General features: G+C 38.3%; 2 protein-coding genes and 1 long non-coding RNA gene across 3 annotated transcripts; 2 read left to right on the forward strand and 1 right to left on the reverse strand.

The window, feature by feature from the left end:
• The first annotated feature begins 22964 nt into the window (after positions 1 to 22964).
• Positions 22965 to 24887, forward strand: LOC113292740 (pentatricopeptide repeat-containing protein At4g01400, mitochondrial-like). The gene has a single exon (XM_026541609.1). It carries the CDS (start codon positions 23040 to 23042, stop codon positions 24429 to 24431), a length of 1392 nt encoding a protein of 463 aa, XP_026397394.1. The 5' UTR covers positions 22965 to 23039; the 3' UTR covers positions 24432 to 24887.
• A 1495-nt stretch (positions 24888 to 26382) lies between these two features.
• LOC113297646 lies at positions 26383 to 29892 on the reverse strand. The gene is made up of 3 exons (XR_003333567.1): positions 29299 to 29892; positions 27782 to 27866; positions 26383 to 26766 (listed from the first exon to the last, which is right to left on the reverse strand). It is a non-coding gene; the product is annotated as an uncharacterized LOC113297646 (long non-coding RNA).
• Positions 29893 to 36182: 6290 nt separating this feature from the next.
• Positions 36183 to 39268, forward strand: LOC113297647 (ribosome-binding factor PSRP1, chloroplastic-like). Its single transcript, XM_026546191.1, has 5 exons — positions 36183 to 36693; positions 36791 to 36934; positions 37566 to 37820; positions 38573 to 38681; positions 38781 to 39268. The coding sequence occupies exons 1-5, from the start codon at positions 36427 to 36429 to the stop codon at positions 38906 to 38908; spliced, it is 903 nt and encodes a 300-aa protein (XP_026401976.1). The 5' UTR covers positions 36183 to 36426; the 3' UTR covers positions 38909 to 39268.
• The last annotated feature ends 32821 nt before the right edge of the window (positions 39269 to 72089 follow it).

Consider the following 72089-nt stretch of genomic DNA (forward strand, 5'->3'; position numbering starts at 1 on the left):
AGCTGTAGAAACACGTGAGAAGCTAAAATAGGGAAGAAAATATTCCCAGAATATTTTTCTTCACTGCCGAGTTTAATGAAAATTTGTGAGAGTTATGGCGTGATATTTTGCTGTTGTTGAGTATATATAGGGTGAGGGGATCATAGAGAAGGTGGACGGAGAGATTGGGAGAGAAAAAGAGCACCACAGAGCGAAAAATCAAATTTGCAGAGCTGCCATTTCTGCTGCTGCAAAACTGAAGAACACGAAGAACGGACCTCCACCAGCAGTCGTTTTTGAACAGTGACAGCAACTCATTCTGTGGGTCGCAGTTTACAGGCAGACTTAAAAACACAACATCAACAGTAACGGCTCTTTGTAAAGGTTTTTGCAACAGTTATAAGCGTTGAAAACCCGATTTTTATTATAATTCTCCGTTATTCATCATTTGTAACCCTTTGAGCATAAATGAAATCAACTTTTGAGCGTGTTTCCAACATGATGAGCGGCTAATTCTCTCGTAACCAAGGCAATGGATGAATCTATTCACACATGAACAATGGGTAACTATTTCATTTTCTCTAATATTTAATTATAATTCACTCAATCACTGCTTTTGCAGAGTTCTTAAAAGTTTACATAATTTTCTTCATTAGTTGTGATTCAATTAGATAGGTTATGCTTTGGTTAGATAATTTATGCTTAGGGGATACAATTAATTTTTGAGAATATGTTTGATTATTGGTTGATTAAGAAATAAAGGATTAAAAGGATAATTAGAGTTATGAAATATTTGACATCATTCATGTGTAATAGTGGATTCTAGTGTCTTGGTTATTTTCCAATCACTTGAAATCAATTTTGAGTTAAGTTTTCTATATTTTTAAGTTCTATTAAGTCTAGAATTCATTGACTTCACAAGCCTCAACGAACTCTTTACTACAACATCATTGAAAATACCATCACTAACTCTCAGGCTATTTCCGAGTTGAAAACCCAGGTTAGTCAGATAAATGAGTCTTTAAGAGAAAGAGGTAAGTTTCCTAGTCAGACTCAACCCAACCCTAGAGGAATTAATGAAATAGGTGAAAGACCATCCGATCATGTGAATGCTATTAAAACCCTTAGGAGTGGTAGAGTGATAGACAACAAGGTTGCCATGCCTGATAGTAAACATAATGCAGTTCACCCTTCTGAACCAGAAACTGAGGAGACTGATAGAGCCTCTAAAGAGACCAATGAGGGTCATATTGAGCCCGGCTTTGCTCCTAGAGCCCCATTCCCACAACTACTAGTTCCAACAAAGATGGAGTCCACCTTTAATGATATATTGGAGGTTTTTAAGCAGGTAACCATCAACCTTCCATTGTTGGATGCGATTAAGCAGATTCCCGCTTATGCTAAGTTTCTTAAGGACTTGTGTACACGAAAGCGTAAGCTTAGTGTCCAAAAGAAAGCCTTCCTAGCTAGTCACGTGAGTTCCATTATTCAGAATACCACTACTCCTAAGTATAAAGACCCAGGGTCCCCTACCATTTCTTGCACAATAGGTAAATACCGTGTTGAGAAAGCTTTGCTTGACTTAGGAGCCAGTGTGAATTTACTTCCATACCATGTGTACCTCAAGCTAGGACTTGGTGATATGAAACCTACCCAGATGACACTTCAGTTAGCTGATAGGTCCGTTAAAATTCCTCGTGGTGTGATCGAGGATGTTCTTATTGAGGTCGACAAGTTTATTTATCCAGTGGATTTTGTTATCCTAGATACCCAACCTGTCCCTGACCCAGAGAACCAGATACCAGTGATTTTAGGTCGCCCATTTTTAGCAACATCCAATGCGATCATTAATTGTCGAACTGGTATTATGAACTTGTCTTTTGGTAATATGACTATTGAGCTGAACGTCTTTCATATTAGTAAGCTACCCTCTGAACTAGATGACTCGAGCATAGAAGAGGTAAACATGATAGGAACATTAGTCGAGGAGTCATTACAAACACTTTGTTAGAAGATCCGTTAGAGAAATGCCTAGCTCACTTTGGGATTGATTTCGATGATGATAATGTGATTAATGAGGTGAATGCTTTGTTAGATTCAACCCCTTTGTTAGACACTAGTAACATGGAAACCTAAGTTCGAACCACTACCAGTTTCTAAGTCTACCCTAGTTCCTTCGTTAGAAGAGCCTCTAAGTTGGACCTAAAACCATTGCCAGATACCCTGAAGTATGTGTTTTTAGGCCCGTCTGAAACTTTACCTGTGATTGTTGCTTCCGACTTGGATAGTGATCAGGAAAGTAGGCTAGTGACCGTCCTTCAAAACAACAAGGAAGCTTTAGGGTGGACCATAGCAGACATTAAGGGTATAAGTCCTACTGTTTGTATGCATCAGATCTATTTAGAGGAAGATACCAAACCTTCTAGGGAGATGCAACGAAGACTAAACCCTAATATGAAAGAAGTAGTTCGAACCGAGGTTCTTAAGCTGTTAGATGCAGGCATTATCTACCCCATTTCAGACAGTAAGTGGGTCACCCCGTTCAGGTTGTTCCCAAGAAATCCGGTATTACTGTAGTCCAGAATGATAACAATGAGTTAATCCCGACCCGAGTGACCACGGGTTGGCGTGTTTGTATTGACTATAGGAAATTGAACAAGGTCACTAGGAAGGACCACTTTCCCCTTCCCTTTATCGACCAAATGCTAGAGAGATTAGCTGGACATAGTCATTACTGTTTTCTAGATGGCTACTCAGGCTACAATCAGATCGTTATTGCCCCAGAAGACCAAGAAAAAACTATTTTACTTGTCCCTTTGGTACCTTTGCGTATAGACGCATGCCTTTCGGGCTATGTAACGCCCCTGCGACTTTTCAGCGTTGCATGATGAGCATATTTTCCGATATGGTAGAAAAGTTTTTAGAGGTCTTTATGGATGATTTTTCAGTGTTTGGTTCGTCTTTCGATGAGTGCTTGCATCATTTGTCATTAGTGTTGACTAGGTGTAAGGAAAAGAATCTAGTGCTTAATTGGGAGAAATGTCATTTCATGGTTCGATCAGGAATTGTCTTAGGGCATATCGTATCTTCTAAGGGTATAGAGGTAGATAAAGCCAAAGTTGACCTTATCAAGACTTTACAGGTCCCAAAAACCGTAAGAGATATTAGGTCATTCTTAGGGCATGCAGGTTTTTATCGTCGATTCATTAAGGATTTTAGCTTGATTTCTAGACCTCTTTGCAACTTGCTTGCAAAAGATGTTAAGTTTGTCTTTGATGATGCTTTTTAGAGGCTTTTGAGAAGCTTAAGACTTTACTCACTACCGCCCCATAGTCCAGGCACCCAACTGGAACTTACCCTTTGAGATCATGTGTGATGCTTCAGATTATGCTATTGGTGTTGTGCTAGGTCAGCGAGAAAACAAATTACTTCATGTGATTTACTATGCTAGCAAAACTCTGAATGATGCCCAGTTGAACTATACCACTACCGAGAAGGAACTGTTAGCCATTGTGTTTGCCTTAGACAAGTTTAGACCCTATCTCTTAGGTTCTAAGATCGTCATATATACTGATCATGCTGCTTTGAAATATCTTTTGTCTAAGAAGGATACGAAACCTAGATTGATTAGGTGGATACTTTTTTGCAAGAGTTTTCTCCAGACATTAGAGACAAAAAGGGTGCCGAAAATGTAGTAGCAGACCACTTGTCTAGGCTAGTTGTTGATTCCCCTGATGATTCCCTTCCTATAAGGGATAGTTTTCCTGATGAACAACTTTTCTTTGTTACCCAAGCACCTTGGTATGCGAATATAGTGAATTATCTTGTTACTGGTCGAATGCCCCAACATTGGGGTAAACAAGATCGTTCTAGGTTTTTAGCCGAGGTTAAGCACTTCTTTTGGGATGATCCTTATTTGTTTAAGTATTGTCCAGACCAGATTATTAGGAGATGTATACCTGAGAGTGACCAGTCCAGTATTATTTCCTTTTGTCATGATCATGCTTGTGGAGGTCACTTTAGTGCTAAGAAGACTGCTGCTAAGATATTGCAGTGTGGATTCTATTGGCCTTCGTTGTTTAAAGACTCCCATAGTTACTGTGTTACTTGTGAGCGTTGCCAGAAATTAGGAACCATTTCCCGTAGGAACATGATCCCTTGAACCCTATTTTAGTTGTTGAGGTCTTTGATGTGTGGGGTATTGACTTTATGGGTCCGTTTCCTAATTCTTTTGGTAACCTATACATCCTTGTCCCGTAGACTATGTCTCTAAGTGGATTGAGGCGGTTGCGTGTAAAACCAATGACCATAGGGTTGTGATTGAGTTCTTGAAAAATAATATACTTACACGTTTTGGTACACCGCGAGCTATAGTGATGGAGGGTCGCACTTTTGTAATGGACCTTTTAGGCTTCTGATGAAGAAATATGGTATTACACATAAGGTAGATACCCCGTATCATCCGCAGACTAGTGGTCAGGTAGAGGTTTCCAATAGGGAGATAAAACGTATATTAGAGAAAACAGTTAATCCTAATCGGAAAGACTGGTCGTCTAGGCTTATTGATGCCTTATGGGCTTACCGTACTGCGTTTAAGACCCCCCAATGGAATGTCGCCTTATCGGATTGTATATGGCAAGGCATGCCATTTACCTGTTGAGTTAGAACATAGAGCTTATTGGGCTGTTAAGCAGCTAAATTTTTCACTTGACAAGGCAGGAGCCCATAGGAAACTCCATCTCAATGAGTTGGACGAGATTCGTATAGATGCTTACGATAGTGAGAAGGAGTATAAAAACAAAATGAAACTTGTGCATGATAGAAATATTTTACGGAAGTCATTTTCTCCAGGTCAAAAAGTTCTTCTGTATGATACCCGTTTACATCTTTTCCCTGGGAAGCTACGTTCTCGGTGGACGGGTCCTTTTATTGTTCGCACTGTCTTTCCTCATGGAGCTGTTGAAATTGAGACACCGGATGGTAGTAGTTCTTCGAAGGTTAACGGTCAGAGATTGAAACCCTTTTTAGAGCCCTTTCCTACAGGTGATGTTGAGGAGGTCCCTCTGGAGGACCCTGTTTACCCTTGATTGACCATCGAGGAAGTTGTATGTTGTATATTAGTTTTTGAGTTTCTTCACCCAGGTACTATCTTTCCAACTTCTCCTCGTGTTATTTTACTTTTGGTATTTCTCTTTCATTAGAAACATTGAGGACAATGTTAGATTTAAGTTTGGGGGTGGGGAAGAACTTTTTAGTTGCACTTTTGAAACTTCTAGCGTCACATGGTATTCGGTTAGCTAAGTTTACATACTGTTTCTCACCGAAAAGATAGAAATTGGAATGCTAGGGATAACAACCTTTTGAGACATTACAGAAAAATACATTGAGATCCTTGAAATTCAGGAGAGAACTTGTTCCTTTTAGAGGGTAACCGTGATGGACCTAACCATACATGATGGAAAGGCAAGTAGTTCAGGAAATGCCAGAAAGACAAAGCAACCTCACAATGTAGTCTTAGTTACTGGATTGCGACTCTCTCTCAGTAGAAACTTATCATCAACAAGCGGAGCGACATCAAAATCTATGAAGAAAGTTGAAGACGTTTTAGGTTTAGAAGCAACAATGGAAAAGAATAATTCAAAAATCAAAGTTGAAGTTATAAGAGCAAATGATATAAGTTGTTAGAATTCATGATACCAAGACATCACAAGTTGCGAAGATCCAAGTTTTGAAAGTCCTTCTCTCATGGCCATGTAAATTGTTGTCTTGTAATTTTTTTTTCCAAAAAAATGAAGAATGAAAAAAATCATCGTTACGTTTTGTTCAATAAGGCCAAAGGGAAGTAGAAATTTATAAGTCAAGCAAGAAATCGAAGAGAAGAATTAATTGTCAAGGTTCAATGAGGTTCGATAGTTTATCATCAACAGTTGAAGACTAAAAAAAGTAGAGATATGTTTCAAGTAGGAAATACCTATTAGTCCTAGAAATAATATATTAGGATGAGTCTAGTCCAATTGACTGAGTCAACTGTCTGTTTGGTCCTTTTTGTTAAAATATATTATAGTTTGGCCTTAGTATGGTTTGGTCCTAGGGTGACGTCATGGATGATGTAGTTATCACTAGGTAGTGGCAGAAATATTCTTTTGGGACCATATATATATAGAAAAAGTCAGTAGAACATATCTTATTTAAGATTTACTTTCTCTCTCCTTCTGTTTTCAGATCTAGTTTCTCTCTCCACTTTTTCTTTTCTTTTTTTTGTTGATGCTCATGAAAACGATGAAGAAGGATGATAATTTTTTGGTTTTTTCTTTTATGTAGCTACTGTTGATGTTGAAGATGATGATGAAGATAATGAAGACGACGGAGATTTTTGTGTTTCTTTGTCATTTGTTGTTGTTGCTGCTGCTGTTGAAGAAGATGGAGATGATGAAGACGACGATGATTTTGTGTTTCTTTATTCTCTGCTGCTGCTGCTTTTGTTGAAGATGATGTAGATGATGAATACTATGAAGATTTTTATGTTATTTGGATGTACTTTTTTGATTTTGATGTTGAAGATCTCGATCTTGATTTTGTTGCTCGTGTTAAAGATGAAGTTTACTACAGTTAAAGACGATGATGTTTGTTGCTGCTGTTGAAGATGACTGAGCGCGCGATTGGGTGATAGAGGAAAAGGACAAAAACGGGATCCAAATATCAAATCAGGGTCACCCTTTATCTAAGTATTTTACCTAATACCTAATCTACCCCTCACTAATCAGGTTTAGTGATTAATTATAATTAGGAAAATCTTAAGTATTTGTTAAATGTTTTTTTTTTTTTTTTTTTTTGAAGAAACGAGTAATTTTATTAAAACCAACAGGATTACAGGACTTACAAAGCTCTAGCAGACATATAATACAAGACTCCCAACTCACTGCCAGAGACAAACACCCATTACAACACTCAAACACACCTACGAGATATCAACAACTTATCCTCTTAGCCTCCTTACGAATATAAGGCAAAAGAAAATTCGGAGGCTGGAGAGACCACTGTTGAGTACAATTATTTATACGAGCATGCTTTGTTATAGCATCAACTGCTCTATTATAGGTCCTAAAGAAAAATTGAACAGAAACCTCAAACAAACCTCGGAAAATACATAATCATTCATTGAAAAGATGTTGATCTTCCCACCTAGTGATATCTATCATTTGATATTGCAAAGCTTCCATAATAGTTTTGTTGTCACCTTCCATTATTACTTTACTTAGTTGCTTGTCTTTTATCCACTGAGCAACCTTCTGTATAGCTAACACCTCAGCTTGGTCTACATCCCTTGCTCTTCTAGTCCAGGCCACAACTTCCACGAATTCTCCTAAATGGTTCTGAACCACAAAAGCAAGACCAGAAAAATTAGTACCAGGAATAATGGAGGCATAAAAGTTAATTTTCAACCAATGTAATGGTGGTGGTGACCAACAACAATGATGCTTAGTGCTAGAAAGTGTGCTAGTATGAATAGAGCTACTAGGTGTGATATGAATGCAAATATGATAATTGTGATAGAATTTATAAATTTGTCTAATGATAGACCCACGTGCCTGCATTTTGTCTTCAAAAACTTTCAAGCATCTACTTTTCCAAATATTCCACATTGTGACCACAACCAAGTTCAAAAGCTCCTTTCTTGTGATGGAAACTGGATTATTCCTTTGTATCCAAGATTGTATCCATTTTTGTATATCTCCAAAACTGTTAGCCACTTGAATAATAAATGGAGAAATCCTATTCAATATAGCCTGAGCATATGGGCATTGAAGTAGCAGATGAGAAGAAGTTTCTGAAAAAGCGGGGGTACAACAACCACACCCAATATTTCGATTAGCAATCTGTATGGAATAACTCTAATATACTTTCAAGAGAATCAACTAGACTCAATCTTAATAAAATATATCAAAGAGTTATATCTCTCTTTCTCGATTCAATTCTTACTCAAGTAAAATCTGCGAGTCTAATTGAATACATGAGAAATCACTTGAACGGTACCAAAGACCAATGTTCAAGTATCAATCAATTTCAATCAACAACCAAAGGTCGGCTTCCCAATTGATTGATTCTGATGCACAACCTGTGATATTTCAATTACATAACAAAACATAATGCGGAAAAGAAATAACACAGACACTAGAATTTTGTTAACGAGGAAACCGCAAATGCAGAAAACCCCGGGACCTAGTCCAGATTGAACACACACATTGTATTAATCCGTTACAGACACTAGCCTACTACAAACTAACTTCGGTTTGGACTGTAATTGAACCCCAATCAATCTCACACTGATCCAAGGTACAGTTGCACTCCTTACGTCTCTGATCCCAGTAGGATACTACGCACATGATTCCCTTAGCTGATCTCACCCACAACTAAGAGTTGCTACGACCCAAAGTCGAAGACTTTAATAAACAAATCTATATCACACAGAAACGTCTACATGAATAGATAAATCGGTCTCCCACAGAAATACCTACAAGTTTTTGTTCCGTCTTTTGATAAATGAAGGTGAACATGAACCAATTGATAAACCAGACTTATATTCCCGAAGAACAGCCTAATATTATCAATCACCTCACAATAATCTTAATCGACGCGACGAAAGAAGATATTGTGGAATCACAAACGATGAGACGAAGATGTTTGTGACTACTTTTATATCTTGCCTATCGGAGATATTAATCTCAAGACAATCATTACGATTGTACTCAACACGATAGAATATGCAAGATCAGATCACACACCTACGAGAAAGTAGTATCGGTCTGGCTTCACAATCCCAATGAAGTCTTTAAGTCGTTAACCTGGTTTACAAGAAAAAACCTAAGGTTGAAGGAGAATCGACTCTAGATAATACAACTAGTATCACACAGGAGGTGTGGGGATTAGGTTTCCCAGTTTCTAGAGTTCTCCCTTATATAGTCTTTCAAATCAGGGTTTGCAATCAATGTTAGCTTAGTAACAAAGAATTCAATATTCACCATTAGATGAAAACCTGATTGGATTCAAGCTAATATCTTTCAACCGTTAGATCGAAAACTTAGCTTGTTACACATAAATGAAATGCACGATTTTAGGTTTATGTAACCGTACCCAAACATGTACATTTGTTGGTTCAACAGTAGTTAACCAAATGGTTAGCCATATGAGCACTTTCATATCAACCATATTCTTCTTCACCATAACTAGTTCGAATGACTCAAATGAACTAGTTAGAGATGTGTCCAATTGTATAAATCTCATATAACTACACAAGACACAATTGAAGCAAAAATGATTTGATTCACTCGAATCGATTCATGAACTTTATAGCCACGGTTTGCAATTTGCATTCCTTATTTAATATAAATATACGTTCACAAATAATCGTCTTTAGATATAACCAACTCAAGTTCGCAGACTTAGTTCGCGGACTTAAGTTCCCGGAAGGAGTTCACAAACTCCAGCAAATATTCTCGGGATGAGAACCTCTGCCGGTTTGCGGACTGAGTTCACGGTCTGAGTTCACAACTCTTATTACTTTGGTTCAAGAAATAAAGACTTATACATATATGTGTTGCCACACAATGCTTATATCCAACAATGGTTATATAATCTAAACTCTCATTTCAATCATTGAAACATTCTTAGAGGACGTTATATAGTTGTTATTCACAAACCATTTTTGGTCAAAGCCATTTTCAAAGTGATTGAAACATAACATGACTTTCTTCACTAGGTAAAGATGAACTTGGGCAAAGCGAAAGCTTACCAACACATATTTCGAGATATAGATAGGCGAAATAAATTCGGCTGGAAATAACAAATGTGTATAATCAAAGTCTATATCAAAACGACTTTTGACTCAAGATAGGAGATAGAGTAGATAGACTTTTGAGTGATACATAAGTTCAAGTCTCCACATACCTTTTAGTCAATGAAGTTCCACCAGTTCCTTGAGTAGTTCTTCGTCTTTTATGATGATCGCATGGATTTCTTGAGCTCAACTACACTTTCTATCCTAGTCCGAGACTTAGTTATAGTAGACTAGAAATCAAGACTTATAGTTTTGATAACTAACATTGACAAACATGCTTGAGATAGCAACGCATGCGAGTTCGACCGAGCAGTGCTCTAACAATCTCCCCCTTTGTCAATTTTAGTGACAAAACTATCAATACATATGGAATACAAAAATAAATAAATAAACTTTTGTAGCTCCTATTCCACATGCCTAATCTTCAACATTACTCGAAATCGTCGTCACTTCCAAGCACTCCAATGATCCTAAAGGTTGTAAGTTCAGCATCATCGTTGTTGAAAATCCGTAGCTATAACAATGAGAAAACATAATTCTCAATCTTTGTTATACAGTGTCATAGTATCATTATGCAGCATCAAAGTTCAATTGTATCACAACTTCGACAACAATACTATGGTGATATGTATCACTCCTCCTTAGTCAATACTCCATCTCACATGGAAACCACTCCCCCTTACATAATGATTCGCAAACCATATTTTTTTGTAGTGTGAACTACATATTAATTCTCCCCCTTTTTGTCAATAAAATTGGGAAAGGTACGAAAACGGGATCCTAATGAAATTTCCAAAAGAGATATTTCATGACCAAAAGAAAGCATATATCAACTTGTTTAGATGCAATCATAAAGCCTAAGCTAAATGCATTCATCAAGGAGTTTATAAAGATACAAGATAACCCCTATAATATTCCACAACCGCACTCCCCACAAAGATTTGGCAATTAAGCACAAGTTTAATTAAGAACTCTCCCCCATAAAATGTCATTCCCGAAAGAACAACAAGAGCGACCTTAATTTCAAAAGAAAAGAAGGATTTCTTTGGACATAACAAATCACATACGAATATGATTTGAATCCAAAATACTCAATTAGATTAATCACAAGAGAACCCATAATTAATCTAATCGGAAATGTACAACCAAATTAACCACAAAGAGTGATGAATTTAATTGATCATGCTCGACATAAGAGAACTTGCGGAGCCTCACAGTAATACATAAAAAATATGGATCAGGGAAGATCAATACTGCAGAATACGCAAGGATTCATTCTATTTTCCGTCATTATTCGCACAATGACATACAATAAACATAATCCTTGTCAACAAAGGTTCATCCTATCTTTCATCAATAATGACATAATAGGCTTCAAACTTTTGTATTGTCAAAATTTCATTCATTCTTTTATCAATACATGCATATCGACATACGAAAGACTTAACTTTTGACAAGGTATGGGACAATCATAGTTCACGGAAGCAAACACGCGTATCCATAACAAATTGCAATATAAAATCATAAAGATTAATACTGCAAAAATCATCTTCCAAACAATTTTTTAGAATTTAAACAAATTACACCTAAAAACATGAAGATGAAAACGTTGGACATAGCTATGTGTAATCACAATAATGACTATTCCAAACTCTAGTTATTATTCTAAACAAAATAATAAAATAGAAGATTTACTAGGCATTAAGACCTTTGAAGAATTCTTTATCGTCCCCGAACTCCTTATCATCAACAACCATTGGGACGTAAGGTTCATGAAGATAGGAGTTAATATCAATAAACCTTTTTGACTGATATCGACCATGGCCTTCTGAATCTCATGAGTCTTAAACACAAAAGCCTTTATTTGTTGTATATCCTTTTGCATCTCCTTCAACAGTTCAAGAACATCAGAAAACTTCTGAAAATTTGAAGGAACAACTCTAGGCTTTCTTACATTCCTTCGTTTTCTTTTCAATGTCGGAGCTAACAGAGACTTCTCTTTTTCCTTCATGATTTATGGATTGACAATCATATTAACATCTTTTCCATCAAAAGACATGATGCTTGGAGTATCCATAAGCGTATGGGTTTGTAAGGGGAAATCACAAATTAAACTCAACAAGTAGTCTTGAGATAAAAAGAGATTTCAGAGAAGGAAAAAAGAATGTAGGGTCACACAACCTTTTAACAGGTTCGTGCACGCACAACTATGAACCCTACAGAAAGTAGAATTGTCGAGAATAACCCTCCTTTATTGATAGACACAAAACTAAGAAAAACAAACTTTTCTTAAAGCCTGAGAGGTACACAATCTTGTCTCTTTTGATCAGGCACATGAGACAGGATTTACTAATCAACACAATCAATTTGTGTTGCGGTGAACAAAAATTTGTCCACCATTTTCCTCTTGAGAGGAATCCACAGACCTCTGTCTATCAAAGCGATTTGACCATACTTTCTTCTCTAATGGTCTTGTTTTATCCTTGGAAACTAACTTCTTAGACGAAGATAAAATCCTACATACCTCAGCGGTCTTCTGAGCAAGTTTAATCTTATTTTCTAATCGGTTTTCTCTTCGTTGAAGTTTGTTGACATGCCTCAATTGGTATTTGTACTTGTAACACTTTGATAGTTCATGACCCTTTGCAGAACAATATGATCACGTCAATCTTGGATAAAGATCAGGCATCTGAGATGTGCAAGCAGCTAAACACATAGTGGTACCTGAAACATCACATACAGAGTTTCCGAGGACAGGGTCAATTTTTTCTTCCAGATTGGTTGAGTTTTCTTCTGAAAGAATATCAAGATTGATGTATGTATTGCTACAATTATCAAAATCAATATTTTCACCAAGAATTGCAACACTCGATTTCTCGTCTTCATTAGACTCATAGCTGTCAGACATTTCATCAAGAGTTGCAGCAAGACCTTTGTTCCCAGTGTATTTTCTACGATTTGGTCACTCGTTTGCAAAATGACCAAATCCCTTACACTTAAAGCACTGAGGCATATCCTCGTCATCAGTTTCATCTGTGTCCCTATTTTTAGGAGGAATATGATTATGAGGTTTGACTGATGACTTAGGTTTGTCTCTTGAAAACCGTTTACTTCTCTTCAATAGAAGATCTCTAAACCGTCTTGTGATCATAGAGACTGATTTGTCAAGATCTTCATTTGATGAATCAGTCTCAGAAAATCATCCTCAGAGACAAAAACACTTTTACTTTTGTCAAGTAATTTAGTGTTCTTATGTGCTTTGAAAGCAACATCCTTTCCGACTTTGGATGTGTGCTCATGATCAAAGATCTTTAGCTTTCCAACCAACGCGTTTCTGGAAAGAGCATCAAGGTTATTTCCCTCAACGATGGCATGCTTCTTAGAATCGTATCTAGTTGGCAGCGATCTGAAAATTTTCATCACAATGTCCTTTTCAGGAATAGTCTTACCTAATGCAAAAGATGAATCAACAATTTCAGACACTTTGTGATTAAACTCATCAAATGAATCTTCGTCTGCCATACGAAGTTTTTCCCAATCAGAATTAAGGTTTTGAAGACTGGCTTCCTTTTCACTGGTATTACCTTCAAATACGGTTTCTAAGATATCCCAAGCATCTTTAGACCTAGTGCACGTAGTCACATGGTGTTGAAGATCTTGGTTAATGGCATGTATGATGACATTCAAACCGTCAGAGTTTTGCTTTGCAACAAGTATCTCGGCAGGACTGTATTCACCAATGTCCTTAGGAACGTTTACATTTCCTATTGCCACAACGGGAACATCATAGCCATTAACTACATATAACCATGATTGAAAATCACGTGCTTGAAAAAAAGCTCGCATAGCAATTTCCCACCATAAGTACTTAGATCCATCGAAGACTGGTGGTACGTTAATAGAGATAACACCTCTGTCCATAGAGTCAGATCGCTACAAACACGGACTTGTAAGGTCTTTAACGTGTTTGCCTGCTCTAATACCAATTCAAAAAGCGGGGGTACAATAACCACACCCAATATTTCGGTTGACAATCTGTATGGACTAACTCTAATATACTTTCAAGAGAATCAACTAGACTCAATCTTAATAAAGTATATCAAAGAGTTATATCTCTCTTTCTCGATTCAATTCTTACTCAAGCAAAATCTGCGAGTCTAATTGAATACAAGAGAAATCACTTGTACGCTACCAAAGACCAATATTCAAGTATCAATAAATTTCAATCAACAACCAAAAGTAGGATTTCCAATTGATTGATTCTAACGCACAACCTGTGATATTTCAATTATATAACAAAATATAATGCGGAAAAGAAATAACACAGACACAAGAATTTTGTTAACGAGGAAACCGCAAATTCAGAAAAACCCCGTGACCTAGTCCAGATTGAACACACACTGTATTAAGCCGCTACAAACACTAGCCTACTACAAACTAACTTTGGTCTGGACTGTAGTTGAACCCCAATCAATCTCACACTGATCCAAGGTACAGTTGCGCTCCTTACATTTCTGATCCAAGCAGGATACTACGCACTTGATTCCCTTAGCTGATCTCACCCACAAATAAGAGTTGCTACGACCCAAAGTCGAAGACTTTAATAAACAAATCTGTATCACACAGAAAAGTCTACATGAATAGATAAATCTGTCTCCCACAGAAATACCTACAAGTTTTTGTTTCATCTTTTGATAAATCAAGGTGAATAGGAACCAATTGATAAACCGGACTTATATTCCCGAAATACAGCCTAGTATTATCAATCACCTCACAATAATCTTAATCGACGCGGCGAAAGAAAATATTGTGGAATCACAAACGATGAGACGAAGATGTTTGTGACTACTTTTATATCTATCCTATCAGAGATATTAATCTCAAGCCAATCGTTACGATTGTACTCAACACGATAGAATGTGCAAGATCAGATCACACAACTACGAGAAAGTAGTATCGGTCTGGCTTCGCAATCCCAATGAAGTCTTTAAGTCGTTAACCTGGTTTACAAGAAGAAACCTAAGGTTAAAGGAGAATCGACTCTAGCTAATACAACTAGTATCACACAGGAGGTGTGGGGATTTATCAGTTTCTAGAGTTCTCCGTTATATAGTCTTTCAAATCAGGGTTTCCAATCAATGTTAGCTTAGTAACAAAGCATTCAATATTCACCATTAGATGAAAACCTGATTAGATTCAAGCTAATATCTTTCAACCGTTAGATAGAAAACTTAGCTTGTTACACACAAATGAAATACACGATTTTAGGTTTGTGTAACCGTACCCAAACATGTACATTTGTTGGTTCAACAGTAGTTAACCAAATGGTTAGCCATATGAGCACTTTCAAATCAACCATATTCTTCTACACCATAACTAGTTCAAATGACTCAAATGAACTAGTTAGAGAGTTGTTCAATTGTATAAATCTCATATAACTACATAAGACACAATTGAAGCAAAAAAGATTTGATTCACTCGAATCGATTCATAAACTTTATAGCCACGGTTTGTAATTTGCATTCCTTAGTTAATATAAATATAAGTTCACAATTAATCATCTTTAGATATAACCAACTCAAGTTCGCAGACTTAGTTCGCGGACTTAAGTTCCCGGAAGGAGTTCACAAACTCCAGCAGATATTCTCGGGATGAGAACCTCCGCCAGTTTGCGGACTGAGCTCACAGCTCTTGTTCCGGTTTTCCTGATCAACAAAATACACATACTTTGGTTCAAGAAATAAGGACTTATACATATATGTGTTTCCACCAATGCTTATATCCAACAATGGTTATATAATCTAAACTCTCGTTTCAATCATTGAAACATGCTTAGAGGAAGTTATCTAGTTGTTATTCACAAACCATTTTTCGGCAAAGCCATTTTCAAAGTGATTGAAACATAAAATGACTTTCGTCACTAGGTAAAGATGAACTTGGTCAAAGCTAAAGCTTACCAACACATATTTCGAGAAATAGATAGGCGAGATAAACTCGGCTGGAAATAGCAAATGTGTATAATCAAAGTCTATATATCAAAATGACTTGTGTCTCAAGATAGGAGATAGAGTAGATAGACTTTTGAGTGATAGATAAGTTCAAGTCTCCACATACCTTTTAGTCGATGAAGTTCCATCAGTTCCTTGAGTAGTTCTTCATCTTGTATGATGATCGCCACGGAGTTCTTGAGCTCAACTGCACTTTCTATCCTAGTCTGAGACTTAGCTATAGTAGACTAGAAATCAAGACTTATAGTTTTTATCACTAACATTGACAAACATACTTGAGATAGCAACGCATGCGAGTTCGACCGAGCAGTGCTCTAACAATTTCCATTGACTGATAACACACAGGACACTGAGGATTGTGAATTTGAGTTATGCGCATGAATCTGGAAGCTACATGTAAAATGTCTTTTGCTATCTTCCATATAAAAAACTGACATTTGTGTGGAAATCCTAAATGCCACAGCATCAGCCACATTTGTTTTTGTTGAGTTGAAACTTCTTGTTGTGCTTGTTGATTTATAATTTCCATATAAGTATACTGAACTGTGAACTTCCCATTCCTAGTAAGTGACCATATGAGATGATCTTTGTCCAGCTGAGGAGGGATATTAATGTCTTCAATGCACCTCAGCTGATCTACAATACATATACTTTGTAACTTGTCAGTACTCCAACAACAATCAAAGTGATCAATATAATCAGCAACGGTTTCTTGAGGATTATTGACATATAAAACTGGAGCCTGAAAATCTTTGCGAGCCACTTGACCAAACCACTGTCCATTAATATTGATAGTAGAACCATATCCTATCTCCCATATATGGAACCTTCTAACCCAGAACATTCCTCTTTGAATCGCATTCCATATCCAAGTACCCTTAGTCTTCACTGGCCCATAAAGAGGATCAGAATTATGAAAATATTTTGCCTCTAGAAGCTGAACCCATTTTTCCTCCTTCTCATTTAGCAGCCGCCACGCTAATTTTGTTAATAAAGCCTCATTAAAGACCTTCATATTTTTAAAACCTAAACCTCTCAGCCTTTTAGGTTTATTAAGTTCATACCAGCCAATGATGTAGCAGCCTTGTTTAGGATCCTTATTCCACCAGTAGTTTCTTTGAAGATCTTCCATTTTCTTTACAGTCTTGTCTGGTACATGCATACATCCCATCTGATATTGTGCCATGGTACCAACTGCTGCCCGAATCTGTATGCTTTGTCCTGCCTGATTAATAAGCTTGCCATGCCAAGATTGCAATCTAAAACCCATTCTTTCCAATGTTTTTCAAAACAAGCATTCATATTACGCCCCACAAATAAAGGATTACCCAAATAATTCTCATTCAGAGGCATGGTTTGTATTTGAGTCAGAGCTAAAATATATTGTCGAACAATATCGTTTAGATGTTGACTAAAATTCACACTAGATTTATGAAGGCTTACCATCTGCCCCGGGACTGCACAGAATTGATTAATGATATCCATTAAATCCTTGAGTGAATTCCTGGAAGCTTTAGAGAATAATATGCAACCATCCGCAAAAGAATAAATGATAAATACTTGGACCATGAGTAGCTGGCTTAAGAGGATGAATCAACCCTGAGTTTTCAGCTGCTTGTAACATACGGCTAAGAGCTTCCATACACAAAATAAATAAATAAGGAGATAAATCATCACCCTAACGAAGACCCCGAGTAGGCGTAAATGACTCAGTTGGAGTTCCATTAAGTAACACTAAAATAGTAGATGTGCTTATACACTGATTAATTAGCTGGCACAATTTATCATTAAAGCCCATGCATTTCATGACTTTTAGAATGAATCCCCATTCCATATGATCAAACGCTTTAGCCATATCTAACTTGATTGCTACTGCCCTGAAGAAGCCCTAGTTCTTTTCATGTAATCAATAACTTCATGTGCAATTATCGTATTATCTAATATATTCCTGCCAGGCACATAAGCATCTTGCTATGGAGACATTATCCTAGTCAGATACCTTTTCAACCTATTAGCTAAAGTCTCCGAAATAATTTTATATGCGATATTACATAAACTTATAGGTCGAAAATCAGAAGGAGTCTCAATACATAGCTTCTTAGGGACTAATACTTGATAAGTGTAGTTGAGCTGCTGAAGTAAAGTACCTGAGTGGAAAAAAAGTTTGACCATATTTACCAATTCATCTTGTATTTCCTCCTAGCAAGTCTGATAAAACCATGCTTGAAAGCCATCAGGTCCCGGTGCCGCCCATGCCCTCATTTGAAAGACAACTTGCCGGATTTCCTGTCTAGTTGGAATTTTGGTAAGCTCATCATTATCAGCCTGAGAAATACAAAGAGTAATTAATTGAAAAACATCTTATTCCAGTGATGGATTACAAGAGGTGGTAATGGTGCTGAAATGCTGCATTAACAACTGTTGTATATCTTGTCGAGATGTGAACCACCTTCCCGTGTCGTCTTTAATGGAATCAATTTGGTTTCTTCGCCTTCGGAAATTAGCTTTGGCATGAAAGAACCGAGTATTTCGATCTTCGCTATGCAGCAGCTTATCTCTAGATTGCTGAAAACTGATATCTGCCTTGACTTGGTACTAGTGTTGCAATTGCTCCTGAAGCTGAGATATAGAGTCCCGGGAAGAGCATTTATAACTCTGTGCATCTCTAATTTGTTGTTGAACTGCCTGAATTCGAGCATCAATATTTCCAAAGTAGATCTTTTTCCATTTTGAATACCCTTACGAACCTTATTGAGTTTATTGGTGAATTGCGAATTTGGAAAAACTCCATGAACTGAATTCCACTCATCCTTGACCATTGATTTAAAATACACATGCTTCGTCCAAGTTTCATACAACCGAAAAGGCTTATATAGATTGGTATGTGAAGGATTAGTTGATAGTAAAATCAGTGCATAATCAGACCCAAGTGAGATAAGGTGGTTGAGAATAGCATCAGGAAACATAGATAACCATTGGTTTGAAGCAAGATCCCTATCCAATCTAGTTTGGACTAATTGAACTGTTTTACGATGGTTAGACCAAGTGAATGGATGGCCAGTGAAAGGAATTTCTTGGAGACCACATTAGTTAATAGTATTTTGAATGATAACAAGTGTTGAAAATTTTCGGGTTGAAAATGAGTTTATATCATAACAAGATAAAGTGACATTTATATCACCAATGATGATCCATGGCAAGTTCATATGTCTTCCCGTATCCTCAATAATCTTCCATTGTTCAGTTCTAGCATCATTGTAACAAGGACTGTACATACAGGTGAGTACCCATTGATGATTCTGAGGACCATTATGGAGTATAAAATTGACTATATTATCTGTATAATGCATGAGTTCAATCTTAAAGCCATCTTTCCAAAGAACAGCAAGACCACTAGCCTTTTGTTTTGTGTTATGACACCAAACATGAGGATATTTCATAGAATGCAGCAAGAAAAAAGATTTGTTTTTTTTTGTTGTTTAGTTTCTGACAGAAAAATAATGTCCGGGGTATATTGATATATACAATATTGTAATTGATATCTAGTATTTTTATTGCCTAAGCCCTGGACATTCCAAGCTAAAATGTGCATGCTAATCAAATAAGAAGACTGGCTCAACTGAATGAAAAGAGAAAAACTAAAAGATTCGCAAAGTGCAATCAGCAAAAGAAATATAAATAGACTAGACAAAGTAGAGGATTAAAAAGTTGGGTTGAGAAGTAAACTTGATCCCTTTGCTCTGGTATATAGTTCCCATGAAATCCAATAAGGTTTTCCCAGTCACCTTGTTGAGGATAAGGCCGATGGAAGCTAGGATGCATCTGATGCTCATAAACATTATAAGTTGACTGCATTCTTTCCTGCGAAACATTAGTAGCTGCTGGATCCTGATAAAAGCTTGCTGGCATATTGTCTTGAATCTGAATACTAGCAGAGCTACTTGCAACCGATCCTTCACGATTTCTTTTGGGTCCGCGAGCTGTAGAAGTTTCCTCCCCTCTTTCAGAGACTGAATAAATGATAGAGATATGATAACCATCTTCAGGAATCTGAAAGTGTCTCTTCTCCATTCTTTTTTTGGATCTAGTTTTCTTAGGAGAAATAAGGATCTTTTCCTCCTGCTTATATTTAGGATTGTTAGCTCTGGGATCAATAACCTCACCAAAATCCTCACCAAAATCCTCACCAAATTTTAAAATATAACTAGATATAGTTTGCACATGATATACCTTATCTGAACAAGTTAATTCATCATGATCAATTATAAGACAGGCAGGACAAAGTTTCCTAGGTTTCCTCTGAAAATATATAGGAATCCACTGAGTTATTTTAGCTGCATTCTTTGTCATTATACCCCTTAACATAGGGTTTGAAACATTAAATTCAATTAAAACACTTACAACATTTGTATCAGTAGGATTACCATCTTCAGGTATTACCTTGAGAGGATTCCCCAGAATACTTGCAATTTGATTCTCCACTTCAAGATTAAGAAATTCCGGTGGGAGTTTTTGATATCAATCCAGAATTGATGAGTGAGGAAATCAAGATTGTCAGTAATAGTTGAGGTATTCCATTCCCGAAAAAAACTAAATATCCATCCAAACTCCATGGTCCTTCCTCCAGTACTGTATTATAACTATCCCAATCATAAAAACGAAATAAAAACATATTGGTGGCATGCCTTCTGATTTGAAAATTCCCATGTCCCCAAGCCATAGTTGCCTATTGCTCCACCTTATCCGTACTCAGAGGAAATTCACAGAATATTTTTGCAATCAAACAGACTGACCATTTTTAAATACTTGGCTGCAACTTAATATGCGGATATCTTATCACTCTCTTAACTTGTGCATCCTCTTCTAGAGTAGTATTTCTAATTTGTTCAATGAGATCAGATACCTCACCAATTGATTTTCTAGTGGACATATTGAGATAACAGAAGAGAATGAAAAGTAAAAAGAAGTGAAGCCAATGTTGAGATAATTGAGAGCGAACATATCCTCTATTTATAAGATCCTTACAGTAAAACCAGTGAATACGTGTTGAGCAGATCTTAAACATGGTGCTACTTCTCTTGACATTCAACTGGTTATGCAATTGAGGTTTATTGTAAATTGGGCAACGATTAAAGTACCTGAACCTTTTGTCTGTTGCGGTAACCTTGTGCAGTGCGTTCAACCTTATCATCTTGAAAACCTTCACAAAACACTTTGAATGGGATACAACCTTTATGATGGGAAACCTTTACCAGAGTGAAAAATCAGAAGCCACCTAGCAATACCTGCTAGACATGACTAAGCAACAAACATGAGAAGATAAGAAGCGAGAATTTCAAAGTTAAATTAAAAAACAAAAAGCAATTGAATATAGAACCGGCAAAATTAAAGATAGGGAATCATTAAATCATGAAATAATTCACATAGGAAACAAATTAATACATAAAAAAAAGATTAAAACCAAAGATCTAAGGGTAAATTAATGAGAGAATCAGAACTCAGTAGACCGATTCGATCTCTGAGTTAATCGTCGATTCGTTCGCCCGAATGTTAAATGGTTAGTGTGTATTTTTATTTGTATTTGGGTGAGTTATTGAGTGAGGTGAGAGTAGGAGGGAAAAAGTATTTAAGAGGGAACTTTTTTTGGTGAAAATGGAGGATGATTGTGAAGAGAGAATTGATGCTAAGAGGTTGAAAAATTCATTTTTTTTCTTTGAATCCACCATTTTTGCAGCTGAAAAAGCTCGGTGCCGGCATGGACGTGGTATGAATACAATGCCGGAAGCAGTCATACCGGCATGGTATTCATACCACGTCCATGCCGGCACCGAGCTTATCCCCCATTTTGAAATTCAAGTCGGCATAGTATTCAACCAAAAAACTATGCTAGTACAAAAGTTATTTTTTTCTTCAGAATGCTATCCAGGGGGTCTGGGGGGTCCAGGGGATGTAGCCCCTCCCGGCTGTGTTCGACCTATTCTGGTTTTAATCAGTCCACTACCGGCACCGTTAGTTAATTCTCGAGCATGCCGGCAACGTTTTCCGGCATAGTATGTTGCTTAAATATCTTTGCCGGCACATGATGTAAAGTATCCAGAAAATTGAATTTTTTTCACTTGACGACCGACATTGATAGATTTCTATCGAGCATGTCGGCATTTAGTTACGGCATTGAATGTTAGTTACCAAGCATGCCGGCACCGTTTCCGGCATGGTCTTCATCAATTTCAGCATGGTCTTCATCACTTCCGGCGATGTAAAAAAAATTATTTCTGACATGGTCTTCATCACTACCGGCATGTCTTTATCACTACCGACATGGTCTTCATCACTTCCGGCATGGTTTTCATCACTTTCGGCATGTCTTTATCACTACCGGCATGGTCTTCATCACTTCCGGCATGGTCTTCATCACTACCGGCATGGTCTTCATCACTTCCGAATGTAAAAAATAAAAAATCGTTTCCAAAGTGAGGAGCCGGTAGAGAAGGAGAAGAGAATTTGAAAGGGAGTGGGGAGAATTGAGAATTTGAAAGGGAATGAGGAATATTTGGGTTTCAAAGCTCTAACCCTAAAAGAGATTAATAAGAAGTGAAGATGCAAATGTGGGATATGATTTTGTTTCTGATTTTAAGTTTTTTGATTTTTATTTTGAGGGAAGGGTATTTTAATATCCCCCAGAAAACACCCCTTAGCAAACACTATTGGTTAGGGGAAGTAATTTATATCCCCCAATTAGTTTCAATATCCCCTAATCGTGCGTTCTAATTTTGTCTGTTTTATTATATTTTTAAATTATTATGGACCAAACAATAAAGGTGTTTTCCCAAAGAACTAACAGACATGGGACCACCTAAAAAAGGGCCACACGATATTTTTGCGTATGTTTCAATACTGGAGATATGTTTCGGAATCTCGTATGCTGGCATTGGGTTCAATGTCTTATACAAGGTAACGGTGGTAGCTGACTCGGCTTAAGCCAAGCTAAATTAAAATCGTAAGTATATTGTGACTTGGGTATCTAACGGTGGGAAATAAGCTAATCGCTGGTTAAGAAGTTAAGTTGATTTTTTAAGTTAGGGGATCCGTTCCCTTTTTTTTATACATAGAAAGGCAAAAACCGTAGAAGAAGGAAAAAAAAAAGTACAAGGCAAAGCTCTTACTTTCAGTCCGACGCTGTATCTCTCTCGGAAGTGAAAAAGTAGCCGTTGCAAAACATGATGATCTTTAACCGCTCCCAACTATCTCTCAATCCCTACAAAACCCTGATGTTTTTAGCTGTGACCCTAAACCCCATATTCCAAATCACATCTCATAATTATTCATCTTCTAAAAATTCCCAAAACAAAATATCAAAAATTAAACCCCTCATTTATTCACCAGCTCAAGTACAAAAACTCATGGCATCTGAATCGGATCCTCTTCTCGCTAAAAATATCTTCGATTTAGCTTCTCGTCAACCTAATTTCTGCCATTCATACTCTTCATTTCGTACCTTAATTTGTAAACTTGGCGGTTCCCGCCATTTCTCTCTTATGCAAAATCTCATCAAGCGACTCAAATCCGATCGTTACCCTGTAACCCCTGATTTTTTCGGAGATATTATTCAAATTTACGGTGATGCAAAATTACCGGGTCAAGCCCTAAAAACATTCTATACAATGCTTGAATCTGATTGTAAACCGCGTCCAGAACACTTTAATCAACTTCTTCAAGTTCTTGTTGCCCATCAAAATTATCTTCGAACTGCATTAGATCTATTTAGGACTGTTGATCGATTTGGTATGTCTTTAAATACAAAATCTTACAGTATTTTAATGCGTGCCTTTTGTTTTAATGGTGATATAAGTATTGCGTATAACTTGTTCAATGAAATGTTTAAGAGAGATGTTCTTCCGGATGCCGAGTCTTATCGAATTGTGATGCAAGGGTTGTGTAGGAAAGGTCAAGTGAACAAAGCAGTCGACTTATTAGAAGATATGTTGAATAAAGGGTTTGTGCCGGATGCGTTAAGTTATACGTCTTTGTTGAATAGTTTGTGCAGGAAGAAGAAGTTGAAAGAAGCTTATAAACTTCTCTGTAGGATGAAAGTGAAAGGCTGTAATCCCGATATTGTTCATTATAATACTATAATATTAGGGTTTTGTAGAGAAAAGAAAGCAGTTGATGCTTGTAAAATTTTTGATGATATGGAATCTAGTGGGTGTGTACCTAATTTGGTTTCGTATAGGACGTTGGTTAATGGGTTATGTAATCATGGGATGCATGATGAAGCAACGAATTTTATGTATGAAATGATTTCAAAAGGTTTTTCTCCGCATGTTTCTGTTTTTAACTCTTTGATCAAGGGTTTCTGCAATGTGGGTAAGATAGAGGAAGCTTGTCAAGTGCTTCAGGAAATGCTCATACACAGGGAAGCTCCACACAGGGAGATTTGGGCTGCAATTGTGCCGAGGGTTTGCAACAATGATGAGATGATGAGAACAGAGGATACTTTAAGGAGGATTCTTAAGGAAGAGGTAACACATGACACTCATGTAATAGATGTACGACATGGACAAGAGGAGTACTTGATTAGGAGAATACAAGCGAAAGCATGGAAGATTTAATTATTTCTGGGGGTTTCAATTTGAAATTTCAGGTGTTTATATGCCAAGTAACATGCATTATAACTTTATTCCTGCACACAAATTGCGGGCTTATCATGGTGATTGGTGTTTTCATGAGTGTTGCTGGAATTCAGTTCATGATGATGTTCTTGAAACTCAGAAACAGTTATTAAGAACTTACAATCCTTGTTAGACATTTGATTTAAGATCTTTAGGGGCTATTACTTGTTTATGAGAACGGGGTAGCTGAATCTTGTTTTTCCTGCAAGTATTTTCTTTCTTTTTTTGTGCCTTTGCGGTGTCCAACTGAAAAATGTATTTATAAACAGTTAACCGGAATTCTACACTTCATAGAGGAAAACTAAGTGATGGATAAAAAAACTATCGCGCTGCCTTCTTGTCAGAGGTGATAAAGAATGTTGGTTAATGTATGTATGTATATTGTGAGCTTCTTCATTTTTGCACTGTACTACAAAGAACAGTAAAACGTGAAACAAAATTTTGGAAGTGCCCTTGCTTGTGGAAGAAAAATAGGGAAAAAGAACTAGGCTTCTGTTGGTGAAAAATTACGACCAAATTTCAGATGCTCAAAACTCTCCGTGCAATGAATCTGTTGGCAAAAGCTTCTTTCTTACTGCCTCTCTAAATTCTAACTACAATCGTGAAAAAAATGGATTATTAAGTGTGGCATGTCAAGAACATGGAGAATATTCTTGGATAAGTATGAGGTTTCTATTATTCTAGTCTTAGTAAATAATTGAACTACTGTAGCAATCAAGGATGTAACGAGAAGATAGACATAATAAGGATGATCCACACTTTATAATAGACAAGTTTCTTTTAAAGAAAAGAAACGGGAAGAAGAGGAAAAACAGGACCGATTCCCAACCCCTTGCTGTTATTTGTTTTTCCCAAAGCTAAAATATCAAGAATCAAAATATCAAAACACTACAAGTAAAAATAGGAAAGTTGGTTTGCTTTTTAGGTAGTTGTGGCCCTTGTGGGCATAATATTTAAAAAAATTTGTGATTACAACCTTAACACCCGTAATACGTGGAAGTATCGACGTAATTTCATAGAGTTATTCGGTCTGAATGCTGCATGAAGAACATAAACCAGATGATGGAACGGGGAGACCTAGGATGTAGAAGATCATAACATGAGTGATTCGGTAGATTTGAATTCCTATATATCCACTCATGTAGTACTTCATCATACGATTCATATAAGATGAAAAAAGTGTATTCAATCGTAACTAAAGCTTCCATTTTTTCTTTGTAGAAGGGAAATTGAAGCGAAATAGCTATCCCCTACCCTAATGTCATTGGTGGAGCTTTTTGGATGCCTTCTCCTCCAGGATGGTTAAAAGGGAATACGGATGGTGCCTTTGATTTCCTCTTTATGGCTAATGGTGCAAGCTATATAATTCGTGATGTTGTGGGAAAGTTTTCTTTTTGTGTTGCTATAAATTCTGAAGCCTATTTTTCAGAAGAAGCAGAAACTAGAGTAATTTGGACAATTTTGAAGAATGCAGTGGAACATCAGTTTACACACTTCATTGTGGAAAGTGATGTCAAAGCTTCGATTGACCAATTTTCTCAAGGGAACTTCGAGGGTAATCAAAGAACGGATGTGATATCTCCTTTTTTAGTTCTAGTCTTATTTCTTGTATCTTTACGTTTCAACCTAGAATCTGCAACAATATTGCTCATTCCTTTTTTTTAATAGGAAAAAAGATATCTATTGAATTTCAAAGCTTACAAATTGTTTTTATCTTGCTGTATTAGATGTTTTATCCAACCAGGGATATTGTTTGACCAACAAAAACAAACTGCTTGGGATCTTGCATGCTTAGCTAAAGAGTATGCAATGTGATTTGTATCTCTATGACCATAAGTGCATGCCCAGAAATCAAAGGATCTTAATAAAACTAAAGCATCATGGACTAAGCTAGAAGTTGTCCATTTTATTGACGTGGAACTTCCATTAACTGCAGCTATCACATTTTGACAATCTCCCTCCAAGTGAATCTGTAGCGCCCCAAAATTTAGCTACTTATTAATCCAAGCGATTAACTACCTAATGAGGAATTAAATATCTCAATCATATATCTTAACTTCCAAATAGAAAATCTTATACAAAATTTAACCCAAAACTAAACCAATCACTCGAAACAATTATAAATGAAAAATCTCTCAAGTTATATAAATTAAATAGTCTGTTGGTGATTACAAAAATAATGTACAAAACCTAAAATAATCGAAGCAACACTAAAATCTTTAAGAGACGGAAACGAATATCTTCGCATGCACCATATCTTCTGGTAACTGAAAAACTGAAGTGGGAATGAGTGAGCACATCATCCCAAAAGGGGCTCAATGGATACCTTTATAACAATCAGGTAATCACTAACATACTTCACAGTTCTACTAAAAAAATGATTGCACATCTGATACACACAACACAAAGCAGAAGATTGCTCCAACTCTCCTCCCCAGATATTGTGTCCATGAACAATATCTATAAAAGATCCACCACCGGACGGATCTACGGAGACGAAATACAACAGCCTAAACATATGTCATCCTAACCTCGTCTCACTTAATGAAGGAGAAGATGCTAGAATAACTCCAGTCTCAAATGATAGCATGAATCGAGGTACCATATGATGTTTTCATGGAATGAGTACTCCTCATAAATTCGGATGCCACCATCTAAGTCTAGAATATATAAGAAGGTTTGATTAATATGACTCGACCCCGCAGAGCAGGTTCCCAATAGGTCCCATCCTACCAGGAACCTAGAATTTCTTCCTGAGTCGAGATCATACTAACCCAGTCATACTACTAAGACTGAACAATCAAGCATAATATGCAAACGACCAAATCTCCCCACATATATTTGATAGCTGGGGGCTTATTATTCTCCTCTACCCAGTGGTACCCTGATGTGTCCCGCAGGTACCCTCAAGGCAGAGACTCATTCCCCCTATAGTAAAATAGGTATAAAATAATAATATCAACCCACAGCTGCCACCAGACAACTTCTAGGGTCTATGTAATATATAGGTTGCTTGACCTATAGTAATATTGGGTACCGATCTTCACCTACATACTAGTGCGTGGCCTTCCCCACCTATAAACGCTTAGCGAGAATCCGTGGAGAACACAGACAATCCTCGCGAGGAGACTATACAATGCATATGCGCAACATACACAATCAATTGCACTCAAACATGTATTGCATAAGAACATATAATTACATTCAAACATGCTCAAAAATAATAAGACACATCATGCTCCCCATTCAAAGTAACTTAATGATTACAAGAGAGTTATAAGAGTTCCCACCTGTTCTGAAGACAAGCCTCGCCTACCTCAAGATTGTCAATCCACTCGTTCATCCTTTGAATCGATCATTGTTAATAAAGACTAACTGTTAATCACACAAGCACTCTAAGAATTAGCTAAAAAACTCATACAAGGCTCATATCATAATTTCATACAATTCTCTAATTATATGCTAAGTGAACTATCTAATGGTTCTAAGCCCAAAACACTAAGCTAAGGCTCGGTTCAACAAGGTCAACTAACAGTCACTAACAGCCCAAGGGTCAACTGACAGTCGACATCCAAGGTCAGGTCAAGGTCTAGTCAAAGGTCAAGTCAAACAAGTCAAGGACAGGTCAACTAGTTAACTCAGGTCAAGATATGGAAACTCGATGAGTTAACACCGATTCAACTCAGTTAGAAAACTGAGTCATCTGAACTAAATTAGCCAAACATCTGACAGGGGTGACAGAAAAATGTCCAAGAACATTAAAACACCAACAAAAGACAAGATGCTCAAACTAAACTCAAATGCAACTACAACTCTACAACCATTCTAACTATACACAGTTCTATATTTTCGAAATAATTGAAATCTAACACATCTGCAATATCAGACAATCTGATGTAATCTCAGACTCTACACCAATTCCAATTCTAACTCAAGAATTCTGTAATCCCAACATCTTCAGTTCATTTAACCCACACACCAGCTCGACTGCACCAACATCATTAAGCCTTAACTTGAACCGCCTCCATTACAGTTACAGTCTTCACTTACAACTATAACAACAACGTCCAACAAATTGATCCACCAATACCAGTCTCTTTCTTAGTTCACTATAACCAACATAGTTACCCTGTAGTTAACATCAATACCACTTCTAAACCTCATTTTGCCTCATTACTAACAAGTATTAACCCTATAGATCAATATAAACCTAAACCACAGCCATATGCAGCTCCAAATCCACACACCCTGACTTAGTCTCATTACATTTCCTTTAAACTTCAAGTACAGTTCTAATTGCATCAACACAATCAATATCTCTCAACTGAAGACACAAGTCCAACTTATTATCTGTCAATACTTCATAACAGCAACAACAACATCACCAAAACTCTTCTTGCAACCCATCTCTTAGCATTCATCTCAATCACCAACTCTGGACTGCTATTTAAGCAATTCCGGCACCACCACAACAAAGCCATTCAAACATAAGTTCATCCTTTCTTAAAACCACCACCAGTTCAACACCACCACCAACATCAGTTCACCATAGTACTACCAGAGTCTCAGTTCAAGACTTCTACCTACACCAATTCAGTTAACCTCTTCAAAGATTCTTCGCTGTCTAACATTCATCTAATTTCATTTCTCTAAACTCAATCCATCACAAACACATTCTAGAGTTCACTATTAAAACAACCTGAAATACTAATTCTGATATGCACACACAACTCAAAACTTAATTCCATAACAATCTTAAAGACTTAACAATAAACAAAGTCACTAAATTGACTAAGAAAGCAATTACCTTGATTTAACTTGTTCAAGCCACTGAAATCATTTCCTCTTCTTCACATAGTTCAACTAGCCACCTCAACAAGCTTCATTACCAGCATCAGTTCTTAGTAAATCCTAATTTCATGCTCAAATCAAGACTTCTCTGAATTGAACCCAAAACAACGATCAAAAACTTCAATTACATCGAACCCATCCTTTAATTTTCTTCTTATTCCTTATTAAACGGACTCCTAGTTGATTACGAACCATAATTTTATGTTCGGAAAGAACAGAAACCCTAACTCTTTAATTCATCTCCAAAACAACTTCAGAACTTCAATTAAAACTCAACCCTTTTGTTCTTCATCACCAACCACCCAAATCCTCCTTTAGTTAATGAATTCTTCCATATCTTAAATCCAAACTGAAACCCTAACTTTCTGTTTTCTCTATAAATCATCATCACTACTTCTCATGATCAACTAAATTGAACACCACGAGAAACAATCACTACTTAATCAGACCCTACCTCTCCCGATCTCAAAATCTCTCTTTCTCTATTTCAATTACCCAATTCACTAGCAGGTGAAGAACGGAGAGGAAGAAGAGAAAAGAAGAAAGAAGAAGAAAAAGAAAGAAAGAAGAGAAACTGAATTTCTCTTATGCAAGATTTGGATAAGAACCCAAGAAATTACTAAGGAACCCATTGAATTGGATGTGGGCAGCCTAGGTCGGTCTAACTGCAAAAAGAACAATTTCCCTTCGGACTAATCTGATGATATCTTCTTCGTCCGGTATCCGAATGACACATTCGAGTAGTCCATTGCGCATAAATTTTTGAGACTTATTCAATGATATTAGTTTCGTATCTAAATTATTGTTAGATTAATTTTTATTAATTAAGATCTAAGTTAACTAATCGAGTTATTAGCGGTTAATTCGTCTCTTGATCATCACTAGACCAGTCAAATAGCGTTGACGAGCTTGAGGGTCGTTACAGAATCCTTCTCCACCCATTCCTTTGTGCCCATTGTACAGCTTCTAAAAGGGATTGTGCTTCAGCCTGTTCTGGATCAATGACTAGATGTGCACCTCCTCGCAGTCCATAACTGTTTCCTGCAAAATCTCTGCGTATCAGTCCCCATCCTGAAAGAATAGTTTTATTAATGTGTGAAGCATCAAAGTTTATTTTGAGAGTTCCATTAGTAGGAGCATTCCAGAACTTGTCTATTGTTCTTTCAGAGCTACTACTAGTAATCTGTAGACTTTTGACTCTGGTCCATTCACCCATATGCATGATAATATTGTTAGCAATATTATTACTATGGAAATCTTTACTCTCAAACAATTTATCACATCTGGCTTTCCAGACTAGCCAAAGTATAAAACTAGAAGTTTCATACAAACTAAAATCCTTAGACACAAATATGTTCGCTTTCAAAAAGAAACTACATATCCATGTATGCAAATCAGTGTTCTGAAGGAATCTTGATAAGCTGCTATTAACAATATCCCATATATGCCTGACAACTGAGCATTCAAAAAACAGGTGTTGTAAAGTTTCATTGTTACCATCACAGAGAGCACAACTATTATCCTGGTGTCTAGTGAACCTGGAAAGTCTAGATTTTGTAGCAATACAACCATGGAGGAATTTACACATGAAATGTTGTATTCTTGGAGGAAGTTTATGCCTCCAAAAAGATTTTCAGCATATATCTAGGTTGTTCTTAGTAGGTTTGTCAACTAAACTATCATTCAAAATAGTGTTGTAAGCAGACTTGATAGATAACATTGCATTACTAGAGGGCTCCCACCTTAGCTTATCCTTTACTGCAATAGGGATTCTAATATTAGTAATCTCTTTAACAGTTTCCAAGTTTTAGAATCATGGTCAATGAGCTGGCTCACAGTTGTCATATTAGAAGAGTAAAATTGACTAGGAGGTGGTTTATGCATATGTAGAATCCAAATATCTTTCCATATGTTAACTGAGGAGCCATCACCTATTTCCCATATGTAGTTTTTCCTAATAATATTCAAACCTGTACAAATGCCTTGCCAGATCCAAGATCCTTGATTGAACTGCATCAGTTAAAGGATTAGCATCATGAAAATATTTTTCTCTCATAATAATAGCCCAAGGTTCATCAGGGTTAGTGATCATCCTCCATGCTAACTTAGCAAGGAGATACAAGTTTAGCAAGTCAGTTCTTCTAATATCTTTCCATACAAACTAAAGAGATTACAAGTTTAGACAAGGTTCATCAGGCTGTGGATTCTACATATGCATCAGTTAAGACCTCCTAACTCTTTGGGAAGAGCAATATCTCTCCAACCTTTAGGGTAATAACCCTTATCATTTTCTTTTTTCCCCCACCAGAAATTCATTTGGATGTTGTCCATTTTGTTTGTAAGTTCTTTAGGCATTGGAAAAACAGCTAAGTAGTGACTGGCTAGGCTACCAAGGACAGATTTTGCCATCACAGTTTTACCAGGAGCAGCTAAAAAGATAGAGTGCCATATTTCTAACCTACCATTATAGCTATCAAGAAGGTGGACAAAGGAATCATATTTTCTTTTCTGAATAAGTAAAGGGACACCTAGATATTTCTCATTTAAAGACATTCTCCTTATTCTAAGAATATTTGCAATATCATTTTTCACAGCATTTGACACCTTTCTACTGAAAGCTAATGCAGATTTGTCAAAATTCACAGCCTGACCAGAGAATTTGCTAAAGTGATCAATCAAAGAGGATATATTCCTAGCATATTTACTTCTAGCCTTAATAAAGATAAGACAATCATCAACAAAAAAAAGAAAGTGGGATATAGAGGGGCACCTGTTATTTGCTTTATAACCATGTATCAGACCATTTTGTTCAGCTATTATTAAGCTTCTAGAAAGACATTCCATACAAAGGATGAATAGATAAGGTGATAGGGGGTCACCTTGTCTTAAACCCCTTTGAGGCAGGTAAACATTACCTAGAGATCCATTAAGCAATATGGAAGTAGAGACAGTTGTAATACACTGTTCAATCATGCTGCACCAATCATTAGAGAAACCCAATTTTTTAAGACAATCAATAAGAAAACACCATTCCACTCTATCAAAAGCCTTAGACATATCCAGTTTTATTGATACACAACCATCTCTAGCTTTGGTTCTTTTCATCGAATGAATCAACTCATGTGCAATAATGATATTATCATGGATTGATATACCTGACAAGAAAGCAGTTTGAGCAGGAGAAATAATTTTATGAAGAACCATTTTGAGACTAGAAGCAAGTAACTTAGAGATGATTTTATAAGAAACATTGCATAAAATTATGGGTCTAAAATCTATAGCACTCTTGGGACAATTAGTCTTAGGGATGAGAGATGTGAAATTGTGATTTAACTGTTTTAGGAGATGATGTGAGTGAAAAAAAGATTGAACCAATTTCACTACATCATTTCCAACAGTTTCCCATATAATCTGGTAGAAACCAGGAGGAAAGCCATCTGGACCAGGGGAAGTCCAAATCATCTCAAAAACTATTTTCCTAATCTCATCAGCATTTGGGATAACAATTAACATGGCATTGTCAGCATCATAAATTTTTGCCTGCATATTACTAAGATATTTATTTGAACTAGGAGGATTAGAAGTCCTACTCATGCTACTAAAGTGTCTTAGAAGTTCACACTCTATGTCCTTTCTATCCTCAAGCCAAATTCCTATATTAGATTGCAGAGAATCTATTTGAGTTCTTTGTCTCCTAAAGTTTGTTTTTTTATGAAAATAAGTAGTGTTTATATCATCTAACAAGAGAGCATCATCTTTACCTTTTTGCCTCCAAAAATCAGCTTCAATATCATACCAATGTTTCAGTTTTTGAGTTAGATCATCAACTCTGGTATCATTGTGCGAGTTTCTAGCACTAGTAATGGCAGATAACTGGGATTCCAGATTGTAGATCTGATTTTGAATATTACCAAAGTGATGGTAATTCCAGTGTCTGAGACTAATCTTAGTATTTTTGAGACAGCTAGCAAATTGAAAAGAAAAAGAACCATTAGTACTACATTTCCATTCAGATTTAATAAGAGCAGGACAGCTAGAGTCTCTAAACCAAGAATATTACCTCCCTCCTTCTCATCCTTGTCAAGAATGAAATTTAAATCTCCTATTACTATCCAGGAATTATTGTAGACAGTCCTGAGATCTCTAAGATGATTGCATTGAGCCTCTTTATCATGGTCATTAAGAGCACCATACAAACAGGTAAACAAAGAGTAGTTATTTTGACTATCAAATTTGACAAGACGATTTATCATATTCATCTGCATATCCACAATTTTGAAATCAATTTTGTCTTTCCACATAGTGCATAGTCCACCAGACAGACCTATTGGGTATAAAAAAGCAACATTTGGATATTTATATCTAGCAAGTAAGAATTGCATCCTTTTTTGTTTGTTCTTAGTCTCAATCAAAAAAACTATATCTGAGTTTTGAGATTTAATGAGCATGTGTAAATGATTTCTTGTATTTTTGTTTCCAAAACCACAAACATTCCATGAGATGATTTTCATTTTGTTTAGGAAGATTTTATCCAGAAAACAATTGGGAGTATATAAAGGTCTATAATTATCAGAATTGAAAATATAGAGAAACAGTTTTATAAATTGAAGAGAAAGATTTTTAAAATTTACCTTTGTCTCCCCATCAATGCTTTCAAGTTGCTTTTCCTTCTGAGTGATTCTATCTGCAGCTTGTATTTCCAATTGATTGTCATCACAAGAGTTAACTTGGGCAAGATTATTGTTGGTTTCATTGGAAGCTTCATCTCCTTTATTCATTGTTATCCTAGCTCTCTTTCCTAATCTTGCAGACAAGTTTTCATCTCCATCCAATTGAGCTTGATCAGTAGCAGAACAGATAAGGATACCATCTTTGGGAGGAACAAAAGGAACATGCTTTGCTTCATTTTTCTTCTGAAATTTGGTACAAAGCCTATCTCATTACCTTCCACTATCTTCTTTTTTCCAGTATTTTTTTTAGCACTAAGGAAATATGGTTTGTTGTGAGTTTTTTCCAAATAGTCTGTTGCTGCCTTACAAGCACCACTTGTGTGTTTGATGATGTAGCATGAGGGGCAAATATTATGTGGTTGCCTCTCATAAAAAAACTTAATCCACCTAGTATATCCTGCATTGGTTTTTGCAAGTACACCTCTTCTTAGTGGGTTATTGATATCAAATACCACACACACTTTCACCCCATCCTTATCCACTGGAATAACATCTGCTGGTTCAATTGTTATGACTTCACCCATTAGTTCCCAATTTTTGTGACAGAAATTGGATTCATATGCTCAGGTAAGAGCTTCTTGAGTTGAATCCAAAAACATTGATGCACCCAGTCAAGTTCTTTGTAAATTACCCCATAATCATAACTATGAAGAATAACCAGATAACCATTGATGCTCCATGGTCTAGTTATGTAAACATTTTTTTTGGTTTCTTCATTTTTAAATCTGAAAACCATAATGTTATCATCTATCTCTGCCACCTGCACTTCATCTTCAGGAATAAAGTTCCAAGTAAATTTGATGTGTTTCTTGACAGCTTTGAAACCCATCTTTCCTTCTTCCATAATAATCATTCCCACCAAACATAACTTCCATTCTTCTTCATATTCAGTTACTTCATTTCCTGCTATTAAGCTTTCAGTGTCTGAGTCACATCCAACTCTAGAGCGACTTGCTTAAATTTTTCAGCAAGATCCATACTTGACTATTTGCCTCTGCAGATATTATGGTATTGAGAGATTGGTAGTTTTTGAGGTGTTGAAGTGTTCTTTGTGTATGGATTATATAAGGATTTGGAATATGGGATTTAGGGTTTTCCTTTCCAATTGAAAGATTTTCAAGACTAAAATTATGGAGTGAATATCTCTGAAGATTATGACCGGATAATCTAATAATAGAAACAAGAGTAAATACTAATAATCCGCCGAGTAATATAAGGAAACCGTTACCAATTATGCCGAGACTTTTTTGAAATTTGAAATCTCTTTCTTTTCGTTTCTTCCTAGTTTGAATTTTCCTGTAGAAGTCAATGAATCAGACCTTGCTGAGTTGACAACTCTCATCATGATGAATCAATGGAAACACTTTTGCTTCAAAAAGCAATTTAGCTAACAGAGCAAACGCTGTAATCACAACAATAAACAAGGCAAATGCCATTAAGGATGAAGCGACCTGTAAACGCATTTGGGAGCTTAACGATTAGTAGAAAAACATAATCAAGATAATTTGAAAATATGAATAACACAAAAGTTTAGACCAAAAAACAAAATTAATTATCTAACTGATTTATGAGAAAAACATTTGATTTCTAAGAAGATAATTAAAAATTCATGGAATGAGCAGTAGGAAACAAAGGATTAACAGGAATGAAGAGAAAAATTTACTGAGTTACAGACACCGATTTGCAGAGCATGAGAGAGAAAAAATTTCTTCTGGCATTCAGTTGATCAAGTTTATTGCTCATTCCTTGAATGCTTGGGTAAAGGATAATTTTCAAATTTGTTTTTAGTCTAGACCTCTAATTTGGCTCCTACCAACTGGAGACGCAGATCTCTAACCTTTCTTTAGTTAGGCCATTACTTAAAAAAAAAAAGAAAAAATAGAAAAAAAAAAATAGAACAAAAAGAAGGGACCACACACTGTATGTGCCCCGACCACATCCGAGATACACCGGTTTTTTACACGTCTAGGGTTGTATATGTGAACCCAGGGTGAACCGTAAAAATGTATCAACTGTGCGAAATTTGAAAAAATTACGTGGGCAAAGAAAGAAATATTATCCAGGACGTGGCAGAATCATAGATGAATTAGATGAACCAGGACAGATATTTTCAGTCACACCAGACAAATCTCATTTGTTTTCTTCCAACAATTCATGGGTCCTTGAAGCTTGAAATTATCCAGTTTTGGATTAGCCACCACGGCGACACCAAATCCCTTTCTGTAAAACCCTAAACAACAAGATCTCACTCCATCTCCATTCTTCATCATCTCATTCTTATTCTTACATTTCTTCTTCAAAAACTCAAATATTCCCCCACAAAATTTCGAAACCTGTTAGCAAATTCTTAATAAATGGCAACTGCATTCTCTCCTACTCTCTCACATCCAAATTTCTACCCTCCGTGTCTTTATCCTGCTTGTAAAGCTACTTCAGTTTCTACCTTCTCATCTCATCATTCTAATTTCATAAACCCTAACTCTACTCATCTGTTCTCCTCCTCCTCACTTCAAATCAAATCTACACCAAACAAGAATAACAATAAATCATCTGTTGTTCAAATGTCTTGGGCTGGTCCTCTTTCTTCTGTCAAATTAATCCTTCAAGGCAAAAACCTAGATGTAATAGTAGTAGTAATACTAATGCTTAAAATGATGATTTACTAAAATATAATCCTATTTTGAATGAAAATGATGATTTTCTTATTTCATGTTGCAGATATCAGACCAAGTTAAGACTTATGTTGAAGAAAAGGTTGGTAAAGCTGTTCAGAAACATAGTCATATTGTTAGAGAAGTTGACATTAGGCTGTCCCTTCGAGGTGGAGAGATTGGGAAAGGTCCTAAACTTAGGAGATGTGAGGTAATATTTTAAAACCTTTTCAAGGCAATGTAGTAATATCAGGAATATTTTGTATGAGTTACTGCTAAAATTTTGAAGTAATGAATAACACCTGGATCAAATATGCTGTTGAACATAGTTTGGTGAAAATTGGGTTTGTTTGATAGCTGGGCTGATAACACTTCACTATTGGAATAGAGTCCTGCAACTTATAGTTACTAACTTGGTTAGTAAATCTGAAAACTTAAATGAGATTTATTCTTTTTTAGATTGTGAAGATAAGGAAATATACCAAATATGGATGAAAGATGCCTCGCTTAATTACGGATTAGAGTCATTGCAGTTCATTTACTAGTCAAACTACGCGTGATTGGGTGTTTATTAATTTCGTTTGCTCTAGACTTTAGTTGATTAATTTTTAAGTTTAAACTAGTTTGAACTCGCAAACGAGCCTCCAGATCCACCTAGATTTTGTTATTAACAACTTCTACCCTAGTCAGAAGAGGAAATGCGAGTACATTCATAACCTTAGTGTCTTGTTGTTTCGACCTTGACTAAGGGCACATTGGAGTTTCTCACTTTTACTTTGCATTGGGTATACATTTGTGCTAGATTCTTTTGTATGTTGATTTGAAGGAATTGGTTTCTGCAGGTGACATTGTTTACCAAGAAGCATGGTGTGGTTAGAGCTGAGGAGGATGCAGAGTCTCTTTATGGAAGTATTGATCTGGTTTCGTCGATTATACAAAGGAAATTAAGGAAGATAAAGGAGAAAGATACAGATCACGGGCGACACATGAAGGGATTCAATAGGTTAAACGTAAGGGATCAGGGTTTGCAAGTTGCGGTGGAGGATGTGGAGCCAGAACCTCAAGATGAAAAGGAAGATGCATTTGCCGTTGATGAGGTATGTTAAACAGCTCATCATCTCATTTTTGACACAATGCGATATATCTGTTGCTATGATCTGTTTTGTTTATCATGATAATATATTGCTGTTTTTTCTTGTTCTCTCCTTTCGACATGCATAGTGCTATCAGATACCTTTTTCCTCGAATCTATTTGATTATGTGTTTCACGTTCTGTGAAAGACTGTGGGTATGTTTCTGCTTTTCTAATGGTAACTGGGTTAAAAATCTCTTACATGTAACGAATACTATCCATTCCTGACATCCTTTCTTCTTCAAGGTTCTAACTTCTGAGGTACAGAAATTGTGGAATCTACAATTGGATTTTTAGTGTGGTCATATTTGGTTAACAAGATATACATTAACTTCTTCAAGATTGAAAGTCCCTTATCTTTGGGTGGTGGTAAACTGGTAATTTGAAATAATGATCCCTATAATTATTTGAGTGTGACCGGAGTTTCACTGAAGTCGAATCCACCTTGATTTTTGTTTGTCTTTTACATTAAAAAACACTCTGGAGAAAACAAACCAGGTGAAGAGGAGGATTACATCCAGAGACGGACAATTTAATGTATCCCTAACCTTCCTCTGCAATTTATTGTCCATTTAAAACTCATATTGACTCCTAGGTGACATAGGTATCACCAAATTATTAGAAGCCATGTATAGGTGCTGAGAAGGACTACCTATCCCTTGGAGTTTCCCCAAGAAACGATACTATCTCATACTCATTACTGAGTTTGTTTTCCAGATTGTTCGTACAAAATACTTCGAAATGCCTCCGCTGACAGTGGCTGAAGCGTTGGAGCAGTTGGAGCTTGTAGCTCATGATTTCTATGCATTCCGCAATGAAGCAACAGGTAACGAATAAAATTGTTTTTTCTCATTTATTCTGAAATACTTGACAGAACAAGTGATAATCTTAAGCTTAACACATTCAACCTACATCTTCCCTATAGGTGAGATAAACATTATATATAAGAGAAAAGATCGAGGTTATGGGTTGATTATTCCCAAAGGTGATGCAAAGGCTGAGGAGCATGATACCGTCATAGTAGACCGTGTTGCTGCCAAAGTGAAGGGCTGAAAACTGAAGTGTAGATAATGGTAGATGGTTGTACAATAGGCAACTCTGTGGGCAACGATTTATACTTGGCCAGTTTGAGATGGATTTCTGTAGGATTTGGGTCCATCCCTGGCGGAGAAGGAAAAAGAAGAGAAGGGGAGCTGTTCAAGTTTAGCCTGTAATTGCTTAGCTTTTTGTTGGGGTATATTTGTATATTACAGTGCCCATGCCCCACAAAGATGAAAGGATGTTATTGTACTGTCATACCTTCTTCTTTTTTCTTTCTTTTTTTCCTTCTTTTTGGAATTTAGCTGCATATACCAAAGTTTCTTATGATTCTTCTTTTCTTTCAAAATAAATGGAAAGTGCAGTTTCTAGAGATTCCTCTTTTTCATTATGTGACCACGATTAATTTATAGTTGCAATTTTTATAAATGTAGAGGAAGGAAAAGAGGTACCATAAAATGAGAAAGTGATAGAGTATTAACATTTTAGCGAGAGGTACCATAAGTAATATTCTCCTTATAAAAATCCCCTGATATCTTATTTATTTGTGAAACTATGAGTGAAAAAGAAATTATCGAAAAGAAATTTCGTTCCCTTGGATTAAAGTCAACACCGATGGAGCAGCAAAAGACAAACAAATTTAGTTCCCTTGGATTAAAGTCAACACCGATGGAGCAGCAAAAGGCAAACCAGGAGCCGGAATAATAGGCAGAGACACACACGGAACACTCCTAGTTGCAATGGTGGCACCTTTGGGGAACACAACATCAACCACAGCGGAAACATGAGTACTACTTCTAGCATCAAGAATAGCAGTACAACAACAATGGAACAAGGTTTGGTTTGAAATGGATTCTCAACTTGTAATCCAACTACTACAACAATCACAGGATAACCAATCTTGGTACCTACAAACAATGCTGAAGGAAATCAAACATCTAATGCACCAGATTCCAAGCGTAAAGTTACAACACGCTTACAGAGAAGCAAATCGGACGAGTTGGCAAACCAAGCTGTACAACATCGGAAAAGTAGTCCAACATCGGCATCGACTAGAATTTGGCAAAACATATGCCCCGCATTCCTTTCTAACATTTTCTATGTTGATAAAATGGGTACCAAATATCCCAGAAGTGTAACAATCTTTGAGTTTGAATGAATTGGCTACATCTTTCAAAAAAAAAAACTTCTTCATTTTCTTTTGGTTCCCCTGGATATCTTAACTTCTTTATTTTGCTTTCTGTGGGGAGAAAAGAGGGGCTTGGTCTTGCTTGGAAAGACGGGTTTGATCAATCGGTTCTATATGCTGGTCAAAGAGGATTTAAATGCACCTCTCAATCCTTTAAAGCTAATACTTTCTGTAATTTGCAATTCATATATGAGGATCCTAACCGTAATCTTAGACCAGCTAGTTGGGCTCAGATTATGAGTGAACCTCATGATAACACAAATTCTAGCATTGTAATAGGTAATTTTAATGGTATTCAGAGTAGTTACTGATAATGGCTTGAAATATCTACAATCTTAATGTCGGCATGGGAGCTGAAAGAAATCTCAACCCAGACTAACATCCAAGAAGGTGATAACCTTATAATGGAAATAATATATAGGGCAATCATAAATGATAATTGAGAAACTTGTTTTCCTGATACTTATGTCTTACATTTACCCTAAATCTCTTCGGATTACTCAACAATCTTAATCTCCCTTAGTGTCGAGGTTGATAATCTCCAAAGATCTTTTCATTTTATGTCTAACTGTTCGCAAGATAACACCTGTAAAATAATCATTGAGCAGGCATGGTCAAGTTGTGTAAGAGGTTCAAAACCTTACCAGCTAAAACAAAAATTGAATTATAAACTGAAACTTTGGAAATATTACTCATTCAATAAAGGATACTAAAGCTGTTATTAATCATACACAAATGCATGAACCAGGTAATACTGGAAAACTTTCTGAATCAAAAGATAAAATGACCTATATGTATTCGTTTGAGGAAATATTATGGAAAGATAAATCAAGGGAGTTATGGCTTAATGAAGGAGATGATAATAAGCCATATTTCCATAAAACTACTATGTTTCGCAGAAAAAGAAATAATATATCTTGGATTAAATCAACTAATGGAAATTGACTCACTACAAGGGTGGCCACGATCTTTATAAAACATCTAACTTTGAGGGTCAGGATGATCTCTTGGAATCAATGACACCTAAGGTCACTGATGATGATAATGAAAGGTTAACAACGCCTACCTCTGACGATGAGATTAAAATTTCTACATTCCAAAAAGGCTTCTGGTCCGGATGGATTCACAGGTCACTTCTACCAAGTTTACTGTGATGTTGTTGGTAAATCTGTTTGCGAAATGGTCAAACAGTTCTTCAACACATGGTACTTACTTTAACAATTTAACGATACAAATATTTACCTTATTCTAGAATCTCCTATGGCCGATTTTGTTGATCAGTTTCGGCCAATAGGGCTTTGCAATTTTACCTACAAGGTGTTTTTGAAAAACATTGTGTTAGAGCACCGCTCGATCGAACCCGCAAGCGTTGCTATCTCAAGCTTGTTTGTCAAGTTTAGTTGCCAAAACTATAAGTCTTGATTTCTAGTCTACTTATACCTAAGTCTCGGATTAGAATAGTAAGTGTAGTTGAGATTTAGACTCCACGACGTCCATCGAATGAAAACGAAGAACTACTCAAGGGAACTTGTAGAACTTCATCAACAAAAGGTATGTGGAGACTTGAACTCATCTATCACTCAAAAGTCTATCAACTTTATCTCCATTTGAGACAAAAAATCGTATTGCTATATAGACTTCAATTATACATATTTGGTATTTCGAGCTGAGTTTATGTCACTTATCTATTTCTCAAAATGTGTATTGGGAAGCTTTCGCTTTAACCAAGTTCATCTTTTATTCTTGACGAAAGTCAAAAGATGATCATGTGAAAATCGTCTTGTAACATCTTACATGATTTGTGTGAGATAGTCATTTGATGAAGACTTGGAATGTTTCATATTGATCATTTGATCACTTGAAAATTGCTTTGAAGCTAATAGTTTGTGTGAGACAGCTGTTCCCATCTTCCAAGAATGTTTCAATGGTTGAAATGAGAGTTTAGAATAATTGGATTTAAGCATAGTATGCGTGCTTGCATATATGTAATCCATGTCCGGGAACCACGGTATGCATACCCGTATGCGTACTTGTTGGTTTTGAGAAAGTCCGGGAACCTGGTATGCAAACCGGTACGCGTACTGGCGTAAGGTTCAGGTCCGGGAATTTCTGCTGAGTTTGGATGGTATGCCTACCAGTTCACGTACTGGCGAAACCCAAACTTAGTCCGACTACTTAGGTACACGTACCCGTATGCATACCTAAGTGGATGATGTTCTAAAATTGGTTTGTTCATGAACTAATACATTTATATAATAAGGAATGCAATCTTTTGCAAACTGTGGCTATAATGTTCATGACTTGATTCATGTGAATCAAAATCGATTTTGCTTCAGTTGCATCTTGTATACTTCTATGAGAATATAAATAATTGAAAAACTCTAGAACTAGTTTCATTTGAGTCATTTGAACTAGTTATGGTTAAGATGAATGAGGTTGATATGAAAGTGTTCATATGGCTAACTTCGGTTAACTATTTTTGAGCCAACAATGTGTACACATTTAGGTACGGTTACTCATATCTAAATGAAGGTACATTTCATTTGTTTGTAACAAGATAAGTTCGATCTAACGATTGAAAGATATTAGCTTGAGTCTAATCAGGTTTTCATCTGACGGCGAATATTGAATGCTTTGTTACCAAGGTGGCATTGATTGCAAACCCTGATTTGAAGACTATATAAAGGAGAACTCTAACAACTGGGAAACCTAATCCCCACACCTCCAATGTGATACTAGTTGAGACTAGAGCCGATTCTCATTTAACCTTAGGTTTTTCACGAAACCCTGTAGGTTAACGACTTGAAGACTTCAGTGGGATTGTGAAGCCAGCCCCAACTATTTTCTTTGTATTTGTATGATATGATCTTGTTGATTTTCTCGTGATTAAGTACTATTTTCTCTAAGATTCGCTCGAGATTTATTCTCCTATAGGCAAGATAAAAAGTAATCACAAACATATTCAGCTCATCGTTTGTGATTCCACAATATCTTTTTTCGCTACCAGATTAAGATTATTGTGAGGTGATTGATATTTCTAGGCAGTTCTTCGGGAATATAAGTCCGGTATATCAATTGATTCTTGTTCACCTTGATTTATCAAAAGACGGAACAAAACTCATAGGTTTATCTTGAGAGATTTATCTATACAATAGACTTTTCTGTGTGAGACAGATTTGTTTATCAAGTCTTCGACTTTGGGTCGTAACAACTCTTAGTTGTGGGTGAGATCAGCTAAGGGAATCAAGTGCGTAGAGTCCTGCTGGGATTCAGAGACGTAAGGAGCACAACTGTACCTTGATCAGTGTGAGATTGGTTAGGGCTCAACTAAATTTTAGTCCGAAGTTAACTTGGAGTAGGCCAGTGTTTGTAGCGTCTTAATACAGTGTGGTATTCAAATATGGACTAGGTCCCGGGGTATTTCTGCATTCGCGGTTTCCTCGTTAATAAAATTTCTGGTGTCTTTGTTATTTCTTTTCCGCATTATATTTTTTATATAATAGAAATATCAACGGTTGTGTGTAGTTCAATCAATTAGAGAATCCAACCTTTGGTTGTTGATTATATTGATTGACACTTGAACATTGGTCCTTGGTATCGTTCAATTTGTTTCACATAATAATCAGTCTTATGGATTTCTATATGTTTGATTTGTTGATTACATTGTGAAACAGAGATATAACTCTTGGATATATTTCCATTGATTGAGTTTGACTGTCTAGTTGACTCTCTTGGAATTATATTTGAGTTTGTCCATACAGATTGCTAAGTCAAATATTGGGTGTGGTTGTTGTACCCCGCTTCTTCACATTGTGAATCGAATGAAACCTCTGATGGATATAATCATTTATCCCTATCGAAGTGCTTTTGTCAAAAAAATACAAATTGCAGATAACATATGAGGTGATTCACACCATTAAGCAAAAGAAAAAAAAAAGGTGAAGTTGGACTTGCAGCAATTAAGTTGGACATGTCCAAAGCCTATGACAAGCTTGAGTGGTCATTCTTGTTTAAAGCTATGACTATATTGGGTTTTCATTAAAAGTGGGTAAATCTAATCTTGAACTGCCTCAATATAGTGAGTTACTCAATTATGTTAAATGGTACCCCAATGGGTAATCTATAACCCGAAACGGGGTTAAGACAAGGAGATCCTATCTTCCGATATCTATACATTATATGTACTGAAGCTTTATCTGCATATATACATAAATAAACTTGAGAGAGAAAACTTGGTTCACGGAGTTAAGATTGTACACGCATCTCCACTAATCAACCATCTTTTGTTTGCCGATAATAGCCTCATTTTCACAAGGCTACGATACCTGATTTCCATGATACAAATGAGTATCTTCAGAAGTACTGCAAAGCAAGTGGACAATAAATTAATTTTTAAAAATTTAGTTTGTTACTAAGTAAAAATATACATCCAAGACATCAGAGATTATTGGCCAGAATTCTAGGTATTTCTAACTTACACCTTGGAGAGAAATCTCTAGAATTCAATCATGGTTAACTAATATAGATACCTAATTTCTAGGTTTAAGAGAATTGTTTTTAATTTTGTTAATCGAGCAAACAATGTGGTTGTCCATAATATAGCCCGATAGACGAAAACAAATAGAACCTGTATGGCTTGATCTTCACCCCCAGTTTGGATTTTGCCATCCTTAAGTGCTCAAGGCAGGTGGAGGGGATGGAATGAGGCGTTTCTTAAATTTGCTTCTTAAAAAAAAGTAATATTCTCTATTTTAATTTGATTTACTTTATATTTCACTTGCAATGTAGGTAATCAGTGATCCATGTACACAGCTTGTTACAACACAATTCTTTAGTACTTTTTTTTTCTTAATTATTTCATATGTAAGTATATAATCACCACCTTACACGTGTCAGATGAAGGAGACGCGTGACATTCACCTAGACAGGGTATACCGGAGTAGTGTACACACGTTACACATTAACATCACTAAATATCTACTTTACCCCATATCGAGACATATTAAAATTGAACGTACCAGATCTAGTGCAACTGACATCGAAAAGACGAAACTGCAATACCAGATGTCTAGGCGTAGGATTATCCAACTACCAACATTAAATGCAACGAGTAAAGTAACACGTGGAAGAATATGAATGGTTAGATAAGAGGTGGACCGTCGTGGCAAGGCGATACTGCTGGGGCATCACCGGACAATCACGACGTACTCCAACGTTATGGGCACACAAAATAAAAAGGTTGATAACAACTGTAATAAGGGGAACGCACACGAAGACCCTATAAATGCCCCATTCCACCAAAAGACAGGGGTCGAGAATTTTGAACTAAGCAGAGATATTCTGGGAGAGAGAAAGTAACTAATAGATCTGAGCAACCATTATGTAATCTTACCCTCCCCTACATTCAAAGTCACTCGACTCAACATTGTAATTACCTTAAACTAGTGTAGTTAAAATCGTTCTTCAAGGCCGATTACTTGCCGAGTGATCTCTACATACTATATGACCGATGCGATTTCGGATTCCAAGCCATTTCCGATTTTTAGCAATTAAGGAAGACTAATTTGCCGATTTGGACCGATTTTTGAGAAAAATGAGTTAACGATTTTTCCGAGTTGGCCTTGCTTGCACTAAAATCAGAAAACAAAAATTTCGTAACCCCTCGAATGGGAGTTATCAAATAGAAAAACCTCTAAATACATAATGAATACGTACAATATAATAGTATTACGCATTTAGTTACATGATAGTGTTAAAATTTTAATTTTAGTTAGATACAAATCATGACTTGTGAGCACCAATATATAAGTCTCTAATAAATAATTCCGAGTATTAGACTGAGTTTTAGCGATTTTCAAGTCTGAACTTGCTGCTCCAAGCTCCCCAACCGAGTAGGACTGAGAAATGATTTCGACAACTTTGTCTTAAACTCATAATGAAGATCTCTCAATACCCCCATAGACTAGGTATTCGTGCTGAACCACATAAACCATCGTGTGATTTATATTTCTGCACTTTATACTTGTTTTACCATTATATGATTTGGTTGTGCTTTTGTCCGACGATATATGTGATAATGTGATGTCGTAGCCAATTATGTTGACGCTGCATTATGCTTTCAATATAGCCCTAGTTTATCATTGCGAATATTGATTGTGGCACGAAAATACTCATCGTAATCTTAGTGTTCATACCATACTTACTAAACGTCATCATTATAGGATTCTATGATCTCAATTCTTACTGTCACGTGACTTTTTACCGAATGCACTCCATCATTTCATATTAGGTTCCCAAAGTAATAACCGTTATTCGCCTGATTTTATATTGATAACGTCGCCTTAAAAGAGATTGATTTTGTTGCAGAATTAAAATACATAACTTTTGGTTCCACTGTTACAATATCACCAAACGGAGGGTATATCGTGGCATTGTACATAGAGTCAACGAGGCCAACATTAGTGATTGTTCTGGTGATCACGATGGAGTTTCCTAGGCAGGGAATCGTTATTGAAGATCTTTCACTGGGAATCGTTATTCAATAATTATCCATGACATTCAAATTAGATTTTTTAAGATTTTACAAACATCTTAGATATTCAATTCACTTAAGATTTCTTAAGATAGTAGAGGACCCAAGATATATAAGGATTCTTATGGATAAATATATGCAAAAGCATAGTATTATCTTCCATCAATCTCAAACCCAAATCATTAGAGCTTCATGGATTCTTATGGATAACTTACGTATCGATTTTTTTTTATAACAATGCTTTGTTTTTCGATTGAAAGATAGTATTTTCTCCATTGGATTTATAAGATGATGTTGTTATGAGTTTCTCTTTACAAATCATCTTCTCCTTCATTAACTTGCTCTTTTCCTTCTCTAGAGTTATTGTAATTTCTTTATTTCATCTATATAGGTTGAAAAAGCGGGGGTCTAACAACCTCACCCAATATTTCGATTAGCAATCTGTATAGACTAACTCCAATATACTTTCTAGAGAATCAACTAGACAGTCAGACTCAATCTAGATTAAAGTATATCAAAGAGTTAATATCTCAATCTCTCGATTTGATCTTTACACAAGCAAATGGAAATCTGCGAGTCTTTATCAAATACTAGAGAGATAAACTTGGATGGTACCAAAGACCAATACCCAAGTGTCAATCAATTTAAATCAACAACCAAAGGTTGGATATTCTAATTGATTGATCTTAACGCACAACCTGTGATATTTCAATTATATAACAAAATATAATACGAAAGAGAAATAACACAAACACCAGAAATTTTGTTAACGAGGAAACCGCAAATGCAGAAACACCCTGGGACCTAGTCCAGATTGAACACCACACTGTATTAAGCCGCTACAGACACTAGCCTACTACAAACTAGCTTCGGTCTGGACTGTAATGGAACCCTAATCAATATCACACTGATTCAAGGTATAGTTGTGCTCCTTACATATCTGATCCCAGCAGGATACTACGCAATTGATTCCCTTAGATGATCTCACCCACAACCAAGAGTTGCTACGACCCAAAGTCGAAGACTTTAACAAACAAATTTGTATCACACATAAAAGTCTATGATGATAGATAAATCTGTCTCCCACAGATAAACCTAAGAGTTTTGTTCCGTGTTTTGATAAAATCAAGGTGCACAAGAACCAATTGATAACCCAGACTTATATTCCCGAAGAACAGCCTAGAATTATCAATCACCTCACAATAATCTAAATCGTATGGTAGCGAAACTAGATGTTGTGGAATCACAAACGATGAGACGAAGATGTTTGTGATTTCTTTTTATCTTGCCCTATAGGAGATATAATCTCAAGTTAATTATTCAATTGAACTCGTACGATAAAAAATGGCAAGATCAGATCGCTCAATAAAGGGAAGTGGTTTCTTCTGGCTTCACAATCCCAATGAAGTCTTTCGAACCTACAAGGTCTCGAGAAGAAACCTAAGGTTAAAGGAGACCCGACTCTAGAAAAACCAACTAGTATCACGCAAAAGGTGTGGGGATTAGTATTTCCAGTTGCTAGATGTCTCCTTTATATAGTTTTCAAATCAGGGTTTGCAATCCAAGTTACCTTGGTAACAAAATATTCAATATTCACTGTTAGATGAAAAACCTGATTTAACCAAGCTAATATCTTTCAACCGTCAGATCGAAACTTAGCTTGTCACACTGTTTGTGGGTGAAAACTACTTCTGCCGATTTTGGTAATTTTATGTGAATGAGAAACAAGTCTAAACCCTAAACAATGCACTGCACGGGAGTACTTTTGATTCGAGAGATCAATCTCTACAATCCTGTCCTAAACCAAGAAATGGTCGTTCCAAGCTTGCTTCGGTCACAAAGTGAAGGAGAAGGGTTGGTCTTAGGGAGGGAAGCGAAGAAAGTGTTGAGACCAGAATCGTTGGTTCTTAAGGTGTGGTTGTTTACGACTTGTATCAGAAAGTAGAACTAGCTAGCAGAATGGAAAGCTATCAGGTGATTTCTGGATACTGTGTTGTTCTCTGACCAAAACTTGTTGTTAGGTGGAATAGGTGAAACCTATTTATACAAGTCGTAATAAAACGTACCCTGGTCTCGTAGGAAGTGGAAACGATTGAGTAGTGGAAGAGTAACGTTTAACGTCAGGAATTATGCTTCCATAATGAAGGAGGTGGATCCGTTTACACCGTTACTTCTTGCTATTACTAACCCCCCCGCTTTATGACACATTCTTGTAACGGGCGTATTGCACGCCGTACGCTGTAAACCTCCAGACCAATACCCTGATGAGCATCCCCCAGTTTGTGACATGTTTGATGTCTCGAGTGTTTTCGTGGAAAACATGTAGCACTTTGCTACGTGTGTCAAGTTAAAATCAAGAGGCTTACCGCAGGAAAATAACATGTGATGCTATTAGGCTCGTCTTGGATGGTCGCCTAAAACATGCGACAAGTATGTCAGTTCAGTGGCGAACTTCGATGGCTGAGATCGCATCTCATTAGGATGGGTAGCCTTTGATTATGGCTACCTTGTGTTGGCGCCTGATAATGGCGCAGTGGCGTTTTGGTGTACGCCAGTGGAAATGTTGCTGGCATGGCTGGTGCTTGCCAGTGGCACGGTGGTGCAAGTGGCGCCTGGCGTAGCCATGGCCACTAGATTTAGGCGGCTGGTCGCCTAAAACTTGCCACAAGCCTGCCAGCTCGGTGGCGGACTTGGATGGCTGAGATTGCATCTCATGAGGAAGGGTAGTCGTTGATTATGGCTAGCTTGTGTTGGCGCCTGATAATGGCACAATGGCGTTTTGGTGTACGCCAGTGGCAATGTGGCTGGCATGGCTCGTGCATGCCAGTGGCACGGTGGTGTAAGTGGCGCCTGGCGTAGCCATGGCCACTGAAATTTTGGCACGTTGGTGTTAGACTAAAACGTGGTGTGGAAACATCAGTTTTAATGGACACGTTGATCCCCATGTTCTGTGGAACATTGTTTGGCTCGGTTAGCGTGGCAACTTTGCCTAAATTAGGGTTTGGCATGTCGAAACCCTAATTAGCATATATGGAATGTAGCATGCGGTAGGTGGCCGCGACATGGCAATTTATACAAACGATGCCAGAGTCATGTCGGAGGGGCCATAGGCAGGCCACCATGTAGAAACGGACACATGAACAAATATTTCCACGAGTGGCCATGGTGAGGCGCCTTTTTTAGGGTTTGGCGGGTCCCACATGGCTCATGGCATGTTATAGGGCCAAAGTGGCGTTATTGGGCCACGACTGGAAATTAGGGTTAAGACTAACGCCACTAAAGCAGAGCCGTGTTTGGAATACCCTAATTGAATATGTTATGGCGTTTGGCCATGAACAAGGAGTGAGTTAGCACATTGGCGCGCTATTTATGGTAAGTTACCACGTTCGACATGTTTTGCATGCCAATTAGCGTATTTGGCGCGACTTTTGGAAACTCAATTTGACATTGTGACCATCTGGCGCTACTTTACCTCTTTTAATACTGTAGCAGGTTTAGAGCGACCTGATTGGTCGATTAAAAGAGGGGTCGGACAAAAGCGGGCGTGGCCACACTGCTGGTGTGCGTGTGACAAGTTTAGAGTGACCTGATTGGTCGATGAGAAGGGGGGCCGGAAAGCAACATGGGGTCGGCCTCATTCTAAATGCGTGTGGCACATTTAGGGCGACCTGATTGGTCGATGGAAAGGGGGCCGACAAGCAAGGGCGTGGCCACACTTCCAGTGCATCGTGGCGGATTTAAAGCGACCTGATTGGTCGACAAAGGAATGAGGGCCGTTTGGGTAGCATGGGGCGTGGCTAAGTGGCGCCGGCTAGCCTATGGTATGGCCACGCTTCCCTCGTTGTTGCTCCTACTCCGCGTTCCTGTTTATTCTTCGCTTTCTGACTGAGTATTTTGCGCAAGGGCCTTAACCTTGGTACTTGGAGGTCCGTGATACTCTTCTACGAGTGAACACAAATCCGTCATGCCATACCGATATTAAGGGTTCTGCCGGGAACATAGCACAAGAAAAGTACCCAGTGAATCTTATATTAATAAGTAATATAGGCAACACGCCGAAATTTACAGAATATTTGGGATGGTTGCTACATGCGCCAGTCTGGATAAATTTCATGTAAATATATTGAACGGATCAATAAATATGCCAGTGGAGAGGTTAACACTCATGGCTCCGTTTCCTTACAGAGTGACGTCAGATGCAAGGTTTTACAATTTTAACCCTAAGCTAAAAACCACCATCAACATTAAGTACCCTGCTTAGCTCGGAACAGTGGCATTGTTGCGGGGTAAGCATGAGATGGTGACAGACAAGGATAAAATCGAAACAACAAGTCATGAAGAGATTGTCAGGAAGATTTGGCTAGCCTTTATCAGGAGGCATGAAGAATCTGTGATCCTTGTATTGTCGGTTTTGCATAAATTCGGCTTGGCCACAGGGTGTTGGCATCAATGCTACAACTTTGGCTACTGATTGGCAGAGGTGGCACTGCAACTTGGTCCGCGGAACGGGTGTTGGCTGGCTAGGAAAGGTAGATGGCGCTGCTTTGGCTGGCTAGGTCAATGGCGTTGTTGGCTACGGAAAGGTGAATGTCGCTTCTTTGGCTAGATAGGAGCAAGCGGATATGGCGCATTTCAACACTAAGATGAAGATGTGTTGAGGCAGTGATGTCTGACAACACGGTAGTGAGTGTTGAGGAATTTTCACGTCTCAACACTAAGAAAAAGGATGTGTTGAGGCAGCATGCCTGGCAACACAGTGGTGAGTGTTGAGAAATTTGCACGTCTCAACACTAAGAGAAAGGATGTGTTGAGGCAGCATACCTGGCAACAAAATAGTGGTGTTGAGGAATTTGCACGTCTCAACACCAAGAAGAGGGTGTGTTTAGGAAGCATTCCTAGCAACACATTGGTGAGTGTTGAGGAATTTGCACGTCCCAACACTAAGAGAAAGGATGTGTTGAGGCAGCATGCCTGACAACACAATAGTGGTGTTGGGGAATTTGCACGTCTCAACACCAAGAAGAGGGTGTGTTGAGGAAGCATGCCTAGCAACACAATGGTGAGTGTTGAGGAATTTGCACGTCTCAATACTAAGAGAAAGGATGTTTTGAGGCAGCATGCCTGGCAACACATTGGTGAGTGTTAAGGAATTTGCACGTCTCAACACTAAGAGAAAGGATGTGTTGAGGCAGCATGCCTGGCAACACAATAGTGGTGTTGAGGAATTTGCACGTCTCAACACCAAGAAGAGGGTGTGTTGAGGAAGCATGCCTAGCAACACGTGGTGAGTGTTGAGGAATTTGCACGTCTCAACAATAAGAGAAAGGATGTGTTGAGGCAGCATGCCTGGCAACACAATAGTGGTGTTGAGGAATTTGCACGTCTCAACACCAAGAAGAGGGTGTGTTGAGGAAGCATGCCTAGCAATACAGTGGTGAGTGTTGAGGAATTTTCATGTCTCAACACTAAGAGAAAGGATGTGTTGAGGCAGCATGCCTGGCAACACAATGGTGAGTGTTGAGGAATTTGCACGTCTCAACACTAAGAGAAAGGATGTGTTGAGGAAGCATGCCTGGAAAAACAATAGTGGTGTTGAGGAATTTTCATGTCTCAACACTAAGAGAAAGGATGTGTTGAGGCAGCATGCCTGGCAACACAATGGTGAGTGTTGAGGAATTTGCACGTCTCAACACTAAGAGAAAGGATGTGTTGAGGAAGCATGCCTGGAAAAACAATAGTGGTGTTGAGGAATTTGCACGTCTCAACACCAAGAAGAGGGTGTGTTTAGGAAGCATGCCTACCAAACAGTGGTGAGTGTTGAGGAATTTGCACGTCTCAACACTAAGAGAAATGATGTGTTGAGGCAGCATGCCTGGCAACACAATAGTGGTGCTGAGGAATTTGCACGTCTCAACACCAAGAAGAGAGTGTGTTGAGGCAGCATGCCTGGCAACACAATGGTGAGTGTTGAGGAATTTGCACGTCTCAACACTAAGAGAATGGATGTGTTGAGGCAGCATGCCTGGCAACACAATAGTGGCGTTGAGGAATTTACACGTCTCAACACCAAGAAGAGGGTGTGTTGAGGAAGCATGCCTAGCAACACAGTGGTGAGTGTTGAGGAATTTGCACGTCTCAACACTAAGAGAAAGGATGTGTTGAGGCAGCATGCCTGGAAACACAATAGTGGTGTTGAGGAATTTGCACGTCTCAACACCAAGAAGAGGGGTGTGTTGAGGAAGCATGCCTAGCAACACAGTGGTGAGTGTTGAGGAATTTGCACATCTCAACACTAAGATATTTAAAATTTGTTGAATATACCTAATAGATATAAAACATTTAGTTCTAGGATAGTTACTTAGATCTGTCTCCGCTAGGCAATTCCTTCGCGCATGATTGGGCTTTGGGTATTTTAGGCTCCCCAATGAGTGAGTAGCATCAGGCGTTAGTGATGACATCAGGATGATGACGGGTTGATAGACGGAAAAAAGTCCCCGGGTCTTTGATGGGATGAAACAAAAGGTGGCCACAACTATGAACCTTGGCTGGCTGCGATCACGATCCTTGAAAGGGAGGAGTGTGGTGGCTACGGGCACGAACCTTGGAAGGAAGGAGTGTGGCGGTTACGGCACGATCTTTGGCAGGAAGGAGGCGTTGAAGCGGTTTCGGCTCCTGAAGAGGACGTTGAAGCTTATGGAGCAGAACGCCGAAGCTTCGGCTTCGGATTTGGGAGAGGATGTTGAGGCTTCGACTTCGGCTATGGATCCTGGAGCAGCTTATGGAGAGAACGCTGAAGCGGAGCGGCTGCTGGAGCGAACGTTGAACCAGAGCGACTTCTGGAGAGAATGTTGAAGCGGCTCCTGGAGAGAACTCCAGTGAGGGCGCCATTAACCCTTGACTTCGAAAAACGAGTTGATACGATATGGCATATGGGAAGACGGCACACAAATAGTGCTGGTCGGCAAGTCGTGTTTTTCTCCTCATGGGAAAGAATACGCTTCTTCTGTTTGATTTTCCCTTGCAACTCTCAGAGTCTTGACGGTTACAATGTTGAAGTTGGAGGCCGCGTCAATCAGCGTGCTGTCAAACTCGACATCCTTCAAGTGAGCAGTGCATAGGAGTCCCCAGTTTCATCTACCAATCGTGCAGGAGAGGTTGGGGTTTGGGAACGATTTTCCTGGATGGAAACAACTGCTTTCGATTTTGTGGACGGAGTCCCCAGAAATCATGCATATCTTGACGGGAAGAGGGTCTCTGTGAACTCAGGAGGATTGCTGATTTCCTTTGCCTCGATTTTGGAGAAGTCGTTCCTGATCCTCAAGTGTGATGAAATTGGATTGCTGATTCCTATCCAACGGACGTTCAGGAGCAAAACGGGCCTCTTCATCTATAAAGGTGTGTCCTGCTGAGGTACTGACGCCAAGAGTATTAAAAGTACTCATTATTGGATCCATTTGGTGTTGGCGTGGTTCTTGAGGTAGCCGCTCTGTTAGTGTCTTGAGGAAAGTAGGTACCTCTTTCTGAGTTGAATCCATGTTCGTCTGAGCCTTAGCAAGAACTTCTTGTCTTTCCATCAAATCAGCAATGGTAATAGGGGGTTGGCTTCCTCTGGATCCTCCAGTCTCTCGTCCTGATGGGGGAGTGGCAGCAACTCAGGTGACAACCGGGGGCGTCACACTTGAAGAAACATTGGGGGTGGCGGCAGCGACTCTAGCTCTGGTGATTGGAGATGTAACGCATGAGGGAACGTTTCCGACGCCGCTGGTGTTGGTGGTAGAGTTTGCGGTGCCGCGGGTGTTGATCATGCTTGGTGTTGGTCATTCCCTTTTTCTCTCGTTGGATACGTCCACATACTCTGTCTGCATCGTCGTTGGCGGGGCACAAACCTTAGACAAGGATTAAACATTTTTGTGCCATCTCTGAGATTCTTGAAGTCTCTGGTTGTTAAGGAGCCAAACGTGCGTCTAGGGCTATTTGATTGCAGCAAACGTCTCTGCTCGCTGATCCTTTGAAAGGTGTAGAAGTTCACATAAACTTTCTACCAAAGAGGCTGCTTCTTGGTCCACCGGCCTCTGGTTGGTGGTGAAACTGTTGATATGATATCATCTGGGGTGTCAGTCCCCCGTGCTAGAATTTCTGAAACAGGTGAGCCGTTCCAATCTGACGTTAATCTGACAAGAAAACTGAGTATGTTGTTTATTGCTTCCTTCATCAGGTCCATGTTCCTTGTGTGGATCTCCTGGACTCGTGCCAACTCGACCAATCTTGGGATTTCTTCATTGGTTGCACCATTAGGTATAGCGTTAGGAGGAGGGATGGCGCCATTCGACAGGTTCTGAACGGAACTTGGATTTGTGGAATCAGTTCTAAGACCAACCATCTTTTTAAAACTGGAATTGCAACCGAGAGACTAATCTCTCGTTGTGGTCGCCAATTGTTTGTGGGTGAAAACTGCTTCTGCCGATTTTGGTAATTTTGTGTGGATGAGAAACGAGTCTAAACCCTAAACAATGCACTGCACGGGAGTACTTTTGATTCAAGAGATCAATCTCTACAATCCTGGCCTAAACCAAGAAATGGTCGTTCCAGGCTTGCTTTGGTCACAAAGTGAAGGAGAAGGGTTGGTCTTAGGGAGGGAAGCGAAGAAAGTGTTGCGACCAGAATCGTTGATTCTGAAGGTGTGGTTGTTTACGACTTGTATCAGAAAGTAGAACTGCCTAGAAGAATGGAAAGCTATCAGGTGATTTCTGGATACTGTGTTGTTCTCTGACCAAAACTTGTTGTCTGGTGGAAATAGGTGAAACCTATTTATACAAGTCGTAATAAAACGTACCATGGTCTTGTAGGAAGTGGAAACGATTGAGTGGTGGAAGAGTAACGTGTAACGTCAGGAATTATGCTTCCACAATGAAGGAGGTGGATCCGTTTACACCATTACTTCTTGCCATTACTAACCTCCCCGCTTTCTGACACTTTCTTGTAATGGGCGTATTGCACGCCGCACGCTGTAAACCACCAAACCAATACCCTGATGAGCATCCCCCAGTTTGTGGCATGTTTGATGTCTCGAGTGTTTTCGTGGAAAACATGTAACACTTGCTACGTGTGGCAAGTTAAAATCAAGAGGCTTACCGCAGGAAAATAATATGTGATGCTATTAGGCTCGTCTTGGCTGGTTGCCTAAAACTTTCCACAAGTCTGTCAGTTCGGTGGAGAACTTCGATGGCTGAGATCGCATCTCATGAGGAAGGGTAGCCGTTAATTATGGCTATACCTTGTGTTGGCATCTGATAATGGCGTCGTGGAGTTTTGGTGTACGTCAGTGGCAATGTGGCTGGCATGGCTCGTGCATGCCAGTGGCACGGTGGTGCAAGTGGCGCCTGGGGTAGCCATGGCCACTAGATTTAGGCGGCTGGTCGCCTAAAACTTTCCACAAGCCTGCCAGCTTGGTGGCGGACTTGGATGGCTGAGATTGCATCTCATGAGGAAGGGTAGTCGCTGATTATGGCTACCTTGTGTTGGCGCTTGATAATGGCGCAGTGGCGTTTTGGTGTATGCCAGTGGCAATGTGGCTGGCATGGCTCGTGCATGCCAGTGGCACGGTGGTGTCAGTGGCGTTTGGCGTAGAATGGCCACTGAAATTTTGGCACGTTGGTGTTAGACTCAAACGTGGTGTGGCAACATCAGTTTTAATGACCACATTGATCCCCATGTTCTGTGGAACATTGTTTGGCTCGGTTGGCGCGGAAACTTTGCCTAAATTAGAGTTTGGCATGTCGAAACCCTAATTACTATATATGGCATGTAGCATGAGGTAGGTGGCCACGGCATGGCATTTTATACAAAGGATACAAGAGTCATGCCGGAGGGTCCATAGGCAGGCCACATGTAGAAACGACCACATGAACAAATATTTCCACGAGTGGCCATGGTGTGGCGCCTTTTTTAGGGTTTGGCGGGTCCCACATGGCTCATGGCATGTTATAGGGCCAAAGTGGCGTAATTGGGCCACGAATGGAAATTAGGGTTAGGACTAACGCCACTAAAGCAGAGCCGTGTTTGGAATACCCTAATTGAATACGTTATGGCGTTTTGCCATGAAAAAGGAGTGGGTTAGCACATTGGCACGCTATTTATGGTAATTTTCCACGTTCAACATGTTTCTGTGGCAAAGTGGCGCATTCGGCATGTTTGGCATGCCAATTAGCGTATTGGCGCGACTTTTGGAAAGTCAATTTACCATTGTGACCATCTGGCGCAACTTTTCCTCTTTTAATACTATGGCAGGTTTAGAGCGACCTGATTGGTCGATTAAAAGAGGGGTCGGCCAAACGCGGGAGTGGCCACACTTCTGGTGTGCGTGTGGCAAGTTTAGAATGACCTGATTGGTCGATGGGAAGGGGGACGGCAAGCAACATGGGGCCGGCCTCATTCTAAATGCGTATGGAACATTTAGGGCTACCTGATTGGTCGATGGAAAGGGGGTAGGCAAGCAAGGGCGTGGCCACACTTCCAGTCTACCGTGGCGGATTTAAAGCGACCTGATTGGTCGACAAAGGAATAAGGGCCGTTTGGGTAGCATGGGGCGTGGCCAAGTGGCGCCGTCTAGCCTATGGCATGGCCACGCTTCCCTCATTGTTGCTCTTACTCTGCGGCTCTGTTTATTCTTTGCTTTCTGACTGAGTGTTTTGCGCAAGGGCCTTAACCTTGGTACTTGGAGGTCCGTGCTACTCTGCTGCGAGTGAACACAAATCCGTCATGCCATACCGATATTAAGGGTTCTGTCGGGGAACTTAGCACAGGAAAAGTACTCAGTGAATCTTATATTAATAAGTAATATAGGCAAGGCGCCGAAATTTATAGAATATCTGGGATGGTTGCTACATGCGCCAGTCTGGATAAATTTCATGTAAATATGTTGAACGGCTCAATAAATATGCCAGTGGAGAGGATAACACTCATGGCTCCGTTTCCTTACAGAGTGACATCATATGCAAGGTTTTACAATTTTAACCCTAAGCTAAAAACCACCATCAATACACACACAAATGAAATTTATTTCATTCAGGTTTGAGTAACTGTACCTAAACGTGTACACTTAGTTGGTTCACAAATAGTTAACCAATGGTTAGCCATATGAGAACTTTCATATTAACCATATTCATCTTCTTCACATAACTAGTTCAAATGACTCATAAGAACTAGTTGAAGAGTTGTTCAATTGCTTAGGTCTTTATGAATAGAAACAATTCAAACAAAATCGGTTAAATTCACTTGGATCAATTCATGAACAATATAGCCACGGTTTGCAAAGATTTTACTCCTTATTGATTTATTGTTTAAGTTCATGAACATCCAATTTGAGAAATATAACCAGCTTGGGTACGCTTACGGGTACGTGTACTATAGTTACCAGATTTGAGTTTAGAAACTCAGTAGAAATTTTCGGTCGAAAACTTCCGTGGGTACGCGTACGGGTACGCGTACCTAAGGTGACTGGTTTAACAGTTTGCAAACTTACAAACTCAGCAGAAATTTTCGGTTCGAAAACTTCCGCTGGTACGCGTACCCAACCTGTCTCCTTCACCAATACCATATGCACACACTTGGTTTCCGGCACATGGATTTATACACTAATGTGCGAACACACCATATATGCTTATATCCATAGTTGGTTACGCAATCTCAACTCTACATTTCAATCATTGAAACATTCTTCTATAATGTTATAACAGTCGTCATTCACAACTATCGTCATGAAATCTATTTTCAAGATTGAAACGTCATCATGACTTTCGTCACGGGTAAAGATGAAAAGCGAAAGCTTACCAACACATATTTCAAGATAAAGATAGGTGAATAAACTCGTCTCGAAATAGCAAATGTGTATGTATGAAAACTATCATACTTATACGACTTTGTCTCAAGAGTAGGAGATAAAGTAGATAGACTTTTGAGTGATAGATAAGTTCAAGTCTCCACATAACTTTTAGTCGGATGAAGTTCCACTGGTTCCTTGAGTAGTTCTTCGTCTTCGTAAGATGATCGCTATGGAGTCTGGATCTCAACTACACTAAATTGTCCTAAACAGAGACTTAGCTATAAGTAGTCTAGAAATCAAGACATATAGTTTTGACAACTAAACTTGACAAACATGCTTGAGATAGCAACGCATGCGATTTCGACCGAGCAATGCTCTAACAATCTCACCCTTTGTCAATTTTAGTGGCAAAACTATCAATACATATGGATTACAAAATAAATAAAACTTTGAAGCTTCTCATCCACATGCTTGATCTCCTTGGTTCTTCAACATTACTCGAAAACTTCGTCCTTTCCAAGTACTCCCATGATTCCATATATGTTCAATCCAACATCATAGTTTTTGAAGATCCGTAGCCATAACAATGAGAAAACAAAAGCTCTCGATCATTGTTATACAGTGTCATAGTATTATTACACAGTATCAAAGTTCTTATATCACAACTTCGACAACAATACTATGGTGATATGTATCACTCCCCCTTAGTCAATACCTTCATCTCAACATGAAAACCACTCCCCCTTACATAATGATCCGTAAAACACGTAAACCATATGTATTTGTAGTGTGAACTACATATTAATTCTCCCCCTTTTTGTCAATAAAATTGGCAAAGGTACGAAAACGGGATCCTAATGAAATTTCCACGGAGATGCTTCAAGACCAAAGAAAAGTACATATCAACTTGTTTAGATGCAATCATAAAGCCGGAGCTAAATGCATTCATCAAGGAGTTTATAAAGATACAAGATAATACCTAAAATATTCCACAGCCGCACTCCCCACAAATATTGGAAATTAAGCGCAAGTTCAAAAGAACTCTCCCCATTTGATGTCATTTCCGAAAGAACAACAAGAGCGACCTTACTTTTATACGAACAAAAGGATTTCTTTGGACACCAAAAACCATAAGGAAATGATTTTGTATCCAAAAATTATCGATCAAACTAATCACAAGCGAACCCATGATTAATTTAGTCGGAATATACAACCAAATTAATCATAAACGAATGTATGATTTGTTTAGCTGGAAATGCTCAAATAAGAAAACTTATGGAGCCGCACAATATATACATAAAATATGGATCAGAGAAGATCAATACTGTGGAATATACAAACATTCATTCTATCTTCATCACTATTTTCACAATGACATACAATAGACATAATCTTTGTAAACAAAAGACTTTAACCTATCTTCCATCAAAGAATTGACATAATAGGATTAACTTTTGTTTGTCAAAAGTTCATCGATCTTGTACCAATACATGCATATCGACATATGAAAGAGATAACTTTTGACATCGTATGGGACAATAATAGTTCACGGACGCAAACACACATATCCCATAACATATTGCAATATATAAAACCATAAAGATTAATACTGCAAACATCATCTTCCAAATCACTTTAGAATTTAAATAAATAAATCTAAAAATATTACAAGATGAAAATGTTGGACATAGCTATGTGTACTCACAATAATGGCTATTCCAAACCCTAGTTATCCTTCTTAAATAAAAGCAAGAATAAAATTTCTCTTAAGAAGTTTTACTAGGCATTAAGATCTTTGAAAAATTCCTTATCGTCCCCGAACTCGTTGCCGTCAACAACCATTGGTACGTATGGTTCATGGAGGAAGGAGCCAATACCAATAAACCGTCTTGGCTGATGATGTTGAACCAGAGCCTTCTAAATTTCTAACGATCTTAAAACACAAGCCTTTATTTGTTGAATCTCTTTTCTTGCCAGCTTCAACTCTTCAAGAACATCAGAAAACTTCTGAGAATTAGAAGGAACTGCTTTTGGCTTCCTCACATTCCTTCTTTTTCTTTTCAAAGTTGGAGACAAAGGAGATTTCTCTTTTTCCTTGGTGATTAATGGCTTAACAATCATATTGATATCTTTTTCATCAGAAGACATGATGCTTGGAGTACCCTTATGCAACCGGTTTTTTGTGAGAAGAATTCACAATCTCAACAAGCAGTCTTAAGATATAAAGAGTATCAGAGAAGGAAAAAGGAATGTAGGGTTTCGAAACCTTTAAACAGGTTCGTACACGTCCAAGTCACAACCCTATAAAGAGTATAATTTTCGATAATAACCCTTTTCTTTTGGCAAAACGATCCTTTCCAATATCAATATGGAGGAATTCCAACAACCAAACAACACAAAGCTAAAAACTAAACTAAAATTTTAAAGCCCGAGGTGTGCAAGATCTTGTCTCTTTTGAACAGGAACATGAGATAAGATGCACATGACAACACAATCAATTTGTGCTGTGGTGAACAACAATTTGTCCACCATGACCCTTTTGGTTGGAATTCATGGAACCATGCCTTTCCTTATGTTTAGACCATGTTTTCTTCTCTAATGGTCTAAATCTATCTTTGGAAACTAATTTCTTCGATAAGATAAGATATTACATACCTCAGCTGTTTTCTCCGCTAATTTAAGCTTGGTAGCTAGATGATCTGCTCTTCGTTGAAACTTGTTGACATATCTGATCTTGTGTTTGTACTTGAAACACTTTGAAAGTTCATCACCCTTAAGAGAAAAATAGGAGCATGTCAACGCATAAGATGATTCAGGCGCCTGTGAAGTGCAAGCTGCTGGGCACAAAGTAGATCCTGAAACATTAAACATAGAGTTTCCAAAAGAATGTTCAATTGATTCTTCCATCTTGATTGGGTTCTGTTCTAAAAGATCATCAAGATTGATGTATGTATTGCTACAATTATCAAAATCAATATTTTCACATAGAAGAGCAACACTTGATTTTTTGTCTTCATCAGAATCATAATTGTCAGACATCTCATCAAGTGTTGCAGCAAGACCTTTGTTCCCAATGTATTTTCTATGATTTGGGCATTCGTTTGCAAAATGACCAAAACCCTTACACTTAAAGCACTGAGGCATATCCTCGTCATCAGTTTCATCAGTGTCCCTGTTTTTAGGAGGAATACAATTATGAGGTTTGACTGATGCCTTTGGCTTATCTCTGGAGAAATGTTTACTTCTCTTCAACAGAAGATCCCTAAACTGTCTTGTGATCATGGAGACCGATTTGTCAAGATATCCATCTGATGAATCCGTCTCAGAGGGATCATCTTCAGAGATATACACATTTTTACTTTTATCAAGTAATTTTGTGTCTTTTAGTGCTTTGAAGGCCACATCCTTGGATTTGGACGAGTGTTCATGATAAAATATCTTTAGATTCCCAACCAAGGTATTTTCTGAGAGGGTATCAAGGTTATTTCCCTCAACGATGGCATGCTTCTTAGAATCGTATCTAGATGACAGCGATCTGAGAATTTTCATCACAATGTCCTTTTCAGGAATAGTCTTACCCAATGCAAAATATGCATTAACAATTTCAGACACTTTGTGATTAAACTCATCAAATGAATCTTCATCTGCCATATGAAGGTTTTCCCAATCGGAATTTAGGTTTTGAAGCCTGGCTTCCTTTTCACTAGTATTTCCTTAGAATACGGTTTCTAAGATATCCCACGCATCTTTAGACCTAGTGCATTGACACGTGGTGTTGAAGATTTGGGGTAATGGCATGTATGATGGCATTCAAACCGTCGGAGTTTTGCTTTGCAACAAGTATCTCAGCAACATCGTATTCGTCAATATTCTTTGGAACAGTAGCGTTACCTATTGCCACAACGGGGGGATCATAGCCATTAACTATATATACCCATGATTAAAAATCACGTGCTTGAAGAAAATCTCGCATAGCAATTTTCCACCATAAGTAGTTTGAGCCATCGAAGATTGGTGGTACTTTAATAGAGATAACACCTCTGTCCATAGATTCAGATCGCTACAAACACAGACTTTTGAGGTCTTAAACGTGTTTGACTGCTCTGATACCAATTGAAAAAGCGGGGGTCTAACAACCTCACCCAATATTTCGATTAGAAATTTGTATCGACTAACTCCAATATACTTTCTAGAGAATCAACTAGACATCCAGACTCAATCTAGATAAAAGTATATCAAAGAGTTAATATCTCAATCTCTCGATTTGATCTTTATTCAAGCAAATGGAAATCTGCGAGTCTTTATCAAATACTAGAGAGATAAACTTGGATGGTACCTGAAAAAGTGGGGGTACAACAACCACACCCAATATTTCGCTTAGCAATCTGTATGGAGAAACTCCAATATACTTTCTAGAGAATCAACTAGACAGTCAGACTCAATCTAGATAAAAAGTATATCACAGAGTTTATATCTCAATCTCTCGATTTGATATATATACTCAAGCAAATAGAAATCTGCGAGACTTTATCAAATACTAGAGAGATAACTTGGATGGTACAAAAGACCAATATCCAAGTGTCAATCAATTTAAATCAACAACCAAAAGGTCGGATATTATAATTAATTGAACAACGCACAACCTATGATATTTCAATTATATAACAAAATATAATGCGGAAAAGAAATAACACAGACACCAGAATTTTTTTAACGAAGAAACCGCAAATGCAGAAAACCCCGGGACCTAGTCCAGATTGAACACACACTGTATTAAGCCGCTACAGACACTAGCCTACTCCAAATTAACTTCGGTCTGGATTGTAGTTGAACCCCAATAAATCTCACATTGATCGAAGGTACAGTTATGCTCCTACGTCTCTGATCCCAGCAGGATGCTACGTACTTGATCCTCTTAGCTGATCTCACCTACAACTAAGAGTTGCTATGACCCAAAGTCGAAGACTTTAATAAACAAATTTGTATCACACAAAAAAGTCGACGGTAATAGATAAATCCGTCTCCCACGAATATACCTACGAGTTTTGTTTCGTCTTTTGATAAATCAAGGTGAACAGGAACCAATTGATAAACCAAACTTATATTCCCGAAGAATAGCCTAGTATTATCAATCACCTCACAATAATCCTAATCGACGCAGCGAAAAAAGATATTGTGGAATCACAAACGATGAGACGAAGTGTTTGTGATTTCTTTTGTATCTTGCCTATCAGAGATATCAATCTCAAGCCAATTATTACAATTGTACTCGTACGATAGAAACAACAAGATCAGATCACACAACTACGAGAAAGTAGTATCGGTCTGTCTTCACAATCCCAATGAATTCTTTAAGTCGTTAACCTGGTTTAGAAGAGAAAACCAAAGATTAAAGGAGAATCGACTCTAGCTTAGCACAACTAGTATCACACAAAAGGTGTGGGGATTAGGTTTCCCAGTTGCTAGAGTTCTCCCTTATATAGTCTTTCATATCAGGGTTTGCAATCAATGTTAGCTTGGTAACTATTTGAGGGTGAAAACAGTTTCTGCTGATTTCAGTAATTTTGTGAGTGTGGGTGAGAAACGAGTCTAAACCCTAAATAATGTACTACACGGGAGTACTTTAGAGAGATCAAGCTGTACAAATCCGGCCTAAACCAAGAAATGTCGTTCCAGACTTGCTTCGATCACAAAGTGAATGAGAAGGGTTGGTTTTGGGGAGGGAAGCAAAGAGAGTGTTGAGACTAGAATAGTTGATTCTGGAAGAGTGGTTGTTTTACGACTTGTATCAGAAAGTCAAACGCTAGCGATGTGGAAAGCTAACAGGTGATTTCTAAGTGTTGTATTCTCCTGACCAAAACTTGTTCTTTGGTAGAAATAGGTGAAACCTATTTATACAAGTCGTAATAAAACGTACCCTAGACTCGTAAGAAGTGGAAGCGGTTGAGTGGTGGAAAAGTGGTAATGGGTAACGCCTGGAATTGATGTTTCCATAATGAAGATGCGTTTTACCACTTATTTCTTGCCATTACTAACCGCCTCACTCTTATGACACTTTCTTGTAACGGGCGTATTGCACGCCGCACGCTGTAAACCGCCAGACCAATACCCTGATGAGCATCCCCCAGTTTGTGACATGTTTTGATATCTCGAGTATTTTTATTGGAAAGCGTGGAGCATGTTGCTATGTGAGGAAAGTTAAGATAAAGAGGCTTGCCGGTTCAGTGACGACCTTCGATGACCGAGATTTTGCATCTCAGGAGGAAGGGTAGCCGTTGATCACGGCTACCTTCCGTTTGGCGGCCAGTGGCGTGGCCGTGGTGCTGGCATGGCTTGCGCATGCCTTTGGCGTGGCAAAATTAGGGTTTGACACAAACCGTGGAATTTGGCGTTGCGGCCAGAAGTTGCGACAGGATTGGTGGCGAACTTGTACCGCTGAGATCCGCACCTCAGGAGGAAGGGTAGCCATTGATTATGTCTAGCTTCCGTTGGTGGCCAGAGGCGTGGTAGCGTGGCTGGCATGCGCGTCTGGCATGTGCGTCTGGCATGCGCGTCTGGCAAGCGCGTCTGGTAAGCGCGTCTGTCATGCGCTTCTGGCGAGCGCGTCGGCATGCGCGTGCGGCATGCTGGCGTTTTTTTGGAAGCTAGCGCGTTTTTGGGAAGCTGGTGTGTTTTGGGGAGCCAACTTAGTATGTCGACCTTTTTGAGGCCGTGGCAAGTTTGGAGAAACCCAATTGGTTGACAGGAAGTGCGGCCAGCATGCTAGGGTGTGTCCCTACTTCCAACGCGCGCTGGCGGATTTGAAGCGACCTGATTGGTTGACGAAAAGAGGGTCGACATGCTAGGGCGCGGCCACACTTTTAGCGCTTTGTGGCCGATTCGGTTGCCTAGCTTGTTTAAGCATGGTTTCGACCAACGGGGTCCAGTATAATGCACGGGGCGTGAAACCCTAATTTGCAAATTAGTTGGGTTTATGAGTTCTTTGCGAGTTATCACAATAATTAGCTGGATTTTTTTATGCTGCCATACAAAATCTTTATCTACAGAATGCAGTGTGCTTTCTGTCTGTGCATTTCGTGCAATGGCCTTAACTTTGGTACTTGGAGGTTCATGCTACTCCGCTGTGAGTGAACATAAATCCATCATGCCATACCGATTAAGGGTTTTGCTGGGGAACATAGCACAGGAAAGTACTCAGTGAGTCTCGTATTGGCGAGGTGCCGAAATTTACAGAGTGTTATGGATAAAAGTGTATTGAGCGGCTCAATAAATATGTCGGTGGAGAGGTTAGTACTCGCAGCACCGCTTCCTTGCAGAGTGACGTCACATATGATGCAAGGTTTTACGATTTTAACTCTAAGCTAAAAACCACCAACAACATTAAGTCCCCTTCTTAGCACGTAACAGTGACATTGTTACGGGGTAAGCACGAGATGGTGACAGGCGAGAGTAAAATCGAGAGAGCAATACGTGAAGAGATCGCCAAGGAAATTCAACTAACCTTTAGTGAAAGGCATAAGAATCTGTGATCCTTGTGCTGGAGGGTTTTGCATCGATTCGTCTTGGCGTTGGCACCTGTGCTAGATTGACTTGGACGCGACTTGGCTTGGCACGGCTTGGACGCGGCTTGGCTTGGCGCGACTTGGCTTGGCTTGGCGCGACTTGGCTTTGGGGGATGGCTCGGCTCGGTGCGGAAGGTTTAGGCGCGGAGATGGTGGTGTTGTCTTGGCCATGGATTGGTGGCGCCATGGAGCGTTGCCTCCGCGGGCCCGGTTGCCTTTTCCGTGCATAGTTCAAACGAGAAACCTTCTTCCATCCTAATTCCAAAAGTGTTGCGCTTATAAAAGGAAACCTTCTTCGACCCAATCTTCAAAAGTAATATGTATATAAAGGGTGCCACGCCTCTTTTATTTTTGTGACATTGGCTTTGTTTCCTTGTCTTCGCGTTAGCAGCAAAGCAGAGAAGTAGGCAAGCGCACTCCAGGTATGTGTCCCAACGTTGTTTTTTTTTGTCGATGCAAACCCTAGCCATAGACATGTTCTCCATGAACTCGTAGAAATACTTTTGTATGAATGATTCTTCCTTGCTAGCAGTATCATAGTAATATTAGCCGTTACGCCGATAGTAAGAAGACCAATTATTATACAAGATAGGCGCGCGTGAATAGGTGGCTGCCATTAATTTTCTTCACGTGAAAACCTAGCTTCAGGGTTTCCTTTCCTTCTTTGTGGTTGTGTACATAGTTTCTGTGATGAAAACATTCCTCTCTTGGCTGCGAGCATATTTCCATGACCAAGCGCGACTTGACCTAGGTTGTATTTTCCGCGTTTTTGCATGCTTCCCGTGGCATTGCCTAGTTTCGGCCAACAACGTATTTCCCGCGACATCACGTACACCCGTTGAGCGGCATCAGTCCCTATTTCTTTAGTCGTGAATGCCATGACATGTGGCCAAAGAGAAATTTCCGTAGCAAATGTGTTGTTTGTTCATAACCGATTTTGATAAGACTTTGTGTATGCTTTTCTCCAAAGTAGTAATTCTTCGTTTTGCTTCATTGTAGTTACTTCAAAAGCATAAGTAATTTTGTTAAGATGAAACCTGAGAAAAGTCTTGCCACTGCATCGAAAAACGTTGGTAAATCCAAGCCAAACACGAATGATGAATTTTTTACAAAGTCTTCTTCACTTAGGAGAGATCATCCCAAGTATGTGGCGATCCTTTTTACCGGTTCAGAAAATGAAGGAGAGGTCCAGTCGGTTCGGTCGGGGCGCGTAATGCGGTTTTTCTTGCATAGGAAAGAGTATCCTGCTTCTCCCATCGGCTTCAAAATCTGTCAGAGTCCATTGCGTTCTTTTGATAAGTGGATGCAATTCATGATAAGTCAAGACTGTGTGAGGGCCAATTTGACCCAGGCGTAAATCATTGGAGCTGTCACGGCTTCTGCAACACTAAAGTCAGGAAATACATCCCGGGCTTGATCACATTTGTTTCCATATGGTGACCAGATACTCATACCGCCATATGCAGGTGGGGTGAAATGACCATCTCTTTAGAGAGTGTAGATGTCTTGCTGAACCTTCCCATAACAGGGAATCTTGATATCACGTTATCCGACGATGAAGAAGAATTGTGTGCCACTCTTGTCGAGAAGTCAAAAGGATTCTTTCGGAAGGATTACGAGACGAAGTGCTTCTACAGCTGGTGGGTGTCTGAGTGGTTCCCTGATGAGCCGGAGTCGGACCTAGCATTAGATGACATTCTCCATGTTGCTGCGTATTTAGCTCTGTGGATGTCTAGAGATATTTTTGATGACGGCTCTGGTAAGAAGGAGATAAGGCGAGGGCTTATTAAATTTTCCATCAAACTGGCGAAAGGTGTCGTTCTTCTTATTGGTGGCTTGTTTCTTGGCTCTTTGTATGCCCATTTGGATCATCTGGTCGCGGATATGTACGCTTCATATGGTTATATGAAGGTGGAATGGTATGTTCACGTCGCTTTTCTCCAGGCATGGTTGTGGGAGCATTTCGCAAAATATGTTCCCAAACCGTTGGCTCCACTTCCTGAGTCTTGTGGCGGCTCCAGAATACTGCGCTGGTCAAATAAGCGCCCAAAATCCGAAGCAAAGCTTATTGTAGGATCAGAATCTCGCAACAATTATGTCTCAGCGAAGTTATCAATGGTATTGCACAATAGCGTCGCAGAACAATTTCAGAAACGACGTCAGCAAGGATCATGAGAAAGATGTGATAGTCTTGCGAAAATTAGAGAGCTCGCGAAGTTAATATTTGTAAGGTTGCGAAAATGTCGCAAACCATATCCTAAAATAAAGGAAAGATTAGCTGTCATCCACTATGTATTTCCTTATAAATAGTCATTCGAGTTGTAAAGGAGAGAGAGATCTTTTTTGAGTAAGAGACAAGTAAATAGGAGAGAGAAAGTTCAGAACAGAGATCATTCTTGATTTCTTTATTTTCCTTGTAAGAACATTCAGAATTTAATTAATAAAATTAAGAGTGTAAACCTAAGAATGAGTTGATCAATAATGAAATTATATGAGGGGTGTATTGTAGGATTTCTTGCAACTACATAATGGCGCTAGAAACAGGGAGATTGAAGATCGAAAGTTGAAGATTGTTGATTGAGAAGATTCAAATCAAGAAAGTGATTAAACAAATCAGTTAGAGGAAAAAAGAATAGAATTAATGAAAATGGCAAAAAATTGGAGTGTAATATGATAACAAAAAGCTTGGTAAATGAATTCCATGAAAACATCAAAGGAAGAATACATAAACGAAATTTTGAAGGAAAGAAAATTATGGCGGTAGAAAAAACTTCACCCTTGAAAGATTGGGAAAAGCAAATAATTGCGTTCATGGCGGAAGAAATACCAAAAGAAAATTTGAACCATTCATCTCCGTTGGTCATCACAGTGCTTATTACACGAAAAGAGAAGGAGACAACAATAAAATCCACAGGAGAATGGATGTTGAACAGAACTTTACTTGATACAGGAAGTTCAGTTGATATAATATTTTATCATGCATTTCAGGGAATAGGATTTAAAGACGACGAAATGTCCAGTTCAACATATTTTGTTCACGGCTTTGGAAAATCCACAACAAAACCTAAAGGAGAAATAGTGGTACGAATTCCACTTGGAGAAATCGAAACACATGTGACATTGTGTGTGGTGGATATGAAATCGCCATATAACATGTTATTAGGAAGATCATGGATACATGCGATAAAATATGTGGTATCAACGTTGCATCGATGTATTAAATTCCCCACTCCAAGTGGAATAGGTGAAATCAGAGGAGATGTTGACAATGCGAAATTATGTCATCAAATTGAAGTAAGGCGTTATGAAGGACAAGCAAAAAAGAAACAATTTCGCAGAAAATTGGTAAAGGAAGCAAAGAAGAAAGAAGAATTTAGAATATATATGATAAGGGCAAAAGAAGGCAAAGGAATACCCAGCGAAATTTCGGAAGAAGGGGAAGGACCCATAAAAGCAATTAAAGAACCCACACCACTGGGAGAACCTAAACCCAGTTACACTGCCGCAGAACCAACAAAAGAAATAAATGTTGGGACTGTAGAGGAGCCTCTAATGTTGAGAATTGGAACCAAAATGGATATAGAAGAAGAAGAAAGAACTGTCAACTTACTGCGAGAATATAAAGATATTTTCGCAGGAAACATGGATGAGATACCAGGAATAGATCCAACAATTGCTTGCCACAGATTGGAGATTAAAAAAAATGTGAGACCATTTAAACAGAAAATAAGAAAAATCGTAACAACTTACCATTCCCAAATAGAAGAAGAATTACTAGAAAATGCTGGAGGCAGGAATTATAAGAGAAGCTAAATACCCAGAATGGATAGCGAATATGGTCATTGTCCCAAAGAAAAACAAAGGAATCAGGATTTGCATAGATTTCATTGATTCAAACAAAGCTTGCCCCAAAGATAGTTTTCCATTACCAGATATTCCTCAAATGGTGGAATCCGCAGCGGGAAATGATAGGGTATCATCTTTAGATGGGTACAAAGGTTATAACCAAATCCCTCTCGCTGAAGAAGATCAAGAACATACTGCTTTCTTTGCCCCTAGAGGTTTATATTGTTACACGAAAATTCCATTTGGTTTGCGAAATGCGGGAGCAACATATCAAAGAATGATAGATAAGGTGTTCGCAAAATGGATACAAAAAACGTTAGAAGTATACGTGGACGACATGTTAGTAAAGAGTAAAGAGGCTAAAGACCATGTACAAGACTTGAGGGAGATTTTTGAACAAATGCGGAAGTATAACATTAAATTGAATCCCGAGAAGTGTACTATTGGAGTTGCATCGGAAAAAAATTTAGGCTACATTGTATCAAAGGAAGGAATAACGGTTGATCCAGAAAAAGTGCAAGAAGTTCGTGACATGCCAACACCAGCAATAATAAAAGATGTACAGAAGTTGAATGGGCTTGTAGCTTCGCTGGGGAGATTCATTTCGCGATCATCAGACAAATGAAAATATTTTTTCGATATACTCAAGAAGGGTGCAAAATTTAATCGGATTGATGAATGTGAAAAGGCTTTTCAAGGAATCAAAGAACATCTTATGAATACAACTATTTTGCAAAAGGCAGAACCAGGAGAAGAATTATTGATTTACCTTGCGACAACGTCGCATGCATTAAGTGCTGTGTTACTGCGAGTAGACGCAGGAGTGGAGAAACCCATTTATTACATTAGCAAAACTTTTAATGCCACAGAGAAGAATTACTCAAAGATGGAAAAGTTAATTTTAGCATTAGTTTATGCATCATTTAAGCTCCGCATCATCCAAATTCAACAATTATCATCTACATTTTGAAGGGAATTCAATAAGGAAGAGAATGCAAAATGAATGAGGTAAATCCGAGTTCGGGCGAAGAAGTTACAACCAAAACAAGTTTACCGAATATCGACGTTAAGTATGCATACGGGTTTGCGAACTTAAACCCCTAGATTTTGATTTTAAATGATGTTATGCATACTTGGTATGTGTACCATGTAGTCCAAACATCTCAAACTATTATTTTCAAACCTAAACATTTAAGAACCTTAAATACAGATCTAGTTAGGTAGAAATGAACGATAAGCAAGATTATTATAAGTATTCTAAGCAATTAAAAGTACAAATCTTGCTCAAGTTTATAGACATACCTTTTTAGATGAATCCAATCGAATTCTACCGCCTTACCGAACACAATCTGTGTGCCCCAATTCTTGTGCTTCCCTCACCATATACAAAGCAGGGCATTCCTTGGTGAGGATGCACTTTCAACACAATCAAGTTGCGTTGGGGTGAACAAAGTCTTGCTCACCACAAGTGACCTTTGGATTATCATGAAAGAGAGCACTTTTAGAACCTTTCACATCCAATTCCATTTTTCCAAAAAACTTGTTAAGTTCCAACATCATGGATAATGCCTTTTCCATAGTCATGGAGTTTTCTGGAAGATCATTCTTTTTCACACTCAAAACATCATTGTCTTTCTTCGGTATCCACTTTTGAGTACGTTTAGGAACAGTCGGAACCTTCTTCCCATCACTCTCTTCTAGAATTCTTGGAAGAAAATTGGATTGCCTATTCTTTTGCAAGTTAGCCTTTCTCCAATTGGGAGCATCGGATCTTGTCTTCGTCTTTACGAAGTTATCCTTTTGATAACCATTACGATTATGAAAAGGATTCGTACGACGTTTATAGGCAAATCTAGGTCAATCATAGCACTGATTCCTTTGCCTAAAGGTTGGACAATTAAAACATGTAACGTTAAGAGGATCAGTCTTAACGTATGATCTTGGTTTCACAACTTCTTGTGATTCCCAAACAAGAACATCATGAAGTTTCTCATTGCTTATACGGAAATGACATCTCCTTTCCATGTGACCTTTATTTCCGCAATAGTGGCAAACATAAGGAATGTTCTTACCTCGATCCGTGTGTGCTAACTGTGGACGTTGATAAACTTTACTCTTTTGAACCTTAACTTCCAGAGAAGGTATTTCACTTTTACCATCAGTGGAAACCTTTTGTTGAGAAGAATCACTAGCCTTGACAAATTTTACCTCTTTGCTAGTACTTGGAGCATCTATTCCCTTATAGC

The sequence above is a fragment of the Papaver somniferum genome, chromosome 7 (assembly GCF_003573695.1).
Source record: "Papaver somniferum cultivar HN1 chromosome 7, ASM357369v1, whole genome shotgun sequence".
NCBI lineage: Eukaryota > Viridiplantae > Streptophyta > Magnoliopsida > Ranunculales > Papaveraceae > Papaver > Papaver somniferum.

Bases quoted from the DNA above. Each gene is read 5' to 3' on its own strand.
- LOC113292740 (XM_026541609.1), top strand. From the start codon at position 23,040: ATGATGATCTTTAACCGCTCCCAACTATCTCTCAATCCCTACAAAACC.
- LOC113297647 (XM_026546191.1), top strand. From the start codon at position 36,427: ATGGCAACTGCATTCTCTCCTACTCTCTCACATCCAAATTTCTACCCT. The intron at 36,935-37,565 runs GTAATATTTTAA...TGGTTTCTGCAG, and splicing joins CTAAACTTAGGAGATGTGAG to GTGACATTGTTTACCAAGAA. The intron at 38,682-38,780 runs GTAACGAATAAA...TCTTCCCTATAG, and splicing joins ATTCCGCAATGAAGCAACAG to GTGAGATAAACATTATATAT.